The following is a 72,089-nucleotide window of genomic DNA, read 5'->3' on the forward strand; positions in this document are numbered from 1 at the left end:
AAAAAAGCTATAGATTCTAGCACCTCTGAATTTGTACATTCCAAATTTAAACCTAAATCTCAGTTTTTCCCCAAATTTGCTAAAGGGAACCATTTAGAGGTGACTTTTCAATTAGTTACAAAAGACCTAGAAAATTTGAGTAAAAATGACAGACAGCACAATAACCTTACAAGGGAGGAGAGAACTGCTCTGGAGGAACTCACAGCAGACAAAACAATTGTAATAAAACCTGCAGACAAGGGAGGGGGTGTTGTAATTATGGACCATAGCTATTATATGCTTGAGTCCAAATTTTTTTTGGGAGAAACTACCTACCTAAAACTAAAAGGCAGCCCTACCAACCTATATAAAATAGAATTGCAGTCTTTGCTTGAGGATGGGAGAAGACGGGGAATACTGGAAGAACATGAGTTTCAGTTCCTAAATGTTGAGGACCCAGTATTCCTCGTCTTCTATTTTCTACCAAAAATTCATAAGAACCTTACACACCCACCGGGAAGACCAATAATTTCAGGCATAGGGTCACTAACTGCCAATCTGTCTGAATTTATCGACAGTTATTTACAGGATATTGTAAAACAACAAAAATCTTATATCAAAGACACCAGAGACGTAATTATGTTTCTCAGGGATATCCAATGGCAGGATAACTATATATTGGTCACCACAGATGTAACAGCACTATATACATCTATAAGACACACTGATGGATGTAGGGCTGTCCAATTCTTTCTGGAAAAAGAAGGGAGAATTCCAGAAGCACAGATAGAGTTCATTATTAAATGTATTCAATTTGTTTTGAATAAGAATTTCTTTTGGTTTTGTGATGAGTTTTTTCTGCAATTATGTGGAACCGCTATGGGGACCAAATTCGCGCCCAGTTATGCGAACTTACTAATGGCCCTTTGGGAAAATCTGTATATATGGTCCTGGGCAGGTCTGGACGCGAATTTGGTAACCTGGCGGAGATTTATAGATGATATCATTTTTGTGTGGAAGGGTACATTGGAGGACCTAGATCTATTCCTCCAGTACCTCAATAATAATGAGTTTAATCTTAAATTCACTTCCACCATGAGTAAAACATCCATAAACTTTCTGGACCTTACCATATATTTGGATAACAATGTTATTAAAACAAAAAAAATTTTCAAAGACGTGGATGCTAACAACTACATCCTACAGTCTAGTTGCCATTTGAATAAATGGATTAATAATATACCATATGGTCAATACTGTAGACTGAAACGTAATTGCACGGATAACAGTGTTTTTGAGGAGCAATCCAACGTGCTGTCCAGAAAGTTTGTGGAGAGGAATTATAATCAGGATGTCATCCAGAAAGCTCTGGCTAAGACCAAGTGTACATCAAGAGAATCTATGCTGGTCCCAAAAGTAAAGGGCACTAATAGTGCACTCATCAAGGTACCATTTGTTACACAATACAATAGAGATGCACATAGAATTAATAAAATACTAAACTCTCACTGGCCTATTCTTAAAAATGACCCTATCTTAGGAACTCTTCTACCCGATAAGGTTCAAATGATATATAGAAAAGCACCTAACATTAAAAATAAGGTAGCACCAAGTGCACTAAAAAATGTTAGTTTAAACAGCAATCCAACCTGGTTGGACCCCCCGAAAGGTTTTTTCAATTGTAAATACTGTACTGCCTGCAAATATAGCTCTAACATTATTGATAGCTTTCATTCTAATACTACACAAAAAAGCTACAAAATAAAACAACATTTAAATTGTAGGTCTAATTTTGTAATCTATTTACTAGAATGTGAATGTGGTCTACAATATATTGGGAAAACTATAAGATCTTTAAAAACCCGTATATTGGAACACATAGGAAACATAAAAAGAAAATTGACCACACACAGTGTTTCAAATCATTTTTATTTATCACACAATTCAGATCCTAAAGGGTTCAAATTTAAAGCTATCGAACAGGTTATGCCTCACTGGAGAGGGGGTAATAGAGATAAAGCACTGATAAAAAGAGAATCATATTGGATGTTCGTACTAAAAACCATGTCTCCTGCTGGTCTGAATTTGGAATTTGATTTGAAACCTTTTCTATAATGTTACTTATGCCCTGTTTCTTGTTTCCACATTAGATTTCATCTATTCCTATGAATCAACTATGCTTTATAATTAGCTAGTTTCCCTGTTCTGAATTATATTGTTTTACTTACTGCCTATTAATTTCATATATACCTGTTTTTATGTTTATATTTTTATAATGTTTATTTAAACATTTTATATCTATGCATTAGCATTTTTAAAGATTCATTTCTGCATTAAATTTTCAACATTGATTGTATTATTTTTTGGACCTCTGCATATGTAAGATGTAGAGGGATTAATTATATGTCTCTTTCTATCTCATGTGTATCCACTCAGTATAATCGTTAACCCAATTATAATCTAGTTAGCCATTCACCAATGGGAACTAAGCTAGGGGTATATATGCATCCCACATCCATCACAAAGTCACTCCTGATGAAATCGATGAGATGAAACGCGTAGAGTGACGTTTGTACTACTGGCCGGAACCCCTGGAAGCCGATGACATCACTTCCTGTGCAGTTGGAACGCAAACCAGTGACACGCACGCCATGGAAGGAGGGGAACCAGATATACCATCTATCCGGCTGCTGAGATCCACTGCGTGTGATCGAAATGCTTTTAAACTTTTGAAATCATGTGAGTGTAATACCTTTCACTTACCTTTTATAAATTCTTGGTATACAGTCTGCGCTATGTCCAGTCTTCTTTTCTAATGTCTCTTGGATTCTATATGGGGCTGAGATTGATTTCCTGAATACAGTGTGACATCCATACTCTGGGAAAGATACCTTTATGTGCCTTTAACCTTCTCACACTTGTGAGTACATCTGCATTAGATCAGCCAATTTATTTAATTTGTCACAGCAATATTGCACTATCTATATACATTTTTGTTTTCACATATCCCTGCGCTTCCCGGAGATTCATCCCTACTTCTCAACACGAGGACTGACAGAGCAATCCTCACCGGGTCATAGCAGCACCTGTTTTATGTGTTTGCATAAGTATCACCTTTTGATTATTATTATCACTACGATTATATGTATAGCTAGTATTTTTATATAGAGCGCCACTATTAGATAAGTTTCCTTTTTCACATGCACTGTCTCTACATATCTAGGCTGCACTTATATCTATCTAAGCTACCACAAGCCAATACGAGATGGCAAGTTCAAATGTATTTCAAAATAGGACAAATAGAAATCTGAACCTAGACACGTATTTTAAGAATGCAAACATATCCTTTAAAGAGGATCAGGATCAAATGAATGCAACCTGTATTAAATTGGAACGTACACTGATTAAAGATACAAAAAAATGGATAGATTTACTATTCTTAAGGAAATATGTAGAATATAAAATTATCCCAAGAGGCCTAAGAGTACAAAAAAATCCATCAATGGATTTAAGTGATGAAGACTTTCTGCTAAAATGGAATAATGCACAAGATGAATGTTCTTTTAACCTAATTAAAATCATTATGTCACAACAAGAGAAACACCTAGTGAAATTGGATAAAGAAATAGAAGACTTACGGTTAGAACTAGGATCCTTAGAAAATATAAAAGATTATCAAGAGAAAGACGTAAAAATGCAGAAAAACATTGACAATTTAAAAAAAGAAGTTATCGAGATTAAATTGCAAAAATTCAGGAGGGATCAGGATGACTATGCAAAAGGCATTGAGAGAACATGGAACAAAGGTTCCAAAAATGGGAAGAAATCCCAAACAAGTCCTGATCCCTCGGGTAAAACCCCTGTATCAACATCCACTATGGATACTTCATACAGAGGGAGATTTGCAGATAACTATCCCAAGAACCATGCTCTTTTTTTGCCCCAGGTTTTAATAAAGAAAAGTGAAACAATAAAAAATCCTCCAAATGGAGGTAAAGTTAAAGAAAAAACTAAACACCTTGAAATTAAGGACATTATCGAATCGTCAGGGAAGGAAAACTTGAAACAGGGGCAAAAATTGGAGAAACCCTCTTCCTCTTTTTTGGAGTCCAGGGGGTGTATGAGTTCTTGGGAAACCAGGAATCCATTTCATCCCCTGACAACTCAAATGACAGACCTCATTCAAAGAAACAAAAGACGTATGTCAGAGGGAGACGAGGGGGAAGATTACGGAAAGACAAGAAAATTACACTAAAGACAAGAAAAAATATTTTTAATTTAAGTAATAAAACGTTCACAGAATGCCAGAATAAAGTTATCAGTAAGGGACTCACTTTTGCTCCCACTATTGGACCAAATAAATTTGGTATTTATGTTGACACACATAAGTTTCTGAGATCACTTACATTAAAAAGATTTTTTGCCAATAAAGATGCAGAAACCAGGAACTGGACAGATAACAAAAAAGCTATAGATTCTAGCACCTCTGAATTTGTACATTCCAAATCTAAACCTAAATCTCAGTTTTTCCCCAAATTTGCTAAAGGGAACCATTTAGAGGTGACTTTTCAATTAGTTACAAAAGACCTAGAAAATTTGAGTAAAAATGACAGACACCACAATAACCTTACAAGGGAGGAGAGAACTGCTCTGGAGGAACTCACAGCAGACAAAACAATTGTAATAAAACCTGCAGACAAGGGAGGGGGTGTTGTAATTATGGACCATAGCTATTATATGCTTGAGTCCAAAAAATTTTTGGGAGATACAACTACCTACCTAAAACTAAAAGGCAACCCTACCAACCTATATAAAATAAAATTGCAGTCTTTGCTTGAGGATGGGAGAAGACGGGGAATACTGGAAGAACATGAGTTTCAGTTCCTAAATGTTGAGGACCCAGTATTCCCCGTCTTCTATTTTCTACCAAAAATTCATAAGAACCTTACACACCCACCGGGAAGACCAATAATTTCAGGCATAGGGTCACTAACTGCCAATCTGTCTGAATTTATCGACAGTTATTTACAGGATATTGTAAAACAACAAAAATCTTATATCAAAGACACCAGAGACGTAATTATGTTTCTCAGGGATATCCAATGGCAGGATAACTATATATTGGTCACCACAGATGTAACAGCACTATATAAGACACACTGATGGATGTAGGGCTGTCCAATTCTTTCTGGAAAAAGAAGGGAGAATTCCAGAAGCACAGATAGAGTTCATTATTAAATGTATCCAATTTGTTTTGAATAAGAATTTCTTTTGGTTTTGTGATGAGTTTTTTCTGCAATTATGTGGAACCGCTATGGGGACCAAATTCGCGCCCAGTTATGCGAACTTACTAATGGCCCTTTGGGAAAATCTGTATATATGGTCCTGGGCAGGTCTGGACGCGAATTTGGTAACCTGGCGGAGATTTATAGATGATATCATTTTTGTGTAGAATGGTACATTGGAGGACCTAGATCTATTCCTCCAGTACCTCAATAATAATGAGTTTAATCTTAAATTCACTTCCACCATGAGTAAAACATCCATAAACTTTCTGGACCTTACCATATATTTGGATAACAATGTTATTAAAACAAAAAATTTTTTCAAAGACGTGGATGCTAACAACTACATCCTACAGTCTAGTTGCCATTTGAATAAATGGATTAATAATATACCATATGGTCAATACTGTAGACTGAAACGTAATTGCACGGATAACAGTGTTTTTGAGGAGCAATCCAACGTGCTGTCCAGAAAGTTTGTGGAGAGGAATTATAATCAGGATGTCATCCAGAAAGCTCTGGCTAAGACCAAGTGTACATCAAGAGAATCTATGCTGGTCCCAAAAGTAAAGGGCACTAATAGTGCACTCATCAAGGTACCATTTGTTACACAATACAATAGAGATGCACATAGAATTAATAAAATACTAAACTCTCACTGGCCTATTCTTAAAAATGACCCTATCTTAGGAACTCTTCTACCCGATAAGGTTCAAATGATATATAGAAAAGCACCTAACATTAAAAATAAGGTAGCACCAAGTGCACTAAAAAATGTTAGTTTAAACAGCAATCCAACCTGGTTGGACCCCCCGAAAGGTTTTTTCAATTGTAAATACTGTACTGCCTGCAAATATAGCTCTAACATTATTGATAGCTTTCATTCTAATACTACACAAAAAAGCTACAAAATAAAACAACATTTAAATTGTAGGTCTAATTTTGTAATCTATTTACTAGAATGTGAATGTGGTCTACAATATATTGGGAAAACTATAAGATCTTTAAAAACCCGTATATTGGAACACATAGGAAACATAAAAAGAAAATTGACCACACACAGTGTTTCAAATCATTTTTATTTATCACACAATTCAGATCCTAAAGGGTTCAAATTTAAAGCTATCGAACAGGTTATGCCTCACTGGAGAGGGGGTAATAGAGATAAAGCACTGATAAAAAGAGAATCATATTGGATGTTCGAACTAAAAACCATGTCTCCTGCTGGTCTGAATTTGGAATTTGATTTGAAACCTTTTCTATAATGTTACTTATGCCCTGTTTCTTGTTTCCACATTAAATTTCATCTATTCCTATGAATCAACTATGCTTTATAATTACCTAGTTTCCCTGTTCTGAATTATATTGTTTTACTTACTGCCTATTAATTTCATATATACCTGTTTTTATGTTTATATTTTTATAATGTTTATTTAAACATTTTATATCTATGAATTAGCATTTTTAAAGATTCATTTCTGCATTAAATTTTCAACATTGATTGATTGTATTATTTTTTGGACCTCTGCATATGTAAGATGTAGAGGGATTAATTATATGTCTCTTTCTATCTCATGTGTATCCACTCAGTATAATCGTTAACCCAATTATAATCTAGTTAGCCATTCACCAATGGGAACTAAGCTAGGGGTATATATGCATCCCACATCCATCACAAAGTCACTCCTGATGAAATCGATGAGATGAAACGCGTAGTGACGTTTGTACTACTGGCCGGAACCCCTGGAAGCCGATGACATCACTTCCTGTGCAGTTGTAACGCAAACCAGTGACACGCACGCCACGGAAGGAGGGGAACCAGATATACCATCTATCCGGCTTCTGAGATCCACTGCGTGTGATCGAAATGCTTTTAAACTTTTGAAATCATGTGAGTGTAATACCTTTCACTTACCTTTTATAAAATCTTGGTATACAGTCTGCGCTATGTCCAGTCTTCTTTTCTTAGGTCTCTTTGATTCTATATGGGGCTGAAATTGATTTCCTGAATACAGTGTGACATCCATACTCTGGGAAAGATACCTTTATGTGCCTTTAACCTTCTCACACTTGTGAGTACATCTGCATTAGATCAGCCAATTTATTTAATTTGTCACAGCAATATTGCACTATCTATATACATTTTTGTTTTCACATATCCCTGCGCTTCCCGGAGATTCATCCCTACTTCTCAACACGAGGACTGACAGAGCAATCCTCACCGGGTCATAGCAGCACCTGTTTTATGTGTTTGCATAAGTATCACCTTTTGATTATTATTATCACTACGATTATATGTATAGCTAGTATTTTTATATAGAGCGCCACTATTAGATAAGTTTCCTTTTTCACAGATTTAAACAAGCTGCCTTTTTATAATTTTTTCCCTTTAATATGTGCATCAATACAATCTACACAATGATTAATAATTAGCTAAGTTACCGATAGATCCGTTCTCATGTGATCGAACGGTGAAGATTCGGCTCGGGGTTCACTAAATGGCTGTCAGTGCAGCAGAAGAGGACAAAGATGCAAAGTTCTGTGGGTAAGATCATGAGACCAGGCAGTCACTAGATACAATTGGTGCACTGCTAGAGAGAGGGCAGGGCTTAAAAAGGGGTATGCCTGAGCCTGTTTCAGAAGAGGAAGGGGATGTGACTTTGTAAATGGTTGCTATAGAAACAGAAAATGCTTGTTACGTTATAATGCATAAAAAATGTCATCAAGAGTTGTTTTAAAAAAATGCTACAAGTATTTTCTCATAGTACAGAACTGCTTGGTCTGCAGGTTTAAGGAGATACTGTATGTGCTGTTACTGTAGGCCATGACAAGCCTACTCAGATAATTGTGTAATTTGTCCAGAAAGTATTTGAAGGAGAGACAGTAAAGATTGTTTGTCTGGAGTCCAGGGATAGCCAACCTAGTGCAATTAACATATCACAATGGGAGCGTTGAAGTTACATAAAAAGACAATACAGTATATTGAGTTGTAAAGAATGTCATGTTTTCCAAGGTGAATTTGGGGTGCTGTACCATACGCTATGTGCCCATAGTCAATTTGCATTAACATCTGCTGTACAATGCACTTTCTGACCATATTTCTATAAAGTACGCCCAGTTTGGGATAGATTTTGATAGATATCTCCAGCCCTGATCCCGAAACTGACCAGTCATAACACCCCCTGCTTCAAATCTTAAAAAAATAAAAGCTTCCTTAAAAACAGTTTGTTTTGCGTGATCTATTTTTCAACCTTTGAAAAATCAGATTGCAGAACATTTTTAAGGGCACACAGGCTGGGACTGCATGCATATACAGTAGGATAGTATCATAAGCAAACATATGCAGAGATGTTGTCTTACAAAATAAGGGTCTATCACGGGAGACCAAGCTAAATACACCTTTATATCGGGATCATATCATTGAGCAAAGCCAATAAGTAAAATACATTGTAATTTATTCCATAGAAACAGGCAAACACATTGGATTACAATAGACAGAAAAAGGTACACTTGCTGGGGGTCTGGGGTTGACAAACGGACTTTCCTAGTTGAAATAAAGTCTTTAAACAGTCCAGTGCTGAAGTGGAAAACATTCCGGTTTAAAAAGTACTGCAGCCTTTTTCCTTGCAATATCAACAAGGCGTCTCTTGGTCCCGGTCCGACCCGTTCTTGCCCTTATGGCAAATTGGACTTCTGGAATCTTGGCACAGACATTGCAACCCTTGGAATCGCTGGGGGAAAAGCCTCTTAGGAATCTCTGGGGAATCTCCCAAATCTGATCTATGTCAGAGTTTTTAAAACCTCTGGTATTCATTCCCAGAAACCCTGCAGCCCAATCAAAAAACCTTAGCAAATCCCCTAGCAACCAATCTGAGGCCACTAGACGGGGTTTCCCAAACACCTGAGTGCTCCCAGGGGCAGGAAAATTTTCTTCTCTGTCCCTTTGCCCCCCACGGTGCGAGGCTCCACTCGGTCTGGACTAGGCCACGTGGACCCTTTGAGCTGAGCCCTCCTTGCTAACAAAAGGGTTCACACCTCCAGGACAAGTGTCACTTTGATCTAGGGACAAGGGTTAGACTCCCTGGCACCAATGCCCAGGTGGCTCGGAGGGGAAAGACCCTGCTCGATTTCATGGACATAGTATATAATATTTTAAAACATACCAGCTTTAATAACCTATACTTTTCTATTCTTTATTAAAATGTGCTAAGTTTATTTGATGTGGGATATAGAGTGAAATTTTAACTGTGTTTTTTTCTCTCCCACCAGCCATATCGCTGACACTCAATAAATAAACGTCTTATTTTAATAAAAACCCGCTCAGCCTTATCGTCATAAAACCCTCAGCTTCATTTTTGGGCTGGAGTAATCCCTAAACTGCTTACCCCCGAGTTGGGGTGACCTGGGTAAGAACTGGGCACCCCCTCATTACACTGGGGCCCACATTAACCCCTTCATGCCCCATTTGCCTGTTCTGGTCTATGCTGAAGCAGGACCTCCTAGTGGTGAGTCGCAAGGACGCTTTTCATGGTAGGGTTTTGACCGAAGCACTGCGCTTCAATGTAGCAGGGAATCTAACCTGAATCCCGGGTACATTTTTGGGGTCTCCAGTAACTTTGGAACCCCGCTAAATAGACGCAAATCTGAAAGAAATGTCTCTGTCAAACCTACCCTGAAACTCACCGCCTAGCAATCTCCTGGTCCCAGCACCCCAGGAAAGGCGAAACACAGAAATATCTTTATTGTTGCATAATTTGCACACAGTCACAGTAATGCATGCACAATACCCGGGTCCAAGAGCTGACACTCAGACCCCCAAAACACAGTTCCGGGGCAACCAAGTGGGCTTAACCTTTATTATAAAGCCTGGTTACCCCCTCACCATCACAGGGTCCAGCTGGAGCCTGAGATATACACATATTGGGATCTTCCTGATTAATAAGAGTTAAACCAGTTTAGAGCATGTGGTCCAATACCAGAATAATGGAGCTTGTTTAACATTATAGTGCAGTGAGCCGTACCAAAGCCTTTGCAAAATCTAGGCCTATTGCACCAGTGAACTATTCATGTTCCATACCACATTGGATCTCATTGCACATTTTTACTGTGGAGTCATTTGGTCTTATAAGAGTTGACTAGTTGGGAATGAACACACTTTTCCATGACTTTGGATAATAGAGGTAGAATAGAATAGATTGTAGATAGACTGTAATTTGAGACAATGTCTTTGCTACCACTTTTGAAGACCGGAGTGGTTTTCCAGGCCTTAGGGATTTTGCCGGAAGACAACATTTGAGTCTATTATGGAGGCAATTTGTTTAGCAATAATGGGGGGCACCGAGACGTAGAAACTTAGGCCTCGTTCATGGTAAGGGCTTGCTCGCTGAAGCGTGCTGACGTGCGCTCATGCTTGGCACTGAGCCCCTACAGCCGCAATTAGAGCGGCTTTAGTAGGGGCTCGCCTACGCAAGCGCGCGGAAGCGTAGGTCTTAGGTAATTTTGAAAATCAAGCGCTTGCCGGAGCGCAGGGCTGGTCACGTGAGCGGTTCGCCCAATGAGGGCAAACCAGCTCAGAGACGTAACTGGCCCGCCCCCGGCCCGCCCCCTAACAGCGCGCAGGGCAAGCAACCGCAAGGCCAGGGAAAGCACCTGCTTTCCCTGAGCCTCAGCGCGCATCAGCACGCAAGCAGATAACATGGCCGAGGCCTTAGATTGCAATTGGTCAGGCCCACATTTATAGTTTAGCTTTAGTATGAGGAGCTCCTGTATGATCTCCTCTACAGATACTGGACTAAATTGGAATTCATGAGCACAATGAGGAGGGGGCACTGGTAATGGAGTGTGCTCCGCCCCAGCTTCCAGTTTAACGTCACTTTTACGTATTTACAAAAAGTGGAAGTAGCACACCCCACAAAGTATTAATTGACTGTGTTGGCAATGGCTGAACGATCAGACATTTTGATAATGGAAGAGTCTTGATGGCTACACGGCTCAAAAATATTATTGCCATGAATTCATTTGTATTAATATACTTTTTTTTATTAATATACCAGCCTGGCGCTTCACTACATTGCTTTCTCTCTGACTGGCTGCATGTGACATTAAATGAAGTTCTGGAGATGATCCACCTTTCTAGTCGGTGTATTGGATCATCTCCATAAAGAAGAGAGATAGGGATATGTGTTTGCAGGGCGAACGTTTTAGCAGTCAACGTGCAAGGTGAATGCTTTTGCATTGCACTATAAGACAATGCGTTTGTGGGCTTCTTTTGACAGCAACAGGGTAAATGACTAGTTCAATATCAAAAGACAGTGGAAGTAGATTTACGCTGCCCCTAAATGCTGAGTTGGCATCAGGGAAAATATGTGTTTCAATTGGAAGAAGACATAGGTCCTTGGCAGCCGGACTGAATGAGTAATCAGAATGTGCACATGATTTGGGAGTCACTGGTATATTAATGCCGCTATAACACGGGATAGGATTTGGATGGTATTTGAGAGTATACCCCATAATACTGTAGCATGTATTTTGCAACTAACTGCCACCCTCCAATCCAAGGTTCCCACCAGCTGCAGGTGCCAGCTCAAGAATGCATAATATGCTTTCGCTGTGAACTTGATCTCCCTTTGGATGCATCATCAAGATTCCTAGACACATCACAGAGACCGAAGGTTTAAATATTTATTAGGTGCTAATCTTTGGAATCTAAATGTGAGTCATACGACTGCAAACATGTAAAAGTTACTAGCAAAAGAAATTGTATACAAAAGGGACCCTTAACATTTACTTGCGGTTAAGGTACTAGCCAACTGAGTTGGTCGAACAGCACCTAAAGTTATCCATTATGCTACATATTGACACACACACACAATTAGCAACAAGGAAAAGAAACTCCACAGACCGAGGGTGAGAATGGGATACTCTGAAGCAGCCAGCGCAACCACAAACTATACAAAAACAGGGACAATCACCAACAGCAAGACTGCACTGTTAACATCTCAGACTACTCACCAAATCAAGCAGAGTCCTCGGTATTATCAAAGGGACTCACATTCTGCCCTACCAAGCCCATGGACAAGATTGAGCTGTGCAGTGACGTGGAAGAGTTCTTCAGAAGATTGCGTCTTAAGGAGTTCTTCCATGACAGACAAGACCAAGAGTGCGCCAACACTGCAGAAGGAGAGCCGCTGCACATGAGCACGACGAAGCAAAAATACAACTGGATCCCACAGACTGGGAACAACCACAAACTGGACCGGTACATCGAAAGTTTTAGACCAGTGATTCTCAACCAGGGTTCCGCGGAACCCTATGGTTCCGAAGAGCAGTCCCAGGGGTTCCGCTAAGCCGCCCGCACTCAATGAGGCCCGCAACAGCTTTCCTGACTCTCCCCCTCCCTAGGAGCGCGCTCTAGCAGTCCGGCACTTCTGGTGCCTGCTGCTATAGAGCGCGTGCAGTCCTCGCCGCCTCAAGCCTCCTGCCCGCTGCTGCCGCCTTCTATCTGCTTCTGCCGTCTGAGGTAGGCATATGGCATAGGAGAGGGAGATCTTGACTTTCCGTGGTGGCTGCTGCTGCTTGTGTGCTTTGGGGGGGGGGGCGTAGGGGGGAGAGAGAGTGATCTGTGGTGGCTGCTGCTTGTGTGAGATGCAGGGGGGTGGGTATATGAGGATGATGATGAGGGGTGCTGGGGGAGATATGAAGATGATGATTTTACTCGTGCGCCCCAATTTTTTTCATATGTATTATTCTTTTTAAAATGTATTGGGGCGGCGGGGGTCTTTTTTATTATGTATTGGCGGGGTCCTTTTTAATATATATTGGCGGGGCAGGGAATTTTTACCTGAATTGCCACTGATTGGGATATGCACTGAAAGATTGAGATATCTGTGAGTATAAACTCCGCTGGATTTTGGAGAAACCAACTCCTCAATATCACTTTAAACATATTGCTCAATTATTTTTATTTTTTCTCGTCACATATACCTGCGCTCCTCAAAAAACCTGCACCTTTGAGAAACAAATGGATTGAGAAAGCAATCTACAAACCAAAAAGCTGCAAACCACATTTGTTTGTATTTGGACTAATACTCCATCTTTGAATTTCACACTTCACTTTTAGATGCATTTCATGCACTTAAATAAAGTATTGCATCAATTGTATTTAAGCACGAATATCACTTTACACATATTCTTATTTTAAAGAATATTACGGATTTGTTTAAAAGCGTCACGGTGGGTAACACTTTTTGTTTTTTTTTCCCACCTAGAGAGAGTGTGTAAAGAGAACAGAGAATATCCTCTGGATGTCTGTGGAGGAAATCTCACTCTCTCGCAGACTTCCTTTACTGCAAATATATCCTATCCTATTTAATCTCTGCTCTCTCACAATCCGCCTCTTCTCTGTATTTGAATCTCTACTAAGACTACCATCTGTCACCTGTGTTTCTTCCTTCATTTTATCTCAGGACTTTGCTGACTTTTTCAAGACAAAAAGGTGGATTCCATTCGTCAAGATATCCCCTCTGTAACCTCCACACATTCTACACCTCTTCCTAACTCTCCTCCTGTTTTCCTTAACTCTTTTTCCGCTGTCACAGAGTAGGACGTGTTGCTTCAGATTTCCTCTCTTCGTCTACCACTTGTTCTCTTGCCCCATTCCCTCAAACCTCTTTCTCCTACACTTATCCCTACACTCACATATTTTCAACTCCTCCCTCTACTCTGGTACCTTTCCCTCTTCCTTCAAACTCGCAACAGTTATACCCTTACTCTAAAAGAGCAAGCTTGACCCTACCTGTCTCTCTAATTATTGCCCTGTCTCCCTCCTGCCTTTTACCTCTAAACTCCTTGAACACATTTTGTTCTCTGGCTTGCTTAATTTTCTTGCCTCTTATTCCCTCCTAGATCCTCTACAATCTGGCCCCCACACTGCTCACTCCACTGAAACAGCCCTCACTAAAATAACTAACGACCTCCATGCTGCCAAAGACAAAGTTCATTACACTCTGCTCATATTGCTCGACCTCTCTGCAGCCTTGGATACTGTGGACCCTCTTCTCCTTCACATTCTCCATACTCTTGGTATCCGTAACAGAGCTCTATCCTGGATTTTCTCTTCTCTCCCATCGTACTTTCAGTCTCGTTTGCCAACAACTCCACCTCCTCTGTTGATCTATCTGTAGGCGTACCTCAGGGGTCTGTTCTGGGATTTCTTATCTTTACACAATCTCTCAAGGTGACTTTATCACATCTCTTGGGTTCAAATAATCACCTATATGCTGGTGACACACACTAGTGGTATTTTGTCTTTATTTGAAAATGAACGGTGGGTGTTTTATCTTTCTTTTCAAAATAAATACTTTAGTATCCATTTTGAGCTACTGTTGCTGGTACCTCAAATGTCTGCTACTAAGGGGCCTATGCTACAAGAGTTCATAAAAAACAAAATCGCCAGGCCGCTTAATTCGCCAATTTTTTGAGCGTGGCTATCACAGTATTCAGAAAACCTCGATTACTTGTAATAGCAAAATTCCCAAAATGGGCGAGTAGCCGTCAACATGATGATCGCCTCTCTCAAAAGGCCAAATCAGGCCATTTGTTTTAGCTGCAGAGAGCTACTCAGAGAGAGCCGCCTTTCCCTGTGCAAATCTCGCCAGAGATCGATGTGTTTTAATATTAATACTAGTGTAAATAAGCAGGGGGTCTCCAGAGCAGAACCGCGTTGTTTTGAGGTCCGGGGACCCCCTGCCTCCCGAGATATAAGCCCCGTTACGGGGTGCCGGTATCTCCTATGCATTTTATTCCCACGGTCACGTGATGCGAGACATTTAAATGCATAGGAGATACCGGCACCCCAAAACGGGGTCTGTATCTCAGGAAGCAGGGGGTCCCCGGACCTCAAATCAATGCGGTTCTGCTCCGGAGACCCCCTGCTCATCTACACTATATTAAAACAGCTGCTACCATCAATAAACATTAAAAACACAACAACACTAATACCCACCACCTCTACCCCCACATGATTGATATTAGAGGCCGCGGGTGTCCTCAGGTCATCCCTGCGGGTATCTGGGTGTCCTTGGGTGGTCCCCACGGGTATCTGGGGGCCTCAAGTGGTCCCCATGGATGTCTGGGAGCCCCCGGGTAGTCCCCACGGGTGTCTGGGGGCTCTCAGGTGGTCTCCGTGGGAGTCCGGGGGTCCTCGGGTGGTCTCCGCGGGTCCCAGCTGGCCTGCGGTACCAATCCTGTGGCATAAAAAAAGTGGAATACATAGAAATAAATACACCCCCCTCCCCCCCAACATATACAGTACAGTAACGTACAAAATTACTATTATCCACATATGGATAATAGTGCATTTGCCCATTATAAAATTAAACATCAGCCGGCATAAATAAAGTAAATAAAACGTTCAATTTACCCCTGCCATCATGAAGGGCGTCCTCGTTAGCATACTCCAGGTCCAGGTCCTCCTATTCCAGCAACCCCCTAATAACCGCTATGGTAATTAAGGGTTTATCCCCCGTCCCCGCTACCCACCCGGGAGGCCTAACCACACACCCTGGACCCACTATACCCACCCTGTACCCATTGATTGGCACAGTGGTATATATACCCTTATAATACGGGCATGATAAGCCACTGTAGCAGTCAATGGTCAACCTAATAAAAAAGCATGATTGCCAAAAATACACTATAATAAAATAAATACACAAGCACCTAAACACCCCAACAATAAAATAACTAAATAGCCTAATAATACACATCCCACATAATTATCTATCACCAAAATAGCAAAATTACTACAATTATGTTATTCCAAAACAATACAATTAAATAAACACCTATCCAAGCAAACTATTAAAACAAATAAAACTACAAGCAAATAATAAATAAAAAACACTAGTTAATAAAACAAATAATTAATTAAACCACTAGCCAACCAAACAATTAAGTAATTAATTAAAAACGCTAACCATTTCTGAAATGTACTAAAAACAAGCCATCCTAATTCCAAACAATTGAATCCAAACAAGAAAAACAAATTCAATCAATTCAAAACAAGCATTTGCCAAGAAAAATGCATTGGCTATCACTGTATTTATCTGTACCCTAAAGGGGCACAGATTAATACATTATCAGTCAATGTGCAATCACAAAGATAAAAATAAATAAATGCAATGAAAAAAAGACATTTGCATACATTCAATGTTTTACTAACCTTTAAAAGTCTTCACCCTCTGAATCCCTTTGCATCAGCAAGCTCTTGTACCGCGACGTCATCACCCGCAATCCAACGCCAGCCACCTCCAACGCAATCCAACGCCATCCACCAGCATCAGGTAAAAAAAAAAATACGCCAAGCCTCCCCCGTCGCCTCGGATCACAGTACAGGTATAGCTGGGGCGAGAGGTGCACACGCCACCACGTGCTCCGTCGCGCGCCTACTAGAAACGCAGCCCACGACAAGTTTAACGCGAGTTGTGTCATTTCAAGCAGTGCTATCTTAACATGGCCCATGTTAATCAGATCTACACCTGCCATTGTTTTTGCATATAATTAGCTCTGTGGATATTGGTTAATCTCAGTGAAAATAACGTCCGTTAATGATTTTGATAACAGTACATTATTAGCATTGAGTTAACAGAACTTTGTAGATCTGGGCCTAAAGACACAGGGTGAGTTTACCTCCTTTGTTGCTGACCTGCTTCAAAATGTAAGAAAGTGTTCTAACAAGATTCTTACACTTAATGTATATTCCAGCAGAAATTAAAGGATGCATTGCTTTACATCAAAGTAAACCTTGGTGTGAGTTCATTAGTGCAGATGTATGAATCATTTCTATACTCCAGTCTATTAAATATGCTGGGAAGATTTCTTCCCCATGCTGGAGAAGAATTTAGTCCCATGGTTTAAATGGAGCTGAACTCTTTCCAGCACTGGGGAAATGGCTTTATAAGATGGTGAATAGGGGCCATAGATTCCTATGACAATATTTACATAAAAACACCAAGGGCCATATTTACTAAGCAGTGCTAAGCAGTAAGTCGCTTTACATCCCACAACGGGCCATAAGGTTTCTTAGGGCTAAGTATCGCTTCGAAAATATGTCCAATCTAAAGGCTTGATAGAAAGTCCTCAAAGCTCACACACTAGATACAGTGGGGGGAAATGTGATATGACATTGTACAGAAACAGAGGGAGAAAGAGGAGAGAAATATGGGTAGGACATTTATGAAATGCTATATTACTGTACAATACCTTTGCATGGGTCCTTGACACCGTGCCAGGAACATGTTCTGTGCCTCTCAGTTTAACTAGATGTCCTAAAAGAGCAGGAACATTACGGCATAATCTGGCTTCTATCTATGATTGGTTCCCTCAGGACTCTTAGCTCAGCGAGATCCGTGTTCTACCCTCAGCCCTTTCTTGGATTACGTTGTATATCTCTGCCATTCATTACTTCCCCCCGTCTGCCCCTCGTGTTTATTGCGTCTTTGTGCTAGAAGCAGCTGTGTTTAACCCTACGGAGGTTGGAGGAGATAGCAACACATCCATAGGTGAGGCTAGTGGATGCAAGTAAGAAGTTACAAGGCACCCGCAAACCCAAAAATGGCACCCGGCAAGAAAGCGGCGAGCACACAAGTACTTTGCCCCTTCTGGCACCGAAGGGGTTAACCTAGCATGTGACATTGATGTATGGCTCCAGTATTGCCATCCTGACTCCATGTCTCAATGACATTTCATTCCAGTTCTTGTTTTCGAACATTAACCCTTTAGCTGCTAGAGGGGAGTTTATGTCATAGTTTGCAGTAGTCCTGCTTTACAGTTACTGACAAAGCCTCAAGCCTCATTCAGGGTGCCAGAGGCAGTAGTTGGAGGGTGGGCGTTCGCGTGTGGGGGCGGCAGTCTGCTGGGCGATGTGTGCACATCATCCCCAGCAGACTTTTTCAAGTGTTGAGGAGGCGGGGCTACAGACAGCAGCTTAGGGATCGGTGTTGCTGACTTGAAATCATTCTCAAGAATGATTTCATTGGCTCCCGAGGTCTCAGTGACGCTGCTGCTGCAGCTTCAAAAAACGACTTGGGTTGTTTATTGAAACTGTAGCCAGCGTCAACTCCGTACTTCGGAGACAGGGCAGCTGCCACCCTGACAACCACAATTCACTTTCAATACATTGTTTCGGAACGGCAGCTCGCACGTAAGCACGCCCTCCCTCTGAAGCCAGTACCCTGAACGAGGCCTCAGACTGGTCCAACCTCGGGGCGGGGGAGGGCGGGAGAGGTTATAACAAGAACAACAACAACAATTTTCTTACAGCACTATATGCAACACTCGACATTAAACCAAGTAAAACCTAATTTTGGTGGGTAATTAAAACTGGGTTCACCCACTACAAATGAGATCCTTTTTAAATGAACACCTCCCCCCCCCCCATTTAAATTATTTTTATTAAAGTAGTGGGGGCCCATATACAAAATGTCGCAAATAATTTTTTGGGCGTAAAGCAGACGCACGGAAATCCCACATTGTATTGCGCTTGCAGGCACCTACAGATGTAGCACATGTTTCTGCATTAGCCCCGCCCCTTTTTTTCACACCCGGCTAATGCATTTACAATGGCGGTTGAACACGCTGGCATGATTTGTGTCCCACTTCAACCTGCAGCAGGAACGGCTACTCAGGACCCGTGCAAGGGTATTCGGTGCCCTGGGAGAACCTTCAGCCCGGCTCCCCCCTCAATTACCTTTGGAAAATGAATATTGTGCATTAGTATGAATACAATTCTGCACTTATAATTACAGATTTATTTTACATTAAAAAAAAAGAGAATATGATACCGATTTTACTCTCTCATTGTACTGGGGGGTGCGGTATAGTTATGTGCCCTGGGGCTGCGGCGGTAGTTATGTGCCTGGGAGGAGAAGGAGGTATGGGCCTCTGAGCAAGGATGGCCACAACAGGGAAGGGGGGGGGGGCGAGTGTGCTTACTTGCAGCATTGGAGATGGGGGCAGCCTGCATCGCATAGGGGCCTGTCAGAGGGGGCCTGCCATAAGGGGCCAGAAGAGGGTGTCTGTGGAAGTGCCTGTTAGTTCCACCGGCCTCCGCGCATCAAATTACACCGTGGACGTCGCCAACGTTATGTCGCACGGCGTGGCGTTGTCATGGTAACGTGACATCATTTGACGCTGTGACATCACGTTGCCATGGCACGTGGAATCATTTGACGCTGCGGCTGAGAAGGAGATGGAAGGCGGCAGGTAAGGAGGCGGCCGCAACAGCTCCGTGACTTCCCATCAGACCCGATGGCAAAATTATATGGGGGGGGGGGCGAACATTTTTGCCACCCCAGCCTTTTGCCACCCTAGGCCCGGGTCTAATGGGAAATCCACCACTGCCCCTCTGAGAGGCATCTCTGCGGATCTGGCATGTTAGGGTCACCGGCAGGGTTCCCGGGCCCGGGCCGCTCTGAGCGAACGTCTAGTTTGTCCAGTGGTTAAACTGGCCCTACAGCCTCTGCATCTGTACTAACCTCATTTATCTCAAACATGTTTTTAGTCAAGTATTTTGGCGCACAGATACAACTTGTTTTAGCACATACCATTTGTATATGTGCGCCAAAACAGATGACTGAACCTGCGTCAAAAATTGTCTGCCAGGTGGAGACTGGCTTAAATCCAATTTATATTTATATTGTTAGCACACAATGAAGTTGCTAATATGTATCAACCAAAAATGTATTTGATACAGCATGGATGTTTAATTACATAGGTTAAAAAAAAAGGTGTATTATTTTCCCAGTATGGCTATTATAAATAAATATTACACTAAACATTTATATTTACTAGTACTAGTTCTAAATAAAATAAAAAATACACATCATTACTGTATTTTAATTTAAATTGCATCAAATCCGGTATTCAACACGCCACGCTTGTGTCACATAACGCCCTTCGTACGTAGGACGCAATGTTTAAAAAGGTTTGTAGTACTTTTAAGCACACAAAAAATGACGCACACAAAGATTTCACATCTGGTATTAGTACATAGGCCGTGTTGTATTCTTGGCCGTTAGATTAATATTATAGTGATTGTTTTTTTCTTTCTTGTATTGCACTGACAGTGTACGCAGCTCAGTACATAGATTTTTTCCAGGCCCAAGTCCCTGCTCCATAGAGCTTACAATCTATTTTTCGTGTGCATGAGGCCTAGGGGAGATAAAGTGACTTGCTCAACTCAATATCATTATTCACAGAGGCAGCGTCTCTACTCGCTGAGCCACTCCTTCAGATTTCAAAGAAGTGGTCATCCTAGACTCAAGTCCCATTAACTTTTAACCACTAGGATTATCTGTAATGCTATGACTAACCATCCTGGCCTACCCTGTGACGTTTCTATAGCTGCCTTGGGTGCATACGGGGAAATCTCATGTTCCTGGTGGTAGTCACCTTTCCATTGCCGGGGGGCGCATTTCCGTATCGTGTCACTGCTCCTGGAGAAGGCTCCGTCAGAGCTGTCAGCCTGATCACCCCTTAGAAATTGAGCAAGTCCCAATGACGTTACTTGGTTCTGTACGTCACAGGGCCTCTGGCGTACCTGGGTCTGTGCCGTATCAGTTACGTCATTAAGGTAATAATCAAATATTGTACAGTGTGGATTGCTACTTAGCTGACCCCTTCGTTGCCAAAGGGACCGCTACACTTTGCAATGAATTCTGGCGATGCAGTCGTTAATACAATCCATCTGATTCTTTTTTTTTGTTGCAGAGGTCTCATTAGATTTGCTTTCCCTGATTTAGAACAGAGCAGCTGGCCCCAGAGAGGAGCAGGTAAAGTACAAGCCATTCTATCCCCAGTCATAAATAGCATAGCCATGGATTTCTGCCATCAATTATGAGATTTTGCTGTGTCCCATACCATTGCTATACTAATTCACCAATTACAAAGCAGCACGTGCGTTTTCTTATTATACGCATTGACATTACGCAATGGGGCAGTCCGGCATCTAGTGGAATAGCAAAGAATGTTGTTTTCGTTGGATAATTGGATCCCTCCAGTGCCAGAGGGGCTAGTAACACATTGCAGAGTGATATAGTTAAAGTTATATGGGGCTATTGACTTAGGGGGTGTTCAGCATTAGCACTGACATGCCCAGGCATGTAAACAGGAAAATGCAGTGCGCTTCTATCAAATGTACTAATAGACAAGTACATGTGTTGTATTGGTTGACATACAATGACAATGAATGTAGTTGGAGCACAAGGCATAGTATTAAATAGATGCAACGGCTCAGAGAAGGTTTAGAATAAAAGCTGGCGCAGCAGTGCACACTTACATGCACTTACACACAGGCACACACGTGCTAAACTTATAAACCCGAGTGGTCCATGCTAAGTCCTCATCCCGGGTTTGAAGAATACACTCAATATTACCATGACAACCTGGTCTGTTTATATGACTGAGCTTGGATAATCCAGTAATATAAACCATTATTCAGGTCTACACAATAAAAATGCATGAAACAAAGATTAAAATGCACTTTAACTTAAATCATCACTCCCCTCTACTCACCATAAAAAAATAAATATATATATTTTGTGCCACTGTATTTTCCTAAATTCTGTATTTGCACTCTGAAGATGGGCAAATGTTTTCACGTTTGCTGTGCTATTTTTTAAGAAAAATATCAGGACATTTCGCAAAAAAAAAATAAAAAAAAATGTGTTTCTACTACCTTCGGTGTTTGAATTTGCAATGCACATTTGACTAAAGTTGTCTTCAATTGCGGTTCACAATTTCTCCCTGGTTTGCAAAGCTGCGTTAAAAAAAATTGGCGCGTCTCTATTTCGAAGATACGATTTCCTGCAAATTTGCCTTCCAGTGAAATTAAAATGGCTGCCGCCATTCTCACGCGTTAAAACAAGAGGTTGCCCTGGTAACTGCTGATGCCAGGTCATACATAAACTAGATAAAACTCAGCAGCAAGTGAAGTTCTAAAAAATAATCACAGGCAAGAAATAAATCAGCACAATATATACAAACTGTTTATGTTATAAGGCAGCGGTGCGCAAACTTTTTTCCCTGCGCCCCCCTGCCGGCGGTCACCTCACCACCGCATCTCCCCTTACCCCCACTTACATCGGCTCTGGCGTCGTGACATCACATGACCTCCGCGTTGCCATGGCGACGCGTGTGGCGCCAAGGCAAGTAAAGGTTTACAGAGGCCCTGCAGCTCCCCCGGCACTTAATTTAAGTGCCTTCAGGAAGCGCGCGGGGCCTCTGTAAACCGCGCGCCCCCCGCAGTCAGTCTCGCACCCCCCCCCCTGTGGTCGCGCCCCCCAGTTTGCGCTCCGCTGTTATGGGATTGCTATTTTAACCCCTTCAGTACCAGGGGAGAAAGTAACACATTGCCCTGAAGCGGTTATACAGTAATCAGTGTACTGTACACATTAGGAGTCCTTCCAAATGTCACCATTCCTGGAGGATATTCCAAGGAATTACACCGTCGAAATATTCACGGTGTTACTAAACAAGCAGTTTTTCTTGGCCCGATACGTAATTCACCTAATCACCTGTCAACACAAGTTGTTTAACCTGTCGGGGGAAACTTTTTTTCATGGTTAGGAGGCCAGCAGAGTATTGTATTAAAGGGATTGCAAATCTTTTGCTGTGCTCATGGTGGAAATCGAGTTTGGACATGGCTCAAGGGTTATAGAATTGGACAGAAGGAATCAAAAGGCTAAGTCCTTTGTAATAGGATGCAGACCCCGCTGACAGCAAAAGGGTTGAATGTGCCACACTGGCCCATATTCACTAAATGGTGCTACGGGTTAGCACATCTTAACTCCCATTCATTTGAGTTAAATGGTAGCATCGTTTAGTAAATATCGGCCGTAGCTGGACAAAAAAAACATCCTTTCGCATAGAATGTATCGTTTCTAATTGGCTCCAATTAACTAATTTAACCAGGCTGAAAGCAAAGGTTTGACTTCCCTTGTCCCTCTGGAAATGAATTACAAATTGCAATTCTTTAGGCCCTCTGAATACTCTGGCACTGTTCATCAGACACGTGATTTCTTTGCCCTTATCTCACCCTGGCCTTAGTATGGAGCTAATAAAGATGTGCAGGAGGCTGTGCCTCTGCAAACACTTGTACAACACATCTGGAAGGAGCAAGAGGAAATCCAACCCCCCCTCCCCCCAAGTCTTAGCTCACCATGTTTACAAACTAATATTAAAAATAATGTAATGATACTTATACTAATAATACCTATCAGCTTTTAGTAAAGAAGGACATCAACCCCTCAGATATAACCCCTTAAACATGGTCACGGTTGATAACTTCGTGGAGGAGGAACCTCAAGATGGAAGCTCATTTTTCGAGCTCCCACCTAGCCTTTTCTCTATCCTTTAGTATCTGCTGGTTTAAGGAGACCTGACCCGTGCCTGTGCTGAACAAAAACTTTATTTAAACCTACTAATGAAAAACAACAGTGTCTGGGATATACTAGGTGATCTATGCATCCCCCAGGGCACGAGAGTGGGTATATTAGGAGGGGAATTATGGACACTATTCACATACCCGAGGAAGAAGGAACCCTCCTTCGAAACGCGTAGGGTGACGGAAGACCGGCTACTGTGTGGCACCCGAGAAACGGAAGTGACGCAAGACGCCGGCTGGTACGGCGTGGTGGAGTCACGGTGATCGAGGGGAGCTGCTAACGGACTGGTTCTCTTTTTACTGCATGTATACTCTGTATACTTTGTGTATTCTTTGAAGAAAAGCTTATATAAAGCATCATTTTAAAGAAGAAGCTCTACTTTGCCTGTCAGTTTTTCTTCTGCTGCATTCCTGTACTACTGCGGAGGAGGAGCAAAGAAACCTTAAGTGTCTGAATGCAGACACTTGGCTTTATTTGTTATATGTATTTGGGGGGATTGGGGGTATTTGTTATATGTATTGGGGGGGGGGTTGCATCTTTTACCATTGTGTCCAGTATTTTTGGACAAGCCACCAGGCAACCCCAATTAGGGGGGTGGGGATTTCTGTTATATGTATTGGGGGAGCGGTGGGCTTTCAATATGTATTGGGGGAGTGGAGGGCTTTTTAATATGTATTGGGGTTATATGTATTTTGTGGGGGGGGGATTGAGTGAGAGTAGGGTAGTTGACGGAAGGTGGGGGTGAGTAAGATGAGAGCTAGGAAGTGCGGAAAAGAGGGAGTAAGAGTGAGAGGCAGGGGAGAGAAATACATGCGAGGCGGGAGGGGGTGATTGAGGAAGAGGTGGTGAGACGGCGGGGAGAGAAATAAATGGGAGGAGGGTGGGAAATAGTGGGACTCATGAGGTGTGAAATGAGGGGGCGGGGGGCTCGCAATACCACCGGGGGGGCCCGGACGCAACTCTAGTCCTGGGCCCCGGAAAATCTGTCTGCAGCCCTGTGCTCACTTCATATATTTCACTTAGCCGGGTTGCTCACGGCACACACTTCAACTTGTTCCTTTAAAGATTGCATATTTTTTATTCTCTGCACCGGATAATGTCTCCACATTAGCTCTCTCTTGCGGAATTCCATATAGTTAACTCACTTGCAATGACACACGCTCCTTTTTAAAAAGCTCCATGTTGGTTCACAACATTCAATCATCATCAGGTGGCCATTAGTCGCCGTCATTTTGAGAGTCACACCTACTGTATGTCGTAGTTACACATTTTCCTTGGTAAAGGCGACAAGATTATTTTGGCGGTAAGAAAATGTGGCTGCCATCTTGACATCAATTTGAACGATTTGAGGTTCATGCAATCTTTGTTTTCGGTTATTGGGAATACTTAGCATTTTTCTAAAATGGGAATAGGTGACTTTGCAAACATATCCGCTCACAAGTACAGTTTCCACGACGGGAAACACACATTTTAACAGTATTCACAAAACATGTTGTTTTCTTCGCTCCAAAAGTTCAAAAATGAGCAAAAAAACACAAAACATTCTTGACTAATCCAGCTTCACATTGGACGCCAGGGATAGAACAAGAAGAGTAGAGAGGGATGGAGCCGTTTGAATTGCTTGTATAATGTCTCCGTAATTAAGCCATGAAAATGTTATTGGGTCCAGCTCACATTCCTCCATCTGTCTTCCACAACCACTGGGGTTACAAAGTTAGCTGGCTTTAAGATGGGAGACTCTTCCTTTTCCTACCCCATGGTTACCAGACTGACAGCTAAGAAGGTAGCCGAGGCTGTGCCTTGAGACTCGTTCATGTTTTCCATGCCCTTTCACTTTGCTTGACCCATGCTCATCCATCATCTATTGAGTAAGTACTCTATGTGAAGCTTCTGTACAGTAGAGTATAGAGAGTGATGATTGGCGTTACCACGGTGTAGACTGGGCCAGCTGGCAACTCTTTAGCAGAAGAGAGAGAGGTTAAAGTTCAAGTATGAACGTAAGAACTTCTGAAAACCAGCATAGTTCTACAAGAGCCTCTTCCAGCATTCCAGCTGCCCTATCCAAATGTTAAACTAAGGTCTTGTGCATCGTGAAATGGAAGCATAACATTGCTGCGATTATCCCGGCTGTTGATCCTTTTGGGTGACACGGGGCAAAGGTTACCTGTGGTTACTTAAGCTTTACTGGTTGAGCTGTAACTTGGTTCAGATTTCAATCCCATCATTGAACAACCATAATGTGTGAAATACACTACAGAATAGGCACTATTTATTTTTATTTACAGAAGTAAAGGCATTGGGAACTATTTTTTTTTTTCAACGTTTAATTACTTTATAGTGACCAAATGCTTTGGGGACTCTTAACCTAATCTCTTTGTTTAATCAAATTTTGCTCCATTAGTAATCACTACATATGTACGAAACTTTTGCATTAGGTCGAGAACCATGCAAAAAATTGCCCGTTTTCATTTGCTAAAACAGCCTCGGTTTAAACAGAGTTTGCAAGCCATGCATTAAATCAATCTACATTGCAAACTTGTTTAACATGCTAATGTCCTCAATTCTATAAAACCTCGAGATTTGCTTGATGCCGAGACTATAAATTGGGCACACACCAAGTTTTATTCACTGCTCGGCGATATTCTGCTGAAAGTTTACTAAATCCGCAACACTATTAGCCCTTTGAGACTTGCCGAATCGAATTAGGGGGGGAAAAACGCTTACAATTATCCAAATGCATTCTGGCCACTTTCACCCATCTTTAGTAAGCCACAGGGATAAAGTGGGGGGAAAAATCAATAATTACTAACTAAGATTTTGAATTACATGGAAGTGTTCAAAAGAAAGAAAACAACACAGGTCTTGTGCTCAGAGGAAAACTCTTGTGGGTATTAAAATCACAGTTAATGGTGTTAAAATCAATGTATATCAATAAAAACAGATACATGAAATATAGAATATAGGTAAAGTAATATAAGGAAAAATCACGGGCAGCAGTAGGAAAAAATATATACGTTGAAAAATAGTTTGTGAATAAGAAGAAAAAAAGGAAGGAATAGTTACATTGAGTAATTGCTGAACCAGGCTCTTGCTGCTTTACATAGGGGAAATCCTTGACCCCAAGAATGATGAAGTAAAGAATGGATGAAATAATGATTAAAATACACTCACACAGTGCATGTGAGCAAAGAATAACTTGTCCTCCTCCTTTCCTCCTACGCGTTTCGCTAGAACACAGCTAGCTTCTTCAGGGATGTAAGGTATATCTCACCTCTGTTTATCCCTTTGAGAGCCACAGGGGCCACAGACCCAGGGTGCCAGAACCCATGACGTTGAAGCTACATCTTGGGGCACTCAAAGAGATAAGGCTTAGATTGTAAGCTCTCTGTGGCAGGGATTTCCTTTGCTATGGTCTAATTTTAATGCACTTATTATATTGCAATTTCCTGCACTGTATTGTCTCTTTTGTAGGTATAACGTTATATATTGTTACAGTTTGCAGCTGAAACTGCTGGGAACATTGGCAACAAATGATCACAAACAGGAAAGTGTTGCAAAGATCTTATACTGCTGGGGAGGTGGGCTAAAACGTGCTATAGAAATCAAAGGATGCTTCAAAAGTCATTAAAAATTGCATTAAGAGTTGAATAAAAAAAATAAGGTAGTGAGTATTATCTACTACTACAGAACAGATGGAAAAAAAAAACAGGATTTCACATGTTTTGCTTCTTTAACGGGGTTTGAACTGCATTATAGAGGTGCAGGTGGAACTAGGGTTCCCACATTTAAGTTTTAGAATACGGGGCGCCGAAATCCAATATGAAAGTGTGATGTCATTATGAGTGATAAATGATTTGCAAATGCTTCTAGCTGAATGGTATAGTCCACTTGACCGCTACATTCTTTGTATTTTGTCCTCTCTGCACTCGGCGGTTAGAGGAAAGAGGGGCACTGAGTGATTCCTACAGGGGCGTGTGTCATGGTATTATCAGATGACCAGGCAGTGTCCTAACTTAACCATTGTAATAATTGAATTAAGTAACATCTATCGGTTAAGGTAACTATTACACTCAAGTAGACATCATTTATACAACAGATTTCCTTACAGTCATTTTAAGTTCAGACAATTCACGTCAAGGCGCTAAAAAATGGGACAATGATGCGTCCCGAACCTTTCTGAGACAACGGGACAAGTCCATGAAATAAGGGACAATCGAGTATGTGCGGGTTGTCTGGCAACCCTGGAGGGAACAAGCAGAGCAAAACGAATGCAAGGTGACAGTCAACATCATGCAATTGTTGTCATTTTTGGAGGCAGGCTCCAGTTTGTGATGCTTCAAACATATTGCCTAGTGCACCTGCTATACTTGGGGTGGAAAGCTGGTCATATTTGAGTCTTGGAACTGAGCCCATAACACCCGTGGAACAGCCCTTAGCGGTAGATATGACCACACAGTGAAATTACAGACAGCCAATGGCAACAACACGTCTGGGAATGATTGGCTCCTGTTCTCCTTCCTGGGGTCCAATCATATTGTGTCCTGTGCACCTTACGGGTAACTTAAAAAATGAGCCAAGTTCAATTCTAACCATGGAGAAACAGATTCATATCTATTGTCAAATTGTGTGTTGTTGTACACAGGTTCATACTTTTAAGACTGTTTCCAGTGCATCATAAATATGTGGAAAGATTCCCGTGTCCTATGAATGTTGATTACAGGCTCGCTGTACAACCTGCTTCCAAAATACATCTATTGCCAGGGGCTTGGACGGTCTTTTCTTGGTTAAACCGCTCAGTAGCACCACAGAGAACTACATGTATATCCAAGAAGCAGAACTCGCCACAGGACGTTATCCGAAGTGTATGACATGAAAAGCCAACTGTGAGGACCCCGGCTTCTGACGTCGGCCGCACTGACCGTGGTCTGCTCACGTGACAACTGGCTCCTTAAACCCGTATTTCAGGTCTAAATCTTAATTCTGTGTTTTGCCAGTAGGCCAGCTCCAGTCCTCATGGGCCACCAACAGGTCAGGATTGAAGGATATTTCTGCTTCAGCACAGGTGGCTCAGTCATTATGACTGAGCCACCTGTCCTGAAGCATGGATATCCCCCTATACCTGGCCTGTTGGGGACTGGAGTTGGCCACCCCTGCAGTAGGACATAGCCTGAGAACAGCTGTTGACCTCTAATAATACTTGGAGAGTCTGAGCCCTATTTAGTAATCCTGGGCCCATGTTTTACATTCCCACATTGATATGGCCATGCAACTCTTCCGCTGGCAGAGGGTTAAATGGATATCCCACAAAGCAATATATAATAAAGACAAAACTACTTTGAAAGCACTCAGCTGTACAACATCTTTAACAATGGTTTCATCATTTAGAATATGTTAAATAGCAACATCTCAAACTGGGCCTGAAAGTTAATCCGCAAAAAGACCAATAACTGGCATCAATAGATACCGCACACGCTGGTCCATGTCCTGGTATAGTTGGGGGCAGAGGAAAGCATGCAGCGCTGAGGTAAATGTTACAGTGATCAGGGCCGATGTATAACACAGGTGTTAGAAAAAACCGCAATAGCTGTCCTTTCTAGGTCTTTTGCATCAGTTTATTATAAAGGATTTTACAATTAGTGTATGACTGGGATGCAAAAAATGAAAGGGACCAACTAAATTGGACTGACCCTTTAAAATCTCCCTTAATCCTTTGTTGCAAAGTAAAAGTTTTTCGTGTCCTTCTGGTAACAAGGGGTTAACTCAGGGTGCTCAACTCAAGTCCTCAAGCCAAAACAGGTCAGGTTTTTCCAGGATATCCAAGCTTCAGCATAGGTGGCTGAGCCTCGGATTGAGCCACCTGTGCTCAAGCTGGGATATTCTGTAAAACCTGACCTGTTGGGGAGTCTTGAGGACTGGAGCTGAGCACCCATGGGTTAATCCTTTAACAACAAAATAAAGTATTTAATGGTCTGAGGTTTCTCCCAGATAGGAAAATGGACAGATGAAGGGAGTAACGTGGTTCTTACCTGCGCCGGTTTCTAAAAATATTTGTTTAGTTCCAAATCCGAGATAAAAATCGACTTAAAAAAATACAGCTCTAAAGTTATGTTTTGTACATTCCGTGTACATTAATTATTTAATTTTAAAATGGTGTATTTTTGAGTTAAGTTTGAGCATCTGACTTATTATACCTTTTTACTTAATCTTTTAAGTATAATTTAAACATAGAAAATTGTAAAGATGTGTTTAAATCCGTCATGTTTACAGCAATATTAGAAAATCAATAAAAAACAAATGAGAAAAAAATAAAAAAGAAACAGCTAAAAAGGCAGCGCACCACATACATAAATCTATTTTAATCCAGCCCAAATTTTTTTTGTAGAAACCTCCACATCAAAAAGTATCAGTTAGTGCAAATCAATGATCATTTATGGTTTATAATTTTATATGGGAGTGCTACATCTCAAGATCAAAAATGGCAATTACCACAAGCTTCCTTGGCGATTCATGAAAATAAATACATTGAGACCACCAGCCCTATCGGCATCAATAGTCCCTGTCCCAAAGTTTGCCGAGTCAACTGGCTTCCATTCCCCCAGCTGTGCTGTGCTAACACCTTGTGAAGTATGTGCCTGCTGCAAACATCTCACCCCTCTCTGACATTCTGCGCATTCCAGGCTCCTGTCCCCGATTCTCATACCGCACCTCAGCTGCGTCACAGCCAGCCAGCGCTTCCCAGACTGGGCTGTTTTTATAACACGCACCACATCCGTCTGTGCGTTGGGTGTTCAACGCTGGGAAAAGTATTCTATAAATGTAACAGATGCCTGCAGTTACCTTCTGGGGTGAGAAGTCGAGTTCTGCAGGAAGGTTCTCAGAGCAGTGAAAAGGATAATGTCAACAGCTATAGAAATTAGGAGATCTCGATGATAACCATGTCCAAACTTAATCTATAGAAGTCCTTTATTGCGAGAGGGGCCTGTGGACCAACGTGTACCCTTTATCCCAGTATAGATGCAGCCCTCCCAGTATAACCAATTTGGAAAGTGAGCACCATGTAAAGCAGATTAAGTCTATGTGTTTGCTAGCTGCTATTGAATGTATAGTAGGCATGTTTTAAAAGGCCCAAAGTGTTCACATGGCAATTATTTATTCTCATTATTGTTATTATTTATTCTACACGCGTTTCGCCCCTACTTCTGCGGAGCGTATTGGATCCTAGTCAGTGCAGAACTGGTGTTATTGCCAAGATTATATATATTTATATTAGTTTGTCTTTGGAGTGGCCGTTTGTTTCTAGAGGTGTATTTTTCTTTTGATCTGTAATTAAATGTTGTATTTTGGTATACCCAGTGCTTATTTGGGGGGCGATATTAATACTTGGCCTGTGACACACATGGCTAGGCAATCTTGCCTGGGTGCACCTGGAATTGAGTTAGTCAAAAGGTAGAAATAAAGGCACCCATAGGACTTGGGGAAAACAAATGCTCAAATGTTGATGAAATAAACTATTTTACTTCTACATAAGCCTTTCTCTAGAGAGGAAGGCTTATGTAGAAGCTGAAATGTTGCTTAAATAAATTACTATTTTACATTTATTTTCCCCAATTCCTGTGGGTGCCGGAGTTTAGTTTTCTACGCTGACAAAATTAAATATCAGCATGGTTTGTTGCTTTAAGGGACCTTGTTAGGAATTATGACTTGCTAAAGAGCATCTGCTTCCTTGTCCCAAATATTACAAGGGTCTGTATTAATAGCATAAGAACATACACTCAATCTTCCTTAGTAGAAATGACTTGCACCTCTCTGGCAGCTAAAGTATCAATAGGTCACAAGTACCCTGCTCTTTAATGCAGAACAGAAGGCTTTGTCGACGAGACAAAATGTAAACATCTAGGAAACCTTGTAAATTGAGATTGCTTTTCTACGCAAGTACTGTAACACGTACCTACACATTTTTACAAAAGGGTCATCAGTCCATTCAGAATCCCAATGGCAAAAGAAAAAAAAAAAAAAGGGATTGGTGTTGCCAAAATTAGACAGCAGTAGCCTGCACCCTCACCCAGTAAGATTGATTAGTAAGTTCTCCATTGGTATATTTCTAATTAATGATTTAGAAGCAGCAATCCCTTAAAATCAGAGTTTTTGGGTGTAAAAAAAGTATATATATATTTTTTATTTTTTTCTCTCCTGAGCCAGGGATGGTTCAAAATACTTGCCAACTCCTGCCCCAAAAGAGTACAAATATGGTCAACAGGTCACCTGATGTTGTGGATTCCTATAAAATCAGGGGTGGCCAACTACTCCTCAAGGGCCACCAACAAGTCAGGTGTTTAGGATATCCGCTTCAGCACAGGTGACTCTGTCAGCCACCTGTGCCGAAGTCGGGATCGCCTTAAAACCTGACCTGCTGGTTGCCCTTGAGGACTGGATTTGACCACTCTTGCAATAAATCCATCGTAGTGAGACCAACCATGGCAGCCTTATTGTTTCCACCACTCAAGTATTCTTGTCTGCTATACAAACATCTGAGGTCAGGTCGGGGTTGGGGGTGGGGGGCAAGCAGACTGCGCAGAATGCTCCCTTAACCCCTTTGCTGCCAGTGGGTCCATAGTCATTGCATGGTTAAAACCGGGTACTACTCGTGATAGAGTTGTGGGATATGTAGCTGAAATGTAGATGTTCAGATACCACTGAAGGTCCTTCAGAGGACGGAAATGTTGGAATGTTGTAAGGAAGTCACAACCACACTAAATGGTAATCCCGTAATAAGGATTAGATTGTAAGCTCTTTGGGGCAGGGTCTCCTTTTGTCTTATCTTCCCATGGTTTCTAATTTACCTTGTATTGCTATTTTGTGCCGTGTACATTATTGATGCTCTATAAATAAAAATATACAGGACATTACAACATCAGCAACTTGACAGCACTCATGTTTCCGTATTTCTGAAGTTCTAAGACACGCATAGTGGCTAGAAAGTTAGGTTAACCGAATATTAAAACTTTAGATATGGCCTTTATCTGGTTATTTCAGTAATTTTATTGTGAAGAATCCTTAGCTTTCCAAGGGTAACATTTTCAGACTCCCATAAAAAATAGTCAGTATTGGCCATTTGGCTTTACCATGCAGAGCCATATTGAATATGTTTGGAGGCCATCTTGCCCTTCATTTGAACAAAGCTGAAAAAGGTTTCCAAACAAGAATGCTTTTATATCAGAAAGCCTATGGGTTAGATCAGGAGGTATACAAACCTTGCCACGCTCCCCTGCCTGCTCACGGCCTACCCGCTCTCCGGCACCTGTGACATCACAGCGACACGTCAGGAGAAGCCAGAGAGCAGGCAAGCGGCTCCGTGCTCTCCCATGGCGATCAGAGCACGATGCCAGCCGTGAAAAATTGGGCTCACACCCCCAGTTTGCACACCCCTGAGTTAGATGCAGGTTGAAAGTTGACCCCAATGACTGATACACCGCGGTCAAGACCAATTTTGGGTCACTGTACAACACTTTCAGCTTTCATAATAGGTCTTCCCCATCATCTTCTATGGGTCTCTGTAGTTGAACCATGTTGATTTTTGCTCCGGGGACGACCTGCTTTGAGATACTTACCTTGGAAGGGGGGGGGGGGGGGGGGGTCTTATCTTAATGTCCGAAGCCACGCGAACAGTTAGGAAGCTGTAAAATCCTGGTGGCTTCCTATTGGCCCGCAAGATATTTTAAGGCGGCATATTGATTGCCCCAACTGGGCAGCTACCGGCACCCCCCTTCTGAGGTGGTCCCCGGAGCAGAAGTCACGGTTCAGATTCGGAGACCTCTTGCATCTATCCAACACCAGGAGTGCTCTTTTAAAGACCCTTTATTCAGTAGCTCATTCCACAGACACATAAAAATCATTGTTCATCAAAACACATTCTCACTTTAGCTACACCTCCCATAATCTGGATTACAAAAAGAAAGACTCAAGTCTTTTTTTTTTTTTTTTTAACATATAAAAGCTTGTAATAATACTGCCAGAAATGAAGGAACTTGTATATTAAAATCACAGTTAGAAAGGCCTTAAATACATGTACAATATTTAACATGCTACAGTAGGAACACAGTTTGAGGCAAAATTCTCAACGTAATGTAAAAACAGTCAAATACTTTCCCCTTTACACAGGAAAAAAAAAAAAAAAAAAAAAAAAGACAAAGAAAATATAATTAGAATATTAAATTGGAGAAACAAACAAAAACATATGCCTCTATTGGGTAGCAAATGTTGCTGAGGGGCGTGTCAAAAATATATATTTCTCTCTATTTATATATTATATACATCTTAACTTAGGCAGTGCATGAACAATTAACCCCTACCTTGTCTGAGCTATTTCATGTTTGGATTGTGTACAATGCAATTGGTGCTTCAGAGTCTGCATCTAATATATTGGCAATAAGGCACGACATTGGTTTCTATGGAAAGGTTTCCATTTTCAGGGGTATAAAAAGGAGGTTTGTATCCCATATACATGAGCGTAAAAGTGCGCTCTAAAGAAGTGCTTTGTTAGTAGATCATTGTAGACCAGGAAATGGGTGGGGACATTACAGATGTGTGTACTTCCAGCCAATCTAGTGATGTTACTTAAAGGCTGCTCAGCTACCTCTAAAATGTATGTGCTGCAAACTGAAGCCTTTTCCTGATATTCTTCATAAGAGATTGCAAATTAGCTTTCAAGTTTTCACAAGGCTATTTCAGAGGAGAAAAAAAAAACAAAAAAACTGATGTATTCTGCAATGTCCCAGGACTGATGTTGACTACAATGGTCTACTGCTTCAAACAGTAAAACCAGTGATGGTTTTTCAGCATCCAAAGTTTTCATTTATTATTTTTTTTAATAATTCTTAGCTCTAATACAAATCCACATTGGCCTACAATGGAATTCCCAAGGTCAGGTGAGAAACATGAGCCATTATAGGCTCATGCCCTTCCTGAAGGTATCCCAACAGACTAAAATGTTTGGACCATGGTGACGTATGTTACATACTATTCTGCTGGTATCACCTGGTCAAACTGATGCCTTCAATGATTAGGCTCAGTATCAATTCAGTGCTGTAACAAATTGCTGTGCAATCACTAATCCACTCCAGTTTAACATCCATCAAGATCAGAGGGCAAGTTAACATTAGACTACATTGTACCTAATATAGGGGGACATCCCTCCACTTTGCCAAGCTTCATTGATCATATGAATCATTCCAGACACTCAACTGGAAGTCCAGTATCTTAAGTCAGTTTAATGAAGGGAACTACTTTGTCCACCACGAAGACAGTTGGTGGGTGACAGACCTACATAAAGTACAAGGCAAACAGCCCAGTTTCTAACTATTTGATTACAAGACGGCATTATTTTGTAAGCATTTATGTGTAATCCACTTCCACTCTGCAATATCTCATCATACATTCAACACAGTACAGGCCTTGGTAATGAAGACATACAAATACATACACAACACGCCATGACGGCTCATATTTCTCAGAGCCTTGACGGAATATCTACAGCGGAGGGAAATAGACTTTGCTTTCTTGCTACTGCTCTGCTATCCATTAGGTGTTAGATTCTAGGACTGCACCCATTGGCCTGATAAATTCCATTGCACAGCTGGAAATACTCCTTTAAAAATTAGAAGTAACTTGGCTTAAGACCAGATCTACAGGGATTGTAAACAAGCGGTGCTGCATAGTACAGAAACTATTTTTTTAAATACTGCAGCAAAGCGGAGCTTGATCACTGCCTCTCTACCATCACTAGACCTGACATGCTCGTTCCCACATTGAGTATTCTGTGTAGGAGCATCAATGGCAATTTGTGGTGAACTCTAGGCCACGCGGGTGTGTGTCTTCCTAAAGGCTTGTCGTTCCAGTCCTATGCCACCACCAATAGCTGGTGCCTGGACCCTATGATGGAAAGTGTTCTAGGGTTGGGGAACCATCTCCCTTGGCCACCGACCCATAAGTCCAATAAAGAAGTCCTTGTGGCTCAGTCTGTGAACTTGTGGATGTCATTGTGTAACCGATAATGAGGGTAAGATAGTTCGCTGTGGTATGGGCAGTTCTGGTGACACCGGCACTTCTCCACCCACATCATGCTCTTTTGGAAGGTGTCTCCATCCTCACAGCGGAAGCGGACGTGCATGGTGCTGGTCTTTGAGGGGGTACAGCAGCGTCCGTCTGTGCAGGAGCCGCAGTAGTGAGGCTTGTAGCGGTGCACGCTGGTGCAGCCTGCGTATGAGAAGTGCACCGCTTGCTTGGCTTTTTTGGTTCTTGTGCACTTCTTCCCAAGCTGAAGAAAAACAAACAGATCAGTTAGTGACTTCATTAACAAACCATGCATTGGGGACAAGAAAATATGGCCATTTACGTTGTACGGTATTGCAGACAATATATTCACTAAAGACACAGCAGAATATAGACAATGAACGGTCGCAAACCGCTTATGGATAAAAAGCCAGACACAAAATTGCACAATCTGTGACCTTTTCTATGTGGAGACTCTTTATTGGCAAGAGGGTTTGAACGTTACATTAATCATTTTTGCTTGCCAAATTCATCACCTTTACCAATTAAATTGTGTTTTGGATGCCAACTTTCCAGACCACTTATGTCAATTATCAAGCATCTCTTGGCAATGAATGTATGTATCCACTTCCATGACTTGTGTATTGCTCCTACTGCCAACACAAGCCTTCCCTTGGCACCAGGTGCGAGCTGCTCCCACACTTTGCGCCCCGAGCCAGCACCTGGCCTGCCCTTGCTATGGTTTAGGTATTTCTATTACTTCTATTGATGTGCTGCCTTCATTGTCCCTCTCGGATGACTACAGTTATTTTAGATTCTTCAGGAATTACAATGCAAAAGTTGCATGTTGAGGTAAAAACAGGGCTGATGCCGATTGAGATATCTCAATTACACAGAGGAAATACCAGTCAACCCCAAACAGATGTCCATGTGTGGTGCTGCCATTGGAGAGAGATTGCATAGGAGGGGTTACATGTTGCCATGCTTACATCTGCTAACCAATATCAACTTGGGAGCCAATGGCAAAGATTCCATTAAAATCGAGTACTTCTTCATTTCACCTATTTACTAGGTGTACTCAACTGCACATACCTACTTTGCCAACTAGGCGCTTTTTCAATAGGAGGACGCTACAGCAAGGCTATACAAATGAATAGATTTATTTATTCTGAAATGAAGAGGTTGTGGCAAGATCTGGTGTTCTTACAAGGTTCTTAGATAATATATATGAGCTATGGTGTGTGTGGAGGGGGAGTGTAGGGGTTTAGTAGTTATTGATAAGTTTTTTTCCCCCATGAATTATTGTATATGGTTTCATGTTCACAAACCAATAAAAAGATAAAAATAAAATGAATAGCAATAAGGATCCAGTCCCCTCCCTAAATGTGAGCTGGACTTGTCGATGGGCCACATTCCTGGTTGTTTAGATATTTGTTGCGGAGGAAGGGGGGGGGGGGGACTTTAAAACCCATTGGAGATCTTTTGACCCCACTATTTACTATTAAACATGAAGACATATTGCAAAAATATACAATACCTTGGGCTTGGTGGGCAAGGGGTCTTTACAGGGCCGGATCTGGCACAGACGGGTTTCCTTCATGAGCTTGCATTGTTGGTTATCATTGGTAATCCTTGTGGAAATTCCCATGCTGCATGATTTAGAGCACGGAGACCATTCGGTTGTCTGGATGGCACATCTGGATCTGCCTGGCTGAGGATGAGGAGCCAGTCCTGCAGCCAAAGAGATGAAGGAAAGAAAATCTATAAATTAGCCATTATCTGGAGTTAAGAAAAAACAAAAACCATTCGGAACAGTTATTTTAGTATTCTTGGGTTCTGAAAACCATTTAATAAGTTCATAATAAAGCATTACTACTATTAAGGACAGACCAAGAGTACAGGTACGTTTTTTGGGGGGGTTGGGGGATAGACTAGAGATTGTAGAGATGCTTTTTATATACAGTATTTGGAGAAAGGTTTACATACAGCGTTCTGGGTATTATGGAGCAGTGGCAATCAGATTTTACATATCCAGTACCGTATTATTGTACCAATACACCCTATCCCCATAACCAGTGATGTGGATATCTGTAGTGAAGAGGGATTTCTGAATTTAGAAGCTCCATATATCCAAAATGGGTAAGGTTTGTGGCTTGTTCATATTTCCCAACTGCACAACAAAGCTTATAAAATATATAGTACTTTGGGCCTCATGCAGAGAGCATCGTTATTTCAAAACTCGCCATTTTTTGTACAATTTCGCGCAGAAAATTGCGAGTTACGAAAAACGCGCCAATTTTTTTTCCCTATGTCTAAAACTCGCCTCGCGGCTGGCGAGAACCTCCATCTTGCCATTTTTAAAACTCTCCGAATGCAGAGAGGTGCGAACGGCATGTAGCGGCTGTTCGCGCCAAGAAAATGGCGCGATTTTCGCATTTTTGCCGCGCCAGGAAAAGATGGCAAGATGGCGCTCGCCGCCTATAGTAAAGGGGAAAAAAAAGGCGCAAATTTTTTTTAACACGTTTCTGAAGCGCGCATCTTTCCCATTTTAACTCGCCACACGCATCCATGTTAAACATAGCAGAATTCGCACTTTTCTGCATATGGAGAATAAAACTCTCCAAAAAAGCTACTTTTTATGAAATTCGCCAATTTGAAAATTCTATGCTCTCTGCATGAGGCCCACTGTCTCAAATTCTGAAGGTTTGCAAAACCAAGCACAACATGGAAATGATTAAATACTTTACAGCCTCTATTTCTGAAGAGACAGAGGGATACATATTTCAAGCTGTACAAAGTCATTATGAACATGCATCTCTCAACCCAAGTCTGTCATAGCATCAATATAATTTGCACATCCACCTTACCCAGACAGGGAGTACACAAAAGGAGGTATGGTGAATAGGGATCGGTGGCAACAACTCTGATAATAGACATGTATCAAATGTAAAAAGGAGGGATAAACACTACAGGAAACCTTTGATGCAAGTCCAAGCACACACTTGGAGAGCAGAGATAAATCTCCAGATGTTTTTATTGCAAGTCATTAAATTTGTTAATAAATACTTTTGTGCAAGAGGAACATAAGTGTTTGCCGTTTGTGACATGACCAACAACCAGGGAAAGAGAAATAAAATGTAATTAGGTACAATCATGTTTTAAAGCATGAATCTATGAACACAATGATCCTTTTACCTAGTGGGGGGAAAAAAACCCACAGATGTAGCAGGCTTCACTGTTCCCTTTTAGTGGGATATGTTTGGATATTCTGCCCTGTCACATGGCAATTCTTGCGATAATCTGCATTATAATGGAATATGTGGTGTTATCTGCAGGAACAATTAAGCCTGCTACATCTGTGCACACACGTAGAAAATGTTAAGAGGGCAAAGTGCTGTACATGAAGCTTTCACTTACCAGGTTCTACTCTGAATCCATTTCTAACCAAACTAATAAGCTCGTTGCTGGACACTGGCTCCACATCGACCTGGTCAGCAATCTCTTCAGATGACTTCAAAGAGTCATCTACGTCTACTGTGGTGGTATCTCCAGAATCCTCAGAGATGTGGTTGCTGCCACACTTCCATTCCTCAAAGCATTGTCCAGGTACTTTCACCAGCCTGGGGTTGGCACAGTCCATACTTGGCAGGGCTATCTCCTGTGGGTACAGGGGCATGCAGCCCACCACTCCATCCATGCACGTGCACTGGTGCTTACAATTACGTTGGAAGTTCTCTCCATTCTGATAGATCTGGCCAAAGATTTCACATGGTCGGCCTTCTGACTTCGCTGTGAAAAGACGATCATTTGTTAATATACTATACCTATAGTAACAAAGTAGGTGCAAACAAGGTATTTAATTCTGTACAGCCAAAGAAACAGAATTTTTTTTTTCATTACAAAGTGCACATAGAGCTGAAAAAAACAAAAAAAAAAAACTTTAAGGAATTTTAGAATCTACTGTAATTGGCTTGCCTAAACAATTCTAAACATGCCAACTGCAAAGATTTGGTAGCTGTAGTTTTTTTGGGAACTGAATTGCTTTGGGGGTCTCTTGATAAAGGTAGTGCTTATCAATCACGTGGTTACTCTTTCCCCACCCTCTTCCTTAGAGAGCCAACAAAGCCAAGGAGAGGGGAAAATATGGGGAAACACAGAAACATACCCCTCCCGGGTCTCAGCTCACCAGGCCTGAAAAACAACTTTAAAATAATGTTATACTTCTAGATGTCAGATGTGGGTAAAGAGACAGCAAACTAGATGTTGCCCATTACCACAGGTCACTGGCATTAGTGTCCTTTGGTCCAAGGCAGGATTAACCCCTGTAGCTACCACTGCAATCGCACCATCTTGCATTTCTGCACAAATTGCAGGCACTTCATACAGAATCATAAAGGTGCAATCCACCCCCCCTCCCCCTCCCCCTCCCTCCCTATGGGTTCCTGGAGATGCCTCCCAGAGGCTGGTGCAGCAGTGAGGGAAGTTAAAAAGGCTTAGAACAAAAAAAAAAAAAAGTTGAACCGAATATGAAAGATTAGGTGGGCTAAGTGGTTCCTGTCTGCATTAATGTCCAGTACACATGAATTGCAGAATTTCATGGCATAGACCAGTGGTGCTCTCAACCCCACCCCCCGGTCAGGTTTTCAGGATATCCCAGTTTTAGCACAGGTCACTCAACCATTGAGCCACTTGTGCTGAAGCTGGGATATCTTGAAAACCTGACTTGTTAGGGGGGGTGGGCAGCTCTTGAGAACTGGAGGTGAGCGCCCCGGTCTATGTTATTCTTTCTTGGTGTATTGCCAAAGGTGTTGAGGATACGTTTCCGCTTCAGAACTAAGGCTGTCTCACATTTTAATCCGGTCTGTAACTGTTACATACGCCTATAACATATAACAGCTCTCGCTGTGCATGGAATGTCTTGTATATAATGTATAACCCGGCTCACTTAATGTAACCATGTATTTGTCATAACTCTGTGCCCAAGTTGATATTGGTTAGCAAATGTAAGCAGGACATACTTGACAACGAGAGGTAACAATGTATTACTTCCTGGTAAAACATTTTTATAAATAAATAAACTAGCCCCACATTTTGTTGTTGCTGTAAAAATGAACCACCAGCCTGATTTTCTAAAATGCTTTGTAACTCAACTCTGATCACTGCAGCTTTAGAATCGCTGCTACATTCATTCCTCAATTAGATATGAGCCCATAACTAGCTCGTAGGAAATAATATCTATTGCCAACAAATAGTTAATTCTCCCCCCCCCTCCCCACCAGAAGGACCATTAAAGCATTATGAATGGGTTTTTAAAAAAAATGCTAGAGAAGGGGTTTAACAGAAGAGCACCCAAGCTGTACATGTTCACTAGGTTTCTAATAAGCATTATGCATTCAAGGTGCAGTTGCTTGTCAGATAACTAGCTAAATGATAGTGAAGTTGTTTACTACAGTGCCAGATATTGTATACAAACATAAACATGCCAAGTCGTCATCTTATTTATAGGTTAAGAATCCAGCAAAGTATTGAAGACACACATGGAACACAAATGCAGCCAGTTTGTTTACTCTCTGTCAAGGTTATCTCCAGACACACTTCTATATACACACACACACGATATGATGGTTCATGCCAGTCTTGCAACACACGCCGATGTCAGAGAGGCAGCCAAATAGCAGCCGTTCCCCCAGTTGCTTATCAATTTCAATTCTTACAAAAAGGAGTTGTGATGGGGCAAGTCTGAATGAGATTACACCCTAATGTGGGTCACCAGCCAGGCAAAAGTAATGAGCTCTGGTACCAGGTAATAGTTGGGTTGGGGGGGGGGGGGAGGAGCACAAAAACAAGAGTATGGCGCACAGCCAAGAGTGGGTCAAAACCCAAAATAAAAAATTACTTTGTGTCCATATTAAGAAAAAAAAAAAAAAAAGGGGAGGTGTAGCAACCCACCTACGCGTTTCGTGCGTGATTACATGAATCCACATCTCTGTGGACTCCTTGATAAAGTGCAATCACGCCCAAAATGCGTAGGTGGGTTGCTACACCTCCGTTTTGTAATATGGACCCAATAAAGTAATTTTTTATTCTTGTTTTTGACCCACTCTTGGCTGTGCGCCATACTCTTGTTTTTGTTTCTCCAAAGCCAATTATTGGCAGCACATCATAAATGTGAGTATATTTATATATGCAGTATATATATATATCTCATATTACAATAGTGGTCCAGGGACTAGCCCAGTCAGGTTTTGAGGGCTGGGTTTATGCCCACTAGCCCATACCCTCAGGCTTACTGTGTCTCTTCATGGACTTTATATATTTCTTGAGATTTTACACTCACTGATTCTTTCTATTTTTTTTAATTTCAAATAGTTTTATTAGTTTTCCGCATAGTATAAATCACAGACCCAACAATACTACCGAACGAACGTTCTTATACATTGAGCAAGAAGAATATCAAAGGAATACTATAGAATAATAATACAGACATTTGTTATGTGCATATATTCTTGTTATGCTTAACTTGCAGATGATTAGACATTAAAGTCACTTCAATACGGTTACTGTTGGAGGCTCAGTTCTACCAGGGTGATTTAAATACTATATTGCAGGGTAATAAATACAAAGAAGAACACAGAGAGATTGAGGACAGCCAAGAAGGAAGTGGTAATATATACCACTAGCCTCATGCCCTGTGAGTTTATGCGTGACAATATATTGAGTAAATTCATACGTTGATCCAGCGCTTGAGCGCCTATACCAGTACAAATCTTTTTTGAATAGTTGGGGGGCGCGGTGTTCCCCTTCATTGGAAGGACACTTCTTCCCCCACTCTTTAAAGAGAGAAAAATCACTGGTGGGGAGGAGGGGGATTTACCAAGCTCTCATCAAGGGGTGGTAAAGATCGATCTGGCGTTGACTGCAATACAAATTAATTGCGATAAAATGTAGTATTGGCCTCTGATACCACTTACCAGAGCTTAGGCAAAGTCCCCCTAATGAACATTATGTCATGCCAGATTTTTAGCTAAAAAAAAAACAGAAGTGAACATAGGAAGGGCGTTGATAAAGGAAATCTGATGGCAACGAGGCGGAATTATTCCCTCTTATGAGACCCAATTGGTAAATAAAAATCGCTGAGTTTTGGGGATTAAGGACACAAAGATGTAGAGGCCCTGGATTAAAAGCAAAGACATTGGCTAGCAAAATAAATTGAAATACTATGACATTTAAGGGAGCCTTTCACCATGAGGTCTGTACAAGTAACAAGGTCATACTACCAAGATTAGGGGGGGGGGGAAAGAGGCATTGAAAAAGTGAAATTTGGTTACCGATGGCAGATACATTTAAGACAAGGCTGGATCTCTTTTAGAAATGAACAATTTATAAAAGGGCAGTCGCACCTGAGAGACGTGAACTAAGGACAGAGTCATGTTTAATAGAGTCGTTAACACTCTAAAAAAAAAAATATATATGTTTTTTTTTGCACTTAATATTTATGGCAAGTAATTAATTTTGACGGTTTACCATATTCGGCCATTGTTTTGAAATGCAAAACTGCACCAGTCCTCAAAGCAGCTTGTAGAGAACATTTAGTGTAATTATTAGTGAAACAGATAAACATAAGTAGCAGGTAGGAGTGAATTCGGCAGAACCAGAGACAAAAAAGGTAAACATTCATTCTCAGTGATGCAAATAAGTAGAATTGTTACTTTAAACCCAGGGGCGCTCAACTCCAGTCCTCAAGCCACCCCAACAGGTCAGGTTTTCAGGATATCCCAGCTTCAGCACAGGTGTCTCAGAGGATCAGTCCAAGAATGGGCCACCTGTGCTGATGCAGGGATAATCTGCAAGGCTGACTTGTTTTGAGGGGGATGGGGGGGGGGCGTTCTTGAGGATTGGAGTGGAGCAGAACATTCATCCACAGAGCAAACACCGGCTGATTTGTCATTTCATTCTCTTGTTCATCATACTGTATTTGGCAAATAATGTGTATGTCTTGTTTAATTTCCTTTTGATCAATAGAAAAAAAAAATGACTTACAGTATTTATCTTGTGCAGTTAGATTTTATCATAAAGCTCAACTAACTCAAATTCAATATAAACTACGTGACTGCATCTGTGGATTTACAGTTTCCCTCTCTTTTTGATGACATCATAACAGTTTGCCAACCTGTGTCACCATAGAACTCCGATCCAGTCCTTGTCTTGTAGCTCTAAACATAAAAGCTTTTTGGTACAGAACAGTGTTGCATTTATCACTTGAAGAAGTGGCTTCATAGTCTATTGAATAGGGGCCCTTGTATACAGGGTTATTTAAACGGAGCGCTCTTCAAATGAATGGATCTTGGAGCTTCTCCAACACGAGAAACCGCATCAAGGCGTATCGAGTCAGGGCTCAGGACTAGAGTTTCATCATGACACGAACATAGGTTGGCAACAATAGCAACATAGTAACCGAGGTTCAAAGTTGCCCTCAAGGGGATAAACTAGCGCTCACCTCGACAGATTCCCATGGTAGAGCTGGAATCAGCTCCAAAGTCACAGTGTAAGCCCTTGATGTGATCACACGGATGGTTTGGTCCACAATCCTGATTATACTGGCGGGCACAGACTTTGCAGCACCTGCAGGAATCCGTCACCAGGCTGATGCCGGGAGGGCACGATGGGGGCTCCTTCGGGCATAGACAATTCTTGGGGCAGGCTGACTCCACCTACAGATTAAGAAAGTAAATTATATTTCAGATTCTCATTACAAAACACCAGTATTAAAATGGAAGGCTCAAGGGGCCAGGGGCCCAGAGACATTGCGGTTGTCAGTGTACGCATTCTATTTGTGTATACTAATAAAGTGACTTTAAATGCTTGAAACGGGCATTGGCAGAGCATACTTGGAGTACGTCATTTTCGTTTTGCTCTACGAGTGCCAGTCTACTAAATATCTGACAATTTTACGGAGTACCTGAGATGAGGGGAGTTACTGGACTATAGCACCAACAGTATACAAAAAAGCAGAATGTCAAAGGGCGAGTGCCAGACCTTTAATACTTTATAATACACACCAAAGTGTAGCTCTGCCATAGACCAATCAAAATAATCCATTCAGCACAGGTAACAGGACCAGTTTCATATTAGAGGTGGGTCATACATGAAACTTGGGTTGGCGGTTATGGATAAACAGACTGTCCCCTTTAGTAGTTACAACAGTTCCTTAAAAGTTTTTAATTTGATGGTGGTTCTAGATTTAGCCAAAAATTTAAATCCATTTACTATATTGTGTTCCCTGATGCTGGTCCTGTGCAGTGATTAAGACATTGGCTGTAACGAGTCTCATTAAAGGGTTCCAAGAAAGGCAATAATGGGCTTTTAAATGGATCTCATACCAGCAGTGTGTTGATCGCCCTTCAGAGTTCAGAATAACGTAAATATTACAGGTTAAGAATATCAGGATTGTTTAAAAAAAAAAAAAAAAAAAAAAAAAAAAGTAGTATTTGTTTAGCGGGTGAGATTCTAACATTATGTATGGGAGTTAAACTCCTACAGACTTCTGGATTTTCAAGGCATTGTGCAGGGCAGGAACCCACATTACTGATCCTGAGAGCCCAACTCAAATTTGCATGGACCCTACCTATGGCATATAATTAATACCAATTGTGGGGTTCATCCCAGGATCATTCTTGAGAGGCTCACTCCAGATGTCCAGAAATCATACAACATCTTTCCTCAAGTTTCTAAACACTGTTCCAATAGATCTGGAAACTTGGGGTCGCTAATGGAGTACGTGCCAAAGCTTAAATATGGGTTTTCACACGATCACTACGGGGTATACCACCCTTCGACCTAAATAGCCACATTTTGCAAGATCATTGACAAATATGATAGAATATACAAAAACACAAGAACAAAAAACCTAAAATATAAAATTCATACACCCTAGAGATATATATGAGAAACTGTACATAATACCGCACTCCTCCCTATAGAAGTTTGCTGCAGGTAAAAAGATAGGCCTTGCATATAGAAACACACACACACACACACACACACACACACACACACGTAAAAAAAAAGTGTGAAAGCCCTGAAGGGGTTAAATAAAGCATGAGCTTATGTGAGTAGTGCAATTAAAATCTGGCTAAAGCCAGTATCATAGTTACCTTACTATAAAGGTAAATTGGGTGAATATAATAAAACTTACACATATTTCTCTGTCAGACTTTAACATACAATAATGCGATTAATATTTAAGACTCCCCGCAAAAAGTATAACCTCAATATAGAAACCAAGCAGGTAGTAGAGCATCTTTAACTCCTTCACTGCCAGAAGGATAAGCCGGAAAGTGTGCGTTTCAAGAGTTGGTACAGAAAGCTGCTGGTTTGGATAACTATAACTTTTCACCTGCTTAGCCTCAGTTACAACCATTTCCTCAACGCACAGCCAGGGGCCGACAAAAACAATGGTCACGTGACCCGATGACTCACAGCAGCTCCGCCTAAGACTTGGCACCACAGCCGGGGTTTGGACAGGGCAATAACTGTGGCTCAGGGATTAACAGAGGCCCGTTTCATGGTGTGTGTTGTGATAACCAGTTCACACTTGGAAAGGGTAGGAAGGGGGGGGGCGGGGGTGGAGGAAGGAGGAGAAACGTTTGAGTTCTGGAATTGCACTGATCTCCGTTCATTAAAAATAGCATCCTAAGTGGTTTGGAGCAAATGCCAGGGCTATAAATACTAATACTATTAACAGACGCAATAAAAAAAGGCATAAATAGGTTTTAAACCACATTTTCCATTTAGGGTTCATGTTGGAGGGGGAGAAGAAAAAAAAAAAAAAAAAAGAAGTGTTTTGACCAACTACAGTTATTTTGCATCTTGGAGCCTTTACCTCCTGAGGCGCTTCTGTTTTTGGATTCGCCCGTATCTCATTTAAGTACTTTACCGCCAGAAAGCAATTAAATGCGGCAGACACTTTTTTGGCAATCCCTCCCACCCCCTAAATAACAGACAATGTCTAATCAGAGTACGCAGTATTTCTATATCCTTACTGCACGCACACGGTTATGTTTTCTCAAAGGAAACCCAAAAACAGTGTTCTGCCAAGTCCACCATGTTGAATTTGACCCGCTGGTAGCAAAGGAATTAAGTATAAAACCAAAATGACATGTAACGCCACCATTTGGGGAGCCACTGAAAGCTTATTTGCCACGAATAACTCCATCTTGTTTACCAATAATTCCATCCCCACCAGTCTTGTAAACATCCACCCAAACTCTATTTACGGTGTCCTCCAGCACGTCCGGTTTTAATTTTATTAGTGGTCGTGGTTTTGTTAGTCCAGGCTGGCAGGCAATGCCATGGAACATAGCCGATTAACACCTTTTCTTTCTACAAAGTGGAACCAAACATATACCTTTCTACAGTATATGGTTCGCAATGGTAACCCTGGTCACATGAAAGCTACCAAATGTACCACTTAACCCAGGCCAGCTCCAGTTGGCACAGGTCCAAGGACCACCCGACGCATCTAATCTGACCATTTTCCCATTTGCTGTAAAACCTCAGCCCCTATTTGATCCTTGACTTTTCATTTTAAGGATCGTTTAATTCCAAGCATTTTTTGAATTACCTTACTGTCTTAGTCTCTACCCCCAGTGTTTTTCAACCAGGGTTCTCAAGACCCCTTGGGTTTCGCGGGCATCCCTAAAGGGTTCCCTGCAATTTGAAAATTGTACCAAATACAGAATAATTTTACAATGCATCTGATCTCAGACACACTATTAGAGAGGGTTGGGGTTACTTACAATGCATCTGATCTCAGACGCGCCATAGGGGGGGTTGGGGTTCCTTAAGCACAAAAAAAAAAAGTTGGAAACACTGCTCTACCCATGGTGTTGGGTGGCTATTTCACTAATCCAGCACCCATACAGAAGTACTCTCATTTCAACTCAGTGTACCACCCTCCAGTTTCAGAACATGGCCTCTTTTCTAAAACATCTCTTCCAGGGAAATCCGCTTCCCTCCCGTACCTTGTTGAAATCCTCCATGTGTGAATGTTTTTATTATATACCCCTTTCACCCATCTTATACTTGAAATGTTTTGGTCAACATGTAGAATTCAAGATGGCAGAAAATCTTCAGAACTGGGTTCTTGTTTATGTACACCCCATATGACGTTTAGGGCAGCCCTCATTTTACCATGTCATGTAAACCAGTCCTGATTGAACCGTTCAGTAATTTGGTATTTTAGCTGCCCTCTTGGATACTCCAGCTCTCCCAGAAGATGGACTTTAGAACCAGGGGTCATACATACCATAAACACAGAGGTGTATACAATTAGAGAAGCAGTGCATGCACGATAAGGATTGCACACTCTCCCCATTATATATTGAAGAAGCCTTTACCTAAAGAAAAATGACCTGTCCTGGAAGTGATCTCAGTGCAATGCCCTTCAGAAGCAGATTACCAATCTTATTTTTATTCCTAGTTGTTGGATTTGATCCTCAACAAAAAAAAGGCCTAAAAAGCCTGCAGTAGAGTATTCACATTGAAACTTCTGCAGCTTATTCTCACTGGCTCTATCTCACCAGGTAGCATAGGGTGTCTTTAAAGTCTGGATGAGTCTCTTCCCCCCCCCCCCTAAATAGTCTTATCCACATCTTCTTTGACATCCAGTGATGTCAACAAGTGGGAAACGCCAAGATACCATGTTAACTTCTGTTTTAGAATAAAAAAATCTAATAAATATTGGGGGAAGGAAAAAACAGAGGGCAAAAACAGACATGTACATAGTGTTAAGAAATATTAAAGAAAAGAAAAACAAACCTGTAGGGGAACTACACCTGTAAAAAAGGTGGCCTCTTGGATTTCTGGGGGAATTAAAATGGCTGCAACCAACTTTCTTTTCTAGCCAGCCAATTACTGCCAGTGCTGTGTGTAGCAAATGAAATGTTCCAGAGTTACACCAAATCGCAGCCACACGTCTTTATGCCACGGACATTCAGTATATATCAACATCCAGATTGTTCCCAAACAAGAGACGAGGGCGAGCATGGTTTGAAATAACCCTGGTTAATAAACAAAAATAAAAGGAGGCATTGCTTCTTTAAAAGGATATTCTATGCAAATAGGCCGACAGATACACCTCATCTAATATGGGCATTGAAGAAATCCTCCCCAACTCCTCCTACAAATAGACTGATGCACTAAAACCGTCACTCAATATAATGTTATATAAGTGGAGTAACAATTTAAGTACGAATCAACTTACTTTCACTGTAGGGAATGTATGTTGATGTCTGTGCAGTTACCCCAATTCTAACTAGATTGTACAAGGGGTTAAGTTTATATAAGATTTGCTTATCTTGGCAGGGTGACATGACAAGCAGCGGAGGGGTTATTAAGATGGAATTAGAGAGTTACTGGAGCAGTCTTTGAAAACGATCGTGTGACAGGAAAATGAAAATAAACAGAAAAGGCTTTTTTTTTTTTTAAATTTATCAACAGTAGGATAAATTATGCTCTTTGTACATTACTATTCATCTCTGCTGGTATTTCCAGATAACCACCCACATCGCAAAGCTCCCACTGCTACAACACCAGAGATCTTAGCAAAGATTGCACTCCGAAAACATTACAGTAACTCTGGCTAAATTCTGCCCCCCTGCATCATCTATGTTATGCTTCTCTCTTTCTTGGATGAATTTCTGGTTAACCTTCATATTTTGCTCCTACTTTTTTCCTAGATTTACTTTTTGGGGGGAAAGAGAAGAAAACGCATAATTTGGGCACAAAACAGTGATGAAAGCAAACAGCAAAGTCCGACATTTCAGATGGATACAACAGTATACGTGTATATGCGAGGCTGTATATGCAAGGGTGAGCGTACAAATGTGTTTATCACGGTGTTCGGGTGACCAGGTTCTCACACACACACACACACACACACACACACACACACTATAAAATGGTATGTGTGGAATAGCGTTCCCAAGTATGCTATATTTTTTTATTTATTTTAACTTCCTAAGAAACTCGTCAGTGTAGCAAAATGACCGTTTGATATAAACCAATCGTTTGCAGTTTACCAATATATTTTAAATGCTTACTCATTAATATGATCGATCACATGCAGTTTCTAGTTCTACGGTCAAGAGTTTTAAGAGTCCAAAATCAGGGAAAAGCTAAAACCCCCCCATAACATTTGAATGTCCAGTCCTCAAAGGTCAGGTTTTCAGGATATCCCTGTTTCAGCACAGGTGGCCAAGTCAATGACTGAGCCACCTGTGCTGAAGTAGGGATATTCTGAAAACCTGACCTGTTCATGGCCTTTGAGGACTGGGAGTTGTCCACTCCTGGTCTATATTATCTGATCTTGGGGGGCGGGTGGGATTCTTTGGAGTCAACCTACAGGTCAGGAGATGGACACAACATGGCCGCCAGCATCAGCCATACATTCGTATCCAATAGAAAGCCGGAAGATGATGTTGCGACCAACTAGTGGTAACCCTGATGCCATATTTCAAATTATATATTTTTGTTGACAAACATTTTTATTGGTTTTCCAGGAGGAGTACAACATTAGTTCAATATCATTTTCGCAAGTCATATGCACCCGGTAAAAAATGCACAAAACAAGAGAGTCATTACGAGCCTAACGGGTAGACTGCGTCGGGCATACAGATAGAGGTACTCCTCAACTTCTTGGAGTAGGTAGAAAAGGCAAAAAAAAAAAAAAGGGAGTAAAGAGATATAGGAGGGGTAGGAAGGGGAGGAGAGGGTGGGACAGGGAAATAGTGTCGTCCCCCCTCGCAAACCCCCCCCAGTCATGGGGGGGCAGTGCAGTGTATTTGCAACTCAAGCGAGAGAACCAACCGGCTTCCTCCCGGCCAATTGTTCTGCTATTTTAATTGTAGGGCCACAGGTCCCAGACCCTGTTGAATTGGTCCACTTTCTGGTTCAGGAGAGCTGATGCTCCATTAATTTGACCTTGTTCGTTCAAATTATATTTAGAATAGACCGAACACCAGCCCAAAAAACGTACGGTACAAATATCTTGGCAACCAGGGTGTCAAAGAAGCAGTGCGTGCCACCGATTTTCGTATTCGAGATGTATTTTCAGTTTTGCTAAACATTTGAAGGCAGTAATTCCTGCCTATGTGAGAATGTCCTGCACTTAATTTTTTTTAATGTGTTGTGATTGATCTAATCATTAGATGTGTCACTGGGTTTTTTTGTTTGCCTTTCCTCTGGATCAATATACTGCAACTACAAATACTTTATCCTATATTTGTCGTCTAAATTTAGCATAGGATGAACGTATGTCTTTTTTTCAACCTCATCTATGATGTAACAATGTGCTAAATAATAAACCATACTGAGCTTCTTGGGTTACCATGGGAACGGTTATACGCTCTAGGGAGTGCTCCACTTTAACCTCCCGGACACAATATTTCAAAACACATCTGCACTGAGCAGCAGATTTTAAAATCTATTGGGAATGGGAAAACGACATCTCCTGAAGTAAAAATAATAAAAATGTAGTAAAAATAATAAAAATGTAAAAGAAAAAATGTCAATTACTGGGATTGATACGTTAAAGCCAACGTACTCATCCTACACTTTTGATACATAGCCTTATTTCACCATGAAAACGGCAACAAAATGTTACTTAATTGGGGTTATATGGAGATAGTAACATCTAAATGGCTTGTACTGTACATTAAACGCATCTCTCCACAAACAAGCTCTTCCAGTTATCTACAAGAGATTCCCCAAACTTCTACATGGGGAGCAGTAAACTCTATATTCACAAGGGAAATGACCTATAGGGACAAACCGCTTGATAAATGGTACCTTTTTTTAGATGGAATGTTCTGCAAAAGAGACCACCCAGCATCAAAGAACTCCATCATATGAAATAGTAGTAGATACAGATGTGCAAAATATTTACACATATTAGCAAATGTGGCAATTTATGTACATCGAAGACTCACAGAAGTGTCACGAATGGAAAAACGAAAATCCAAATCTGCATATTTCTGGAAACATTTGCAAACTTAAACAGGACAACTTTGCATAGTGCAATATACTGTACGGAGCAGAATTAATACTCCCAGCATCCATTGCGGCTGGATACTTGTAGGGACAGGTGCTCATCTATGGACCATTTTTTGGACTCCCGAGCACAACGTTTACTTGGATTCGCTCTACCCATTCGATGCTCTATACAGTAATGACATTGCATATTAAATCAAATTTTTTTTTTTTTTACGCTAAAACAGGGAAACTAGAGGGTTAATATACTGGGGGAGTGGAGAGGGGGGGAAGAGGAGAAGAAGAAGAAAAAAAAAAAACCATCCTCAAGGATGTTTTGATTCACGTCTCCATTTTTGTGATCACAGATGTTTCTCAAATTTGGTGCAGGCTCAACACAAGTTTAATCACTTTACAATGACAATATACAGGTGCAGAATCTACTACATATTATAAGATCAGATAACTTCTCTAACTTCTCATACAGTATGAGCACTCCCTAAATCGGAAGCTGGTGGTAAATATGAAGCAAGGTACCCCGATATATTGATGACAGACGAAGTGACAGTTTTGCTCCTCAACTCTCTTGACACACAGGCCCAGAAATACATGGTGCCAGCACAGATTAGCACACCCGATCCAGTGTCAACTCTCATTTAAATGAATGGGAGGATACCGGTGCATAATGAATTTGGGCCGCAAAGGGTCCTTGCCAAGGCTTCTCCGTGGTGCGGATGCAGAACTACAGTTGACTTGCTCACGCTGTAAGGCCCTTGTGCGTGGGGGTAAACCAATTGCTCTCTCAGCCTCGCTGGCAGCAACATTTTTAGCCCGCTCTGAGATTGAATATGCTGCACTATATAATGAGTAACTTAACACTTCCAGAATTTCTGTCCTGGGCCAGAACCACAGGAGCCTGGGGGTTCCCGGACCGCAAAGCCGTTCCAAGGGAAGCTTCAGGTAAGATTACAGATCTTTAAAATTCTCTATACGGCACTAGTAATCAGAATAGAAGCCCAGGCCACGAAGAGCTTCCAAAAAAAATGGGAGGCTAAGAGAAAACAGTGGAAGAGTGCATTGGTTAAAATATGTACAAGTAGTGTGTGCGACACACACACACACACACACACACACACACCCATCAGTAAAGTCAGACCAATTTATAGTTGATCTTCCAAGAAAATCAAAAATGTTTAGTTTGTTTGTGGCATTCAGTTATACAGTATGATTTACTTATGAAAGCAGATTTAAAAAGAATAAAAATAAAACCACACACAATATCTTCATCGTCAGCTTCTCCCAAGAAACTTTAGGGATCACCCAGCCTATCCTCATAAGAACCGGAGAGGCACTTCCTGAGACGGTGTCAGACTGGAGAAGTAGCGACGCTGCCAGGCATTACGCGAGCCCTGTCCCTGGGCAACGTCATTGGCCACACATAATTAGGAGGCGGCAAGTCGGCAGGCCAATGACCATAACCGGCAGATTTCTAGCTCATGCCCTGGAACCTCTACACCGCACATCCTCCAGGCGAAGCTGAACCACCTTGAGATAGCACCCTGCCGGTGGCAGCAAAAATGGTGACTTCGACATTTCCAGTGTAAGAAGTACTTAACATACAAATAGTGAGTCCCTGTCAAGGAGAACAAAAAGAGTGCAAGGTCCATTAGTCCCACCCCCCTTTTTTTCTTAGTCACTTCTATCGGGAATGTGCCCTCTGAAGCCCGGGATGCATTTTCCTGTCTGAAATCCATAGGAGAGAGGGGGGCGGGGGGGCGGGGGGGCGTCGCATCATTTGACATTCCAAGAAATGTGATATTTGCCATGTAAGAGGAGCACCTAATGGGTCTGTCAAAAAAGAAACACTGTTCTGCAGCCCATGAGCCTGAAACCGAAACACTCACAGGAGGCTCGCTGTTTACAAACTTTAAATCCCACTTAAAAAAAAAAAAAAAAAAATTTAAATAACACACTTGGAGTTGCAATAGAGAGAAAGCACATAGCGTTCTGCCATGTAGCATCTTCTATCATTTGAGCTTATTCCATTTGTTACATTTTTAGCTTGGAACCCATTGTAGCATAATAACACATGTAGGAAAAAAACAGAACAGGCACTCCAAACCGATTGTGAAATGTATTCCACGTTTAGGCTCCCAACGGTGCATTAATCAAGGCTCTGTTGGGAGCCAAAAACGTAGAGAGCATAACCGTCGACACGTAGAGTGCCTGACCCGTTTTTCCTTTATCTGTGTTCTTCTCTGGACAGTATGCACCCTGGATAATCTACAGCTGCAGTTACGCGAGTGCCTCATCTCTGGACATTCATACATCGGGCTTTGACTAGGATTTTGTCAAATAAAAATTATGGATATTTCTTCAAAAACCATCAGCACACGTGTTTCACTGGCTCCTCTGGCAAAGAAGGTGTTAAAGTCCTATATACACAATCCTACCCAATAACATTGACAGTCAACACTACACTTCATCTTTTCCTAGACACCCCATCATCGCAGAAACCAGAACACAGAGAATCAACATCTCACAGACCAACCCCAAAACGTGCCCGAATCACTCAGTGAAGGTGCTGGCCATGGATGGGAAACGATGGATGTGTAACCAAGCCCACAATGGAACGCCCACTAAAGTCAATCAGCCACGGCTTTGTGAGGAAGCACTCACGTTTTCCGGAAGCATAAAGGCCCATATTTACCAAGCAGTGCTACTCCGCAAGACATTCTAATGAATGGGCCAGAGGAAGGTGACTTTCCACGCCAGGAAGTGCCATATGCAATAGCACCGCTTAATAGAAATGGTCCAAAACATATAGAACAAAATATTTACCGTTTCCCACTTGTTATCAACTATGGCATTTTAGCACAGTACCACTTATTTAATGCACTAGCCCATTTCCCCCCCAACTCACTCCTGGATGCTCAGTTTTTGTCCTCTCCCTGCCATTAACCCCCCCATTGTCTCTGCCTCATTAAACAGCTTACATTATATACTATTGGACAATCAGGAATCCCTGTTCTAGAGTAGGAATTTGTCAGGGGATTCTGACCCCCCCACTCCCTTTATTTGTATGCTGCGCCCCTCAATCGTTCACGGACAGGTGAATGACTGCAAAGAAACAGATACAGTGCCTATTGTAAGGAGCAGTCCATCAAAAACATTTACAAAACCCCCGTTACTGCCATAGGGGCCAACAACACATTGCATTAAAGACTGTATTCAACCAAAAATAAAACACATTTACTGTATATATGAAATCAATGCTGCAGTCCTAAGGGACCTCCAGCATTGTGTCTTTATAAGCCTCTTTAGAGACACTAATGAAGACAAACTTTACATGGTAGCAGTTCAGCGTCTGGTGTGCCAGACAATTTAACTATGCAAGAATAAAGCAATACGTTACATTAGTGCCCTTACAACTCTTACTATAAATTGATCTTTAACCATCACACTGAATGATACAATGGTTAATATACCTCTCTGTTTCCAAATCTAGTGAGGCATTTGCTTATGGTGAACATTTACTACTGATGCAAATCAGGACACAGCAAATGCAAGAATGTGTGGCATAGAAGAGGCACTTCAGTGGTTCTGTTATCATTTGGTAATATCAAGCAAGGGACAACCTTATTAGAGTAGTGGCATTTGCATGTGACCGAGCAAGTCACCTCAGCTGTCTTTGCATTAGGTCAAAACGAAAAAAAAAAATTAGATTGCAAGCTTTTTAGGACAGGGACATTTTATACCTGCAAACATGTATATACCATGCATACACACACATATACATACATATACATATACACATATATATATACATATACACACACACAGCCTTTTGATTTAGATACCAAAATTAGATTGTAAGCTCATTGGGGCACAAGATGATTGTACCTATAAAGCATGTGTACACAACCTGATGTTATGAAGCCTATTTTTAACAGCTTTGGTAAATTGAAAATCAAATGTGCAGTGGAATAAAACCAAGCAATACACCACCAGCGTTATAATGAGAAACAATGTGTGGGGCAATTCAGTCTGCTCCATTCCCGGTAGCAGCCTCTACCCCCAGCCACATCGCAGTGCACCAGTGATAACCCAATGTCAGTTCACTAATTACATACTTTGACGAAGGACGGAGGGGAGGGGAGGGGATGGAATATTCTCTCCCATAAATAGATCAAGAGAATAACTCACCAACTTCCCAGAGCAGCCAATGATCCCCAGAGCAGCCAGCAACAGGTGTAACTTCACTGCTACCATTCTCCTGGTCCACAAGCGTTACTACTCAACAGCAAACCAGGCGCAACAAACTCACTTCTGGAGGATTGCGATCAGATACTTGGATACTAGATACTAGTGTAGCAGGGTTATCAGGAGCACAGCGCTGTGCAGACTGGCAGTTCCCCTTCTATTTTGCACACACTTTCTTCCAAGTGTATAGGTCCTAGGACAAATGATCCTCTGTCAGTCGGAGGGGAGGGGTGGCTGGGATCGAGCCGGTGTCTTTAGCCGGGGGAGCTTCAGATCACCAGCGAGTCTAAGAGCTGTTTCATTGAGAAACTCAGCTCGAGTCCCCTCTATTTAAAGGGCATCTCGCAGCCACGCCCCCTCCGTGGCTGCCCTGACGTCACTGATTCCTGGCACCAGCTGAGAGAAAGCCTGCAGGCGCCTGGCTCTCACTCTCAGCTCTACCCCCTACAGACTTCCATAGGCAGTACATACAAACACATGGCATTCTAGCAATCCCGCAGACATAGGGATATATACTGCAAATAAATACCCATGCACATGTAAACACAGAGGCAGCCAGGCACATAAACATATGTAAAGCATTCCTAAACATGTACTCATACACTGATGCACTTGCACATATGTTCAGCACACTTATTGCCAGCTTGATGCTTTTGTGATCAGAAATGAGTTATGTAAATATTATTAGAAGATTTACATGAGTTTTTTTTTTTTTTTTTAAATAAAGATCTCATTTTCTATTACAAGATGCAAGCAACGCAGTGGTCCTATAACAGAAATGAAACCCCAACAATTATGTAGAGGTATCTGTACCATGTTAGCCGAGCTTATTAATCAAAAACGAATAGATGATACCGTTCTGTGGCTAACTAAATGCTTTTAAAACCTCTCTTGCTTTATCCATTGTATTATCACCGAGCACACAGCACTTCCACATTTCTGGGAAATATACATACATGCACTTACATATACAGACCCTGAAACATTTTGCACATAAAAATGGGTACCAACTCCTGTTGTTCCACTACTCATGCTGGATGGAGGTACTTCTAAGCAATTCCTATAGAAGTCCTCAAACCAATGCAGTTACCACACAAAATACTCTCTGTTTATAAGGCACTGCTGGTTTTACAGGAGCAAAACATGTAGTGTAACTGCTAAATAAGCGCCGTTGGAGGGTGTATATGTATATATAGACATGCAAATGAATATATAGTAATATTTACAGTTGCTATATGCTTTACTGTGGAGGGTTTTTGCCACTTTTTTTTACCCACAATAACCTTAATAAGTGTGGTGATTACCTACGCTTAATCTCAAATGAGCAAATGCCAGCAACCAACCTCACACTGATGATACCCATCAAGGTTGAAACATGTCTGTGAGTGGGTTTACTGGCTTTGTATCTCCCAAGACCTTGCTTAAAAGCTGTGTCTAAAGCAGCATGCATTGGCTCAGGGTTGTTCATGTAATATGAGCTTGAGATAAAAGGTGGCACTGTGTGCTCATTTGCAAGTCATTTCCCAGAATCCCTTGCTGCAGTGGAAGTGCTGTATGCTGGGTGATAATGGCGAAAGACAGGGTTGCAGACCTGTCTAAGACATGCAAATGAATATATAGTAATATTTACAGTTGCTATATGCTTTACTGTGGATGGTTTTTGTCACTTTTTTTTACCCACCATAACCTTAATACACACACACACACACACACACACACACACACACACACACACACACACACACACACACACACACACACACACACACACACACACACACACACACACACACACACACACATATATATATACACACACACACACATATACACACACACACACACATATATATAGATATATGTGTGTATATATGTGTGTATATATATATGTGTGTGTGTATATATATGTGTGTGTGTGTGTGTGTGTGTGTGTATACACACACACACACACACACACACACACACTCACACACACACATATATATATATATATACACACACACACACACACACACATATATATATATATATACACACACACACACACACACACACACACACATATATATATATATATATATATATATATATATATATATATATATATATATATATATATATATATATATATTCACACGCACACTCAGTTTACATACACATATATTCCAAATCTGTATATATATATCTATCATCTACCTATTTACTTATCAATCTACTTATCTATCTATATACAGTATGTATACATTCATATACACACAAACAGAAGTAACACAAGCAATATATTATAGTGATATAGACATATTTCACAAAATCCCAAACTCTGTTTTTTAGTTATGTCTATGACACATCTATGTGTACAAAGGCGGCAACAACGTCTATTCTTAAAAGTAAATATACATATATTTCCTAATTACTCAGAGGGTGTCTGGTTTCTATGTGGAAGTGCTGAGTGGTATGTAGCACTACAGGAGGAGCAGGAATCCTGATGTCTGTGAAAATGTCCCTGATGTCTCTATGTGAGAGGGATGAGAGGTCTGTGTTCTTAATACTGTATCTCTATGTGAGTGAGATGAGAGGTCTGTGTTCTTAATATCTCTATGTGAGTGAGATGAGAGGTTTGTGTTCTTAATATCTCTATGTGAGTGAGATGAGAGGTCTGTGTTCTTCATGTCTATGTGAGTGAGGTGAGAGATCTGTGTTCTTCATGTCTATGTGAGTGAGGGGAGAGGTCTGTGTTCTTCATGTCTATGTGAGTGAGATGATGAGGTATGTGTTCTTCATGTCTTTGTGAGTGAAATGTGGTCTGTGTTCTTCATGTCTTTGTGAGTGAGATGTGGTCTGTGTTCTTCATGTCTTTGTGAATGAGGTGAGAGTTCTGTGTTCTTAATACTGTATCTCTTTGTGAGTGAGATGAGAGGTCTGTGTTCTTAATATCTCTATGTGAGTGAGATGAGAGGTCTGTGTTCTTAATATCTCTATGTGAGTGAGATGAGAGGTCTGTGTTCTTCATGTCTTTGTGAGTGAGATGTGGTCTGTGTTCTTCATGTCTATGTGAGTGAGGTGAGAGATCTGTGTTCTTCATGTCTAAGTGAGTGAGGTGAGAGGTCTGTGTTCTTCATGTCTATGTGAGTGAGGTGAGAGGTCTGTGTTCTTCATGTCTATGTGAGTGAGGTGAGAGATCTGTGTTCTTCATGTCTATGTGAGTGAGGTGAGAGGTCTGTGTTCTTCATTTCTATATGAGTGAGGTGAGAGATCTATGTTCTTCATGTCTGTGTGAGTGAGGTGAGAGATCTGTGTTCTTCATGTCTTTGTGAGTGAGGTGAGAGGTCTGTGTTCTTACTGTTTCTATGTGAGTGAGGTGAGAGGTCTGTGTTCTTACTGTCTCTATGTGAGTGAGATGATGAGATCTATGTTCTTCATGTCTTTGTGAGTAGTAGCCTCTGTAAAAGAAAACTGTGTCACTGCTATTTCTGTTAGTGTAATATGTGCTGCGTGACTATTTCAAACACAAGGGTTACAAAAACCTTCCAAAGATATTTAGAATATTCAAAAATAATATGTTAAAGCAGAAATCCAGGCTTTACATTTTTTTTTTTTTTTACATTCCCTGAATGAGAGGGTCCCCCAAAGCCAAACAGCACTATTTTCAATTCCAAAGAAACACCAATTCCTGACACTTCGAGTTCTGTCCCCTGGTATTAAAACAATATAGCTGCAGCGAAGCCCCACCCCAGTAAGCCAATAGGAAGCCACACAGGAACTATTACACCCAAGCATGGAAAAATTGCTCCCCAGAATGACAATCGCTCCCCAGGGGACATGGAGAGGGAACGTTAGGTGGCCCAGAAATATGTTGGTTTCTCTTTCCTATTAGATAACCCCAATGGTCATCCTAATATTGCTTTCTTTGTTTTACATGGAAACAAAACTACGAGTAATTTAGTAGCCGGGTAGTTCAGGTCTTGGTTCCTCTTTGGAAGGAAATTGTTGACTAAACGCCTTTGGTGTTGGAGCATTCAAAGCATTGTTAATTAACATTATTGATTGTGAAGTTCTCACTTTTAGGACCCTGGACCTTGACAGTTAAGGCAGAGGCCAGTTTAGTGGATAAGGGATCATTTTAAACGATTGACCCTGAACAAGTCAAGAAATACCACGTCATAACTGGACATCCAGCTGTTGTTGGGATGGGAATTGTAGAAATAATGGCTAAAGTAACATGCAGAGGAAGAGACCCCAAGAGTTTTCCTGCTTGGGACCCCAAAAAGTTAGTACCACCCCATACCAGGTTGTTTTTCTTCTGGGTTTTCAAACTCCCACCCCATCCGCCCTTCTACACCAGGTCTATAAGAGGGCAAGTTAAGCAGTCCCATAAAAGCTAGGGCTACTGTTAATTCATATCAGACAGTGGTCTAAGTGGTTTAGAAATGTAGTGGTCCTGTGTCTGATTTTAATAAAAATTATACATTTTGTTAACATTGAACAAAAACTATATAGCCAACATTTCATAAAGATATGTACAATATTTATGCTTCGAAAGTCAAAAGGGAGAGGGCCTTCCAAATAAAACCCTCTAACCATTATTCTTTGGAGAGAAAAAAAAAGCGAACCATATGTTTGTGATCTTTAAAAAAAAAAGTAGAGTTACTGAGGGATTGTAAATGAAGAAGTAAGTGGTCCCACCTCCTGGTAGCGATAAAACCCCCAAATACTGGTCTCAGGGCACTTTAGCCTTCCGGTGATGTAGAAAACGTCACAAATCAAATATTATCAACTCCAGATTTATGCGAAGGAAATAGGGAAATTTCAGTCATTTTACAGTAAATGTCTCTGTGTATAGTTACACAAGAGTGGAAACGCATTCTGAGCCTAAATGGTTAAAGGGTCAGTCCCTGTTAGGACCAAAGTGAAGTAATAGCATGCACATGTTCAGCAGGTTAAAGGTTGTGCACTGGCAAAAAAACAGGCAGGTATAAATACTTTAAATGTATATTTTTAAATGTTAAACATTTCCATGGTAAACAAATGCTGTGGAAGGTTTCACGATCTGCATCTAATTTAGACTGTAAGCTCTTCAGGTCAGCATTTCCTTTCCCTAATGTTACTTTTATGTCATAGGGTTGCCAGGTGTCCAGTATTGAACCGGACTGTCCTGTATTTGGACACCCTGCTCAGTAACAAATGAGAGGTAATACTGGACATGCATGTATTACCTCTTTGGACATAGCGACCTAACCGGCTTGGGGGGGCTGTGGGATTTCCGCTGAGCAGGGAGAGAGCAGGGCTGCGGCTACTGGGCTGGGCAACTTCCTCCACCCTGATTGGCTGCAGCTGGGTGACGCAGCCAATCAGGAGTCGGGGGATGGAGCCAAGGAGAGGAGGAAACAGCATGGAGCAGAGAGAGGTGTGTGTGTCGAGCGCATCGCACCTTTCCAGTGTTTTTGGAGAAGCCACTTGGCGACCCTATGTCTGAAGCACTTATTCCCATTATGTGTTATACTAATATGCCACGTATATTACTGCTGTGAAGCGCTGTGTACATGGATGGCGCTATATAAATGAAGATATACATACACATTTTGGTAATAGCACTATTTGTAACTCCTCAAATCTATTGGTAATGCTTTTTTCTTCTGTTCTTTGCTTGTGAAGGGCTGTCATTATGAACCCATCACTAGTCAAACAGATAAACAGAAGTATGTGGTCAGCGTAATTTTAGGGGACTTGAAGAAAAGGAAAACATATTAATTTTTCACAGGAAACAAATAAGTAAAATATTTACTTTAAGAATGCTCAGGGATTACATTGATAAATTATCCCTGCCAAAATAAGGGGAACTAAGGGCAATTAATATGTTAAATGGAGCGGATTAATGCATTTTTAGGAAAATCGGACATGTATTCTTAAATCATTTTTTAAACCTTTTAACAAGGTACAGAAATGCAGTGGAGGGGTTTTTCAATCTTTTTCTGATGTCTATTGGCGATGAGACTGTTTGCCAGTTGCCAAAGCCACAGTCGAACTTTTAGTTTTGTTCTGTTCTTTGTTTTCAAAGTAATTAAGATACCATTAGTCTAAGACAGGGGGGTGAACAACCTTTTTCTCAGGCGGGCCAATAAATGGGCGAAAATCTCTGGGGGTGCCACTGTCCTTCCCGTCTGTGCCGTGGGGGGGGGGGGTACAATTGCAGCAGTGGGAACGACGGCAGTCTGCGTGGAGCGGACATGGGCACTGACAGATTTCTACCTGCCCCCCTCCCCCACCCCCATGTCGGCGGGCCCTTTTAACACCGCCCCCTCCCTTTCCATTACATCCTTTTTTTAAGCATGCTACACAGAACTGTCCCTTTAAAAAAATGTTTTAACCGCTACGTGGGACTGACTGCATCATTGTGAATGCTTTAACCCTTTGAGTGCCCCATGACATCATTCCTGATCATTCTGGTGTAGGGTGGCCAGATGGCTTCTCCAAAAATACTGGACACAATGGTGAAAGCTGCGACAGGACACACAGCCACAGCCCACTCACCTCTCTCCGCTCCATGCTGTTTCCTCCTCTCCTTGGCCCCACGCCCAGGTTCCTGACACCGCCCCCTGATTGGCTGCATTGTCCAGCAGAAGCCAATCAGGATGGAGGAAGATGCCCAGCTCCCTAGCAGCAGCCCTGCTCTCTCCATGCTCATCAAACCCCGTAGCCCCTCAAGCCGGTCAGGTCACTATGTCCAGAGAGGTAATACTGGACATGTATGTATCTAAATTTAGGCATCAAAAAACATAGATTGTAAGCTCCACGGGGCAGGGACATGTGCCTGCAAAATGTCTCTGTAAAGCGCTACGTAAAACTAGCAGCGCTATACAAGAACATATTATTATTATTATTATTATTATACTGGACACAGTGTCCAAATACAGGACAGTCCTGTTCAATACTGGACACCTAGTAACCCTTTCAGGTGGGAGAACTGTGACGTGCTTTAGTGTCCATTTATCTGGCACTTGATTAAAACAATACAGGTAGTCCTCGATATCCAACATTTCACTTTACAACAAATGGCATATCCAACGCTTTACAATGCCTCCCTATGGCCATTTTTCGACGCTGGAATGCGTAATCCAACGCTCACCGCCGCTGATTAACATGGGACTCACTTTACAACGGTTTCACTATCCAACGCTACTCCCAGAACGGATTCTGTTGGATAACCGACAGGACTGCCTGGAATCATCTGTCCTATGAGTGACTCCACATTCTTTTTGACCTGATTTCCAAAGTCTTCCACAAGGCAATTTATGGCCCAAATATGACAGCCCATATTAAATATACTGTGAATCTTTACCACAGATCCCAGGTACTGTACTTGTTTTTGCATCTGTTTTTGCTAATGTAGCTGTTAAACAGAGTTTCTTGTATTTTTTTAATGTGATATTTTCCCTTCATTTCCTTTTTTTTTACGATGACACAATTCCTAGAAACTCGAATCCGAAATCATAGACTTGTGTCTGGAATTAACATTGCTGCTGTTTTCCCCGTAGAAGTCAGTGGTATGAAGCTTCAGTGATACGTTATTTTTTTCACCGTTTCTCTTGAGGACCGTACAGAAAAACAAACAGGATGTTGTGCATTTGTAAGAGTACTTCAATATTATACGCATTGTTCTTTTCTTCTTTACTGTTCCTCCTGTTGGTTATTTTTATTGACCCCAACTTTTTTTTTTTTTACAGCATTGGAACCACAATTCATTGCTCCGAGGAGAGGTCACATGATCGCGATATACCGGGCTCCCTCTGGCACTCACAGGGTTAAGCTCCATGCGTTTGCGTCACCACGTATTCAGTAGAGGCGCGTCATTCTCTTGAAAATTGCAAAAGGTGATTGATGCAGGAACAAAATGCGGAAGTAGAGAACGAAGTGCCGAGGAAATAAAATAAATAAGGGGGATCGTAACAAATTTAAAGAATGCAAACCAAGCCTTTTCTTTTTATATTTTCTTTACATTGGAATGAAGCAGAGGATCTCCGGAGCTGAACCCCATTAATTTCAGCTCCGTGGACCCCCTGCTTACGGCGATACTTACCTCCATTGGGGATGCAGGTAGCCACTCCGCTTGGCTGGCAGGGTTCACATTATGGCGGATGTTCAAAGCACCCGCGCCCTGCGGGCCAATAGGAAGCTGTGTTGTCATCAGGAGCGTTAAAAGTTAAACCCCACAGCTGCAATTATTGGGGTTCAGCTCCGGAGTCCTCCTGCTTCAAACCTGTGTTCAAAAATGTAACGCCGCAGGAATTTCTCCTTTAAGAGAAGTTTAGGAAGATGCTGAATGATAAAGTTGACTCAGTGTAAAACTTTTCAGGGAAATAAACCTTTGCAAGAGAGGTTAAGCCATTCGCCCCCTTTTTTGGGGGGGTCAAGGAAAGATATGGCCTGCAGCAAATGTACGCCAGCAGTTCGCCCAGTAAAAGACAAGCTGAATTCCACGGCCAGGGGAGAAAGCCAGGGTCTGGATGTTATCTCAATATAGATACGCTGGGGAAGTTCTCCCCACCTACCAATTAGACTGTAAGCTCCTCGGGGCAGGGACTCCTCTTCCTTAATGTTACTTTTATGTCTGAAGCACTTATTCCCATGATCTTTTATTTATATTATCTGTTATTTATTTGATTACCACGTGTATTACTGCTGTGAAGCGCTATGTACATTAATGGCGCTATATAAATAAAGACATACAATACAATACCATATCCTGAAAGCCTGACCTATAGGTGGGGAAGGGGGAGGGGGGGATTGAGGACTTTAGTTGAACACCTCTGCATTAGTGCATATACTCCATAGATATTTCTCAACAACATTCCACCGTCTGTTGCCGTTGTGCACACTCATTGCTAGGTGGCAGCACCTCAAACTACTTTGCTCCATCGTCCTTATCATTGCAGGATAAGATTTCCCTCTGGGATGTCACGTTTGGGCATTTCTGCTTATTCCAGATGCCTCCATGTAATCAGAGGCACAGCACTGCGGCAAGAGATTGTGGGCAAGGCGCGCAGTGCCTCTAACGATGGTGCAAAAAAGGGAACTATATATACATATATATATGTGTGTGTGCAGGCTTGTGATACTTTGGCCAAAATATCTAACTAAATTTTTTTTTATTATTATTATTAGTATTAGCATTATTATTAGTACTGAAGCATTATTTCTTGTAATTATTACCATGTATGTTCTGTCATTTGGATGTAGCACTGGGCATCCCCTGTTGTTTGCTATATTCACTTGCCACAGCCCTCTGGCACTCTATGTGACATTACATATAGTCAAGATTAGGTGGGTGCGGGGGTTTGAGTTTGCTGGGCTTGTGTGTTAATTAATTTCTGACTGGAATCAGTTGTATGGAGGTTGTGGCACCTCCCGCAGAGCTCACGTCAACTCCCCCTTTTTAATGGTGGATCTCACTTTGCTGCAGGTAAGGAATCTATTTTGGTTCTTCCCCCTCATACAGAGGTATAGGGAACAGTATGCAGTGTAGTGTAGGACTTGCACTTATTATGGTTTACCTTGACGATTTGGTGTGCAAGCTTACTGTATGATGCTTTGGCCAAAATATCTAACTAAAAAAACATATTTTATTATTATTAGTATTAGCATTATTATTAGTACTGCAGCATTATTTCCTGTAATTATTACTATGTATGTTCTGTCATTTGGATGTAGCACTGGGCACCCCCTGTTGTTTGCTATATATATATATATATATATATATATTTGCTATATATATATATATATATATATATATATATATATATATATATATATATATATATATATATATATATATATACTTACATACACAGTAGATGTGTGTGTATATATATATATGTATATATATATGCAAATATAGCTGTATGCTCATCTGCATGTCTTAGGCAGGTCTGCAACCCCGCCTTTCCCCATTATCACCCAGCATACAGCACTTCCACTGCAGCAAGGGATTCTGGGAAATGACATGCAAATATATATATAGATATATAGATATATAGATGTGTGTGTGTGTATATATATATATATATATATATATATATAGTGGATAGATGAGAACAAGGCACTCCGTCAGGTAGATAAAGGTGGGTGCAAATCCTATATAAATCAAATAAGCAATACGATACCGTTTGAGCGAATATCAGAGGCAGCACTCCACAAGGTTGTCAAAAAAAGTTTTGTATTTAGTGTGACATAGTAACCAACGTTTCGGTCCTCCACACGGGACCTTTCTCAAGGTGATGATTCATTTGAATTTTTAGTCCTCGTCACAGATTTAATTGCAAAATCCTCCAGAACTGTGATTTTTTTTTCTATATTGAGAAAACCACTGATGTCTAATAAAATGTATAGACACAGGGTGCAGGGCTAAGTGGAAGAAAGTTCAGACACTATGTAGTCTATGCCTCAACTGAATAATAATGTGTCATAAGTTGAAAAGGCAAAAAGAAGGTGGTCTTACCTTGAAATGTATCATACTGTACCCTGAGAAGGTGTTACATGTGACAAAACGGTATTTGACACTGAGTGTCTTGGCGCACACGTTCTTGATACATACAGTATGAATCTTAAAAATAGAACTATGAACTGTGAGCATCAAGTAATCAAAAAGGTATTTAAGTAACATGCTCTGACAGCCCCGTAGCTGAGTGTGAAGAGATTCTTAACTACTGTATCAGAATATTGGGTCCTGAAGAACCAGAGAGAGATTTTGATAAACAAAAATACATGCAATATAAATTGTCCACTTTTTTGGCTTGTCACGTAGCATGAGTATGCAATTCCAGTTGGGAACTGTATTAAACAGTTTAGTAATATTTATATATTACTAAATATATAATATATATATATTATATATTTATAATAAGTATTATATTTAATATATACTTATTAATTACTGTAGCTCTGTTTGCATTGGTAATTTGGGAACAAACAAGCAATGGGGGAGCATGGGATTAGAAAGACATGTACAATAACGATGAATATTGACAGTAGTTCCAATGGTGGGGGGCAGGTTGTAAATATTATAATAATACTTACACGGCCATGTGTAAGCAACCACAATTAGTGATAACTTCCTTGAGGACGAGCTTTGCCTCTCCCAGCTACATATAGATGTATGTTGATAGGGTTAAAGGGAAAAATAATATATAATTAATATATATAAGGCTATACTCACATGGCCCAGTGTGAGCAGATGTAGAAATTGGTTACTTTGGGGGTTAAATTTAACCCATCCACATCTATTTGCCAAGCAATGGGGGTTTTCTTCAGTGTCCAGGGCAGCACGAGGATCAGTGCTTGATCCCAGGTGTCAGCCAGGCCCTCCCCCCAAGTGTTGTGATGTGTGTGTGTGGGGGGGGGGGGGGTTGGGTGATGAGAAAAACGAGTGAGGCACGGTTCCAGTTAAGTGATCACATAAAATCGCATTTATTAATTAAATAAAACAGCAACGGGACTCACATACATATAGGATGGACCCCTGGCCTCCTCACGCAGTCCAGGATCGAGTTTGAGCAGCTTTATGCGCCCTTCCCGCGTCCGGGATGCAGGAAGAAAAAACTGTCCTGCTGGGCTGCAAACGCTGCTCCGCGATCTGTCTACGGAAGCCTCCTTAGGTCAAATTCAGCTGGTGGTTTAGAGCAACGCGTTTCGCCGATGCATCGGCTTCCTCAGGCTCAAATAATGACGTGGCAGGGGTCTGCTGGCTTTTTATAGACCCTCTGGATGATTAAAATATTGATTGAAGCTGGTTTGTTGTTTCAAATTCTTTTAAGAGTTGAATTCAGCTTAGTTATGTTGTTTTTAATGGCATGGTGTTTCATATATATGAAATATTTTTTTTGTACATATTTTAACACATATACGTGCCTCTAACTACTTATACTACTAATTGGAACCTCAAAATCTATATGGGTTCCATTATCAATATTGGGATCATTAATCATATATCCTTTAAGGTAACAATTAATACACAAACTATGACCCTATAAGGGTGAGGATTTAGACAGTGTTTACTTTTAATGTCTTCTTTTGTGCTTACGTATATAAATAATTGCATTGGTAATTAACTGCATCCATTGTAGGTCATTTTGATCACGTTTAATACACTTTTTACTATATCCGCCTAGAGAAACAATACCCAAGCTTAGAAAAAGTTGGCGGATGAAATTGACGCTTTATTAGGTGTCATTTTCTAATGCAGGGGTACGCAAACTTTTCAGTCTGCGCCCCCTGCCTGCTTATGCTCGCACTCCCCCTCTTACCTTGTCTCTGGCGTCAAATGACGCTCGAGGGTCATGTGATGTCGCGTGGACGCCACGTGACCCCGCAGCTTCATTTGCCACTATGTTGCCATTGCGACACACCATCCAAAGCCATCGGAGACAAGGTAAGGGAAGTTACAGAGGCCTCACGCGTTTAATTTGAGTGCTTTGGGGAAGAGCGCAGGGCCTCTGTAACCGCCGTGCCCCCAGAAAATCTTGTGCCCCTCAGTTTGCTCACCCCTGTTCTAATGCACGACAACAATTTTTTTGTTACATATTATACTCTCCAATTGTACCTCTGTAGTCCCCCTCTGGGATTGCTATGTACATTTAGGTTTAGGGCCCCAAGGGTTAACGGCAGCAGTTTTTGCACAGTACTGTGTCCTTTCCCATATTTGTTGCCAAGTAACTCAGCAGAAGCGTAGCCACGCCCACCTTCCAGAAGGTGTTCATCTTGTCAATTAGTATAGGACACCAAGTATACTTTTAGCTCCACCAACCTCTGGAAGATGTTTAGTCTGCCACCTGGGTCAGAATGACTGAGCAATATCCAAACCCCTCCCCCTGTATCCAGGGGGATGGTGACACCACAGAAGGGTATAAATAGAGCTGCAGAATCTTCTGGACTCAGATTTCTAGAGGTTAAGAGGAGTGGAGCCTCACTGTACATATTGTCTGTCTCTAATGTGTAACTATATCTAGTGAGCATGGTTACCTTTGTTATTTTTTTCAGTTAAGGAAAAGTGTCCCTTACTTAAAATGGAGGATCAGGAGCATCCAACTCTGTCTAAATAGGATGCTTGTGACACCCAAGCCAGGAGATTCCTCAACAAGGGCCCCAAAGTGTCACACAGGGGACTTGCCTACAGACAAGCCCAAACAGCACACTCCAAAACCAGAGTAGGGACTAGCAGAGATATGCACAGGATGATAGGAAGATGGGAGCCTGGAGAGAAGATGCACCCATGCATAGAGCCCTGGTAGAATGCTGGAATGCCTCAGATCACCAGCAAGGGATTGCCGTTTATCCACTAAAAGTATGAGCAAGGTGACAAGCCATGTGCCTCCCTGGGATGCTGCCTGGGCACCCAGGGCTGAAGAATATGTGACTCTAGGAAATAAAGAAAACTTGTTGGTGTAATAAAGTTCCTGGCACCCTTTATTACAACTCCTCACCACACGAGCCTGCAGATGTCCACACCTGAGAAATGTAATCACCTGCATCTATTTACACTACCTCGACTTAACACTCCTTTGGGCCAGGCAAGGAGGGGGTTACACCTATTTAGCAGGTACAGTACTGTACTTATTTTATTATATCCTGTACCTATTGCAGCCAGATGTTCCTATTTGTGCCCATGTGTGAGAGCCGAAGAAGGCTCTATTACCGGTTTCCCATTGGTTGAAGCTTGAAAGATCGATGGCTGATTTAGTAAATGATCAGAGTATTATAGAGGGTATCACTAGTACTTCTATATTATGTTCAGATGTAGCAAGACTCACTATCCCTGGTGCCGTGGTCAAAGAAGCAATTGTGAGACTCATGGAAATCTCAGTTTCACCTAAGGGCACTGTTACATTTAGTGAGAAACTGGGTAATGCACAGTTAACAATGCATTCATTTCCATTCACTTATATCAGGTCCCTGGGCTGGATACGACCAGCAGAGCCAAAGAATGGTCTGTGGGAGATTGGCTCGTGTGTATGACTGATGCGCGGTGTAATGCTGTCAATCACTGCTGAACATCTGAAAGTCCTCTGCGCCACAGAGAATGATGGAGTGCGACTTTCCAACAGCGTCCCCAAGGTGCATCAGCCATGTGCCAGTGCACTCCTACAGATCTACTGTTCTTCTGGGTTTGCACATTATTTGCCCAGTAATTACAGTAAATGACGCCATCATTCGTCAAACTGATAAACATAAGAAGCTGATACGCCTGAATTCAGCGTTTCCAGAGAAAAGCAAATCATTTTTCATGTTCACACGATCAAAATAAGTAAGACTGTTGCGTTAAGGTTCATTGAAGCTTCCAACGAAAATTGATTCTTGTTTCGACCTGCTGCTACATGGGATTTTCCCTTTAACTTTTCATTGACAACTAGCTACCTGAACCATGTCTAAGTATACACTTGGAATAGAAGGTCATTGTTAACAGCCATATGTGTTTCAAGGTCGCCGTAACCAGAAATGTCCAGTGGCCATGATGTGGGTTTTTTTACAGGACCGACTACAATACAATATATTAACAAATAAAGCTTTGTTTTTACAAAGGAGACCAACCTGGGACTTGGGGTTACCTCCCATATGGGAATATGTAAGCAGGAAGAGGTAGGGAGGCCCCTCTACATAGCCAGAGAAATGTGTTGATGGAATAAATCCGGCACTCGTGGGTCTTCTTCAGCGACACAATAATGGTTTATTTAGTGGATCAATCCATCTACAGATTACTATTCCAGCGAGGCACCCTTATATAGTTAGCACCCTCCTGCAACACCCTTAGGGCCGCAGAAGAAGTTTCCTTCACTCTGCTTTCCTATTGGGCCAAAGAGTAAGGGAAGTCCAGTATTATGATTTAGCTTCATACCACCAGTATGTGAGAGAGACACTACCAAAACGTATGCGTTTTCCCAGCAATGTGTCAGGCTTGCCAGCACTGTGTCTTAAACATGAGCGCATGAAAGCAAACGCTTTAAATAAATTACACCTGTGCATGTCTCTGCTATTTCTGTTTACGCTTCACAGAGGAGTCTAAATGACAGGATAGACTAAAATCTCCCCCTGCAGTAGTTCATATGCTAAAGGTGCAGTGCAACATAGCAGCAAATATTACAGTTGGATTACATGAGCAATGCTGCCAAAATAGTTAATTGATTTTTTTTTTTACCATTTAATTGGGGGTCCTTCGAAGTGGAATTGCTCTGTTCTCCGCTGTGGGGGCGCTCTGGTTCCTGAGATACTTACATTTTTCGATACCCTGGGTGAGGGAAATCCATCTTGTAAAATCCAATATGACAACCAGTGTAGTCCAATAGGAAGCGGCAATGATGACGGTTTTGTTTGCGAGATTCGGTGGCCATATTGTTTCCCCAGGAGGGAGCACCGTTACCCAGCTGAAAATAGCATGGTTCAGCTCTGGAGATACCCTGGTTCCAGTTACGTCAAAAAAACAATAAAAAGTACATTTTATAGGCGGCGTTGCTGCTTTTGAACATAGTTACATAGTGCATTAGGTTGAGAAAAGACAGATGTCTAACTACAGCAATTTAACCTTTGTTTTATCCTAATCGGCTGAGATACTCATTTTATATTTATAGCTGTATTAAATATAGGATGAGTATCTCATCCAATTAAAATGAACATGAAAACACACAGCCATGTAATGCTTCCTGTATAATTGTTCATGATGATTACTTGGTCTCATGACCGTTAGTGATAAGTGATTTAAAGCCCTATTTCATATATTTTGAAGAGGCAGCTTGGGTCATTTTTATTATGCAAAAAAAGAGCTGCACCCTTCTTTACTCTATTCAATAAAGGGTGACGCCCAAGTAGGTACATGCAAATATTTACAGTTGTCTTCAGGTCAAATTGAAAATCAGCTTCAAAATGAGTCGTTTTTGGCTTTCCTGCTCTTGACGAAACTTTTTTTTTTTTTTACCAAATGATGGGGGGAAAAAAGATATGTTTGAAAATAAATATGACGAGAAACACCCTAAGTTTTCAACTCCACTGATTAACTCCACAG

General features: G+C 41.4%; 1 protein-coding gene across 1 annotated transcript; it reads right to left on the bottom strand.

The window, feature by feature from the left end:
- Positions 1-33,723: 33,723 nt before the first annotated feature.
- LOC142472275 (CCN family member 1-like) lies at positions 33,724-56,355 on the bottom strand. Its single transcript, XM_075579241.1, has 5 exons — positions 55,991-56,355; positions 44,253-44,466; positions 39,173-39,544; positions 37,293-37,486; positions 33,724-36,020 (listed from the first exon to the last, which is right to left on the bottom strand). Exons 1-5 carry the CDS (start codon positions 56,054-56,056, stop codon positions 35,718-35,720), a joined length of 1,149 nt encoding a protein of 382 aa, XP_075435356.1. The 5' UTR covers positions 56,057-56,355; the 3' UTR covers positions 33,724-35,717.
- Between the last annotated feature and the right edge of the window lie 15,734 nt (positions 56,356-72,089).

This window comes from Ascaphus truei, chromosome 21, assembly GCF_040206685.1.
Source record: "Ascaphus truei isolate aAscTru1 chromosome 21, aAscTru1.hap1, whole genome shotgun sequence".
Lineage (NCBI taxonomy): Eukaryota > Metazoa > Chordata > Amphibia > Anura > Ascaphidae > Ascaphus > Ascaphus truei.

What these genes read in the sequence shown, in the direction of transcription:
- LOC142472275 (XM_075579241.1), bottom strand. Translation starts at nt 56,056, where the DNA reads ATGGTAGCAGTGAAGTTACACCTGTTGCTGGCTGCTCTGGGGATCATT. An exon ending in TTGGCTGCTCTGGGAAGTTG is followed by an intron (nt 44,467 to 55,990) that starts GTGAGTTATTCT and finishes CTTAATCTGTAG; the next exon opens with GTGGAGTCAGCCTGCCCCAA. An exon ending in TACCATGGGAATCTGTCGAG is followed by an intron (nt 39,545 to 44,252) that starts GTGAGCGCTAGT and finishes GTCTTTTCACAG; the next exon opens with CGAAGTCAGAAGGCCGACCA.